The following is a 72,089-nucleotide window of genomic DNA, read 5'->3' on the forward strand; positions in this document are numbered from 1 at the left end:
CGTACAACACCAAGGGTCCTCTAAAGGTGAATTGAATTGATTTTTCAAACAGGAAGATGGTTAAAAAAACGCTGGCTCCCCCCCCTTTGTTTGAATCCACGGTCACTGCGTCTGCGCCGTGCAATTTACTGTCACACCCGATATGAGTGTTATTTTCTGTAGTTCTCTTCTCATCAGTTTAATCCCTGTTACGTCCCCAATCTGGGGTCCATTTATTGAATTGATTTTTCGAACGGGAAGATGGTTAAAAAAACGCTGGCTCCCTCCCCTTTGTTTGAATCCACGGTCACTGTGTCTGCGCCGTGCAATTTACTGTCACACCCGATATAAATGTTTTTTTCTGTAGTACTATTCTCATCAGTTTAATCCCTTTTTACGTCCCCAATATGGGGTCCATTTATTGAATTGATTTTTCGAACGAGGAGATGGTTAAAAAAACGCTGGCTCCCTCCCCTTTGTTTGAATCCACGGTCACTGCGTCTGCGCCGTGCAATTTACTGTCACACCCGATATGAGTGGTATTTTCTGTAGTACTATTCTCATCAGTTTAATCCCTGTTATGTCCCATATCAGGGATTGCCTTTTGTGAAAAAAAATTTAGGCCGAGTACCTTCGACTGCCTTCACAGTGACAGACCAAACTCTGATACACCAAACTGAATAGAATTTAGGGACTGGGAGATGGAAAAAGCTGCTTGGTCGGTCCTCATACTCCCAAGTTGGGGCAGTGCGTGTGCACGGAGCAATGTGCTGTGACACCCTATATGAGTGGTGTCTTAACTAGTACTATTCCTATCAGTTTAATCCCTGTTACGTCCCCTATCCAGGGACGTGTGTCGAATTGATTAACCATTGTGGAATTAACGAACCATTACGACATCCTGAAATAATTTAATTCTGAGCTCTGAACTTGCTTTGTATTGGAATTGATGGGGATTTTATAAATTGTCTGCACTATTTGTAATAAACTATAAAGAGACTTTATTATTATTTTTTTTATTTATTTATTAAAAACCCATACAATGTGTATACAATAATGTTTTTTCTATGAAAAATGATCCAGCCGATCGCTTTTGGTCTGATTATAATGAAGCAACGGCCTTATCATCTGGGGTGTGGCAACATTACCAACACACTCTTAGAGGTGATGATCGCTTCATTGTGATACGCAAGCCCCTTCACCACAACAAGATAACGATCACGAAGGAGAATTGACACTTGCATGTGCTTTTCTTTTTTTTTGCAGCCACAGTGCAGCACCAGAGGCCAGAAAAATTATGTATTGTTGCAGCTGCTGTTGTAGCAGCGGCCGGCAAAATTGATGTTTTCCAGGCAGAAAGGTGACTAAAACATTGCGGCTTGAACCCTAGTTGGTGGCAGAGAATTGACGAAAGTCATCCGGTATGCAGAAATTAAATACAGCAGCGTGGGGACCATTTTGAGGCCAAGGCATGCCATCAGGCCTATTGTTAGTCAAACGTATACCCCACTGTCAGTCCCTTCGGGATCCATGCCTTATTCATCTTAATGAAGATGAGGTAATCAACACTTTTCTGACCGAGACGACTTCTTCTGTCAGTGACAATGCATCCTGCTGCACTGAAGGTCCTTTCTGACAGGACACTTAAAGCGGGGCAGGCCAGAAGTTCTATCGCAAACTGGGATAGCCACAGGTCAAGCCTGAACACCCAGTAGTCAAAAGGTTCATCGCTCCTCAGAGTTTCGATATCTGCAGTTAAGGCGAGGTAGTCTGCTACCTGTCAGATGAGTCGTTCTCTAAGGCTGGATCCCGAAGGGCTGTGGCGATGTGTAGGACTGAAAAAGCTCTGCATGTTCTCCATCAACAACACATCTGTAAAGCGTCCTGTCCTTGCCGTCGTGGTAGGAGGAGGATTACTTTCACCTCTTCCCCAGTTAGATTCCCGTTGTGCTGTGTCATCCCCTTATAAGCTGTGTAAAGCATATTTTTTAGTTTGGTTTTGAACTGCTGCATCCTTTCTGACTTTCGGTAATTTGGTAACATTTCCGCCACTTTCTGCTTATACCGGGGTTCTAGTAGCGTGGCCACCCAGTACAGGTCGTTCTCCTTCATCCTTTTTATACGAGGGTCCCTCAACAGACATGACAGCATGAAAGACCCTATTTGCACAAGGTTGGATGCCAAGCTACTCATTTCCCTTTCCTCGTCCTCACTGAGGTCATTGACGGTCTGTTCTTCCCCCCAGCCACGTACAACACCACGGGTCCCAGATAGGTGACAACAACGAGCACCCTGTGATGCCTGCTGTGGTTTGTCTTCCCCCTCCTCAAAGCCACATTCCTCCTCTGACTCCTCTTCCTCATACTCCTCTTGCAGCGTTGCCGCAGGTCCGGCAAGTGATGATGACAAGGCTGTTTCTGGTGGTGATGGTGACCACAACTCTTCCTCTTCATGCTCATCTACATCCTGATCCAGCCCTCTTCACAGGGCACGCTCCAGGAAGAAAACAAATGGGATGAGGTCGCTGATGGTGCCTTCGGTGCGACTGACTAGGTTTGTCACCTCTCTCAAAAGGACTCATGAGCCTACAGCCATTGCGCATAAGCGTCCAGTAAAGTGGTAAAAAAACTACCAGCTCCGCAGAGGCTGTCCTTGCACCCCGGTCATACAAATACTCGTTGACAGCTTCTTCTTGTTGGAGCAGGCGGTCGAACATTAGGAGTCGGGCTGTCGCAAATCAAGCGCCTCACTGGCATGTTGTTTCGGCGCTGATTGTCTGAAAAGTGCGCCATGGCCGTGTAGGAACGCCTGAAATGGCCACACACCTTCCTGGCCTGCTTGAGGACGTCCTATAAGCTTGGGTACTTAGACACAAAGCGTTGTACGATGAGATTCAACACATGTGCCATGCACAGCACATGTGACAACTTGCCCAAATTCAATGCCGCCAACAAATTGCTTCCATTGTCACACACCACTTTGTCGATCTCCAGTTGGTGCGGGGTCAGCCACTGATCCACCTGTGCGTTCAGGGCGGACAGGAGTGCTGGTCCAGTGTGGCTCTCTGCTTTCAGGCAAGTCAACCCCAAAACATCGTGTCAGTTGATGTGCAGCCAGACGGCATTCTGGTGGTGGCAACAGCATGCGTTGATTGGCGTGCTGTCTGGCTGACCCCGGGTGCCGATACATGCTGTCTGACTGTGCCACTAGCTCCTTGCGATGACCTCCCCCTGCTTCCAACTCGTCTCCTCCTTCTCTCTGTCTCCCTTTCTGAACTTTCCCCCTCTTCTTCTTCTCTTCGAGCAGGCACCCACGTGGCATCCACGGACACATCGTCATCATCAACCACTTCACTTGTATCTGACACCTCAGCAAATGAAGCAGCGGCGGGTACAACATCATAATCATCATCACACTGTATGTCCATGTGTCTAATGCTGCCTGACTGAGACATATCCCTGTTATCTACATCCTCTGGCAATAATGGTTGCGCATCACTAATTTCATCCAACTGATGTGTAAATAACTCCTCTGACGGATCAAGTGAAGCGGCTGTGGTGGTAGTTGTGGTGGTGGCAGCGGCCTGGAGAGGGGTAACTTGAGAGCAGGTGACCAAAGCTGAGCTGGAGTAGGATGGTGCGTCAAGGTTCTTAGCGGAAGCTGTTGAAGATCGGGTGTCCTGTGTAAGCCAGTCAACTATGTTCTCATACTTTTTCGGGTTCAGGGTACATGGCCTCTGAACACTGGGCATTATTCCAGGGCCAGTGGAAGTCACAGCACCACGACCACGACGGCCCCTGCGGGGTGGCATGCCTCTGCCTGTCATTTTTTTTTATAAGTGGTAGGTAATATGCGTGCAAGGTACTGTGCCACCCTATATAAGTGGTGAGCAGTGGGCACAGTACAGTCTGTGTGGGACTGACACACACTGGCTTGCAACTGCGATTATATCACAGTGAAAAAATAATTTGAATATTTTTTATCTGCAAGGTATTGTGACACCCTGTAACGGTATGAGTGGTGGCCTAGCCAGTGGCCACAGTACAGTCTGTGGGCCAGACAGACACTGGCTTGCAACTACGATTATATCACAGAGAAATAATAAATTGAGTTTTTTTATCTGCAAGGTATTGTGATTTGTGAGTGACACCCTGTAACGGTATGAGTGGTGGCCTAGCCAATGGCCACAGTACAGTCTGTGTGCCAGAAACTCACTGGCTTGCAACTGCTATTATATCACAGAGAAATAATAAATTATTATTTTTTTATCTGCAAGGTATTGTCTGTGACACCCTGTATGAATGGTGTGCACACAGTACTGTCTGTAAGCCTGCAGACTCTCACTGTCTGGCAACTGTGATTATATTTAAAAAAAATTGACTTTTTTTCTCTTTAAGGTACTGTCTGTGACTCCCTGTATGAATGGTGTGCACACAGTACTGTCTGTGAGCCTGCAGCCTCTCACACATGGGCATTCAACTGCAACATATATATATATATATATATATATATATATAAAAAGAAAAACGGACTGATGTACCAGCCCTAAAAAGGACTTTTTGGGGTGCTGTCAGGACGCTGTCCTGACAGCAGATGAGTCTGTGGACACAGAACCCTGCCCTAGCTAACGCTTTCCCTTTTAAATCAGCAGCAGCAGCACTGTCCCTCCTCTTACTAAGAATGCAGCTTCCGAATGAATCTAAAATGGATGCTGTCCAGGAGGTGGGAGGGTCTGGGAGGGAGGGTCTGCTGCTGATTGCCTGGAATGTGTCTGCTGACTGTGAGGTACAGGGTCAAAGTTTGCTCAATGATGATGTATAAGGGGCGGACCGAACATCGCATATGTTTGCCTGCCGTGGCAAACGCGAACAAGCCATGTTTGCCGTGAACTGTTCGCCGGCAAATTTTTCGGGACATCACTACTCTGTGGTCTCCTCATGCTGCTGCCACATCACCACTCTGTGGTCTCCTTATACTGCTGCCACCTTTCCACTATGTCACTGGGCCACTCTGTGGTCTCCTCATGCTGCTGCCACCTCCCCACTCTGTCAATGGGCCACTTTATGGTCTCCTCAAGCTGCTGCCACTTCACCACTCTGTGGTCTCCTCATGCTGATGCTAACTCACCACTATGTCACTGGGCCACTCTGTGGTCTCCTCATGCTGTTGCCACCTCACCTCAACACTATGTCACTGGGCCACTCTGTGGTCTCCTCATGCTCATCGCCTCATATGTGACGAACTCCACCCTCCACATGTTGGAGCGACTATATGAACAGGGGAAAGTCATGAATTATTTCCTAATGATGAAGGTGAACAGGAGTACTCTCCTGTGTAGCTTTGACGTTAGTCAGTGGCAGCTCATGCGTGATACCTGCCGTTTGCTTGGGCCCTTTATGGAGGCCACTTTATTTGTAAGTCCAAAACCTACATAGACAAATGCCAGACCGCTGGTATTCATTGATTCTTTATTACAAAAAACATTAGATATTATAATAACATACATGATTAAAAGAGAAACAGTGCAGGAGATAAAAAAGCAACATCACTGGAGGAGACATACAGTGGACATGGTCCCTATCCCTTCAACATAATTATTAACAAAAATGCATATATGGAAATTCATCAAAGACAGGACAATAGGACATTTACCCATACTGTGTCTCCTCCAGGTTGGCGCCATCCTGGAGGAGACACAGTATGGGTAAATGTCCTATTGTCCTGTCTTTGCTGAATTTCATATATGGATTTTTGTTAATAATTATGTTGAAGGGATAGGGACCATGTCCACTGTATGTCTCCTCCAGTGATGTTGCTTTTTTATCTCCTGCACTGTTTCTCTTTTAATCATGTATGTTATTAAATTATAATGTTTTTTGTAATAAAGAATCAATGAATACCAGCGGTCTGGCATTTGTCTATGTAGGTTTTGTATTTAATGTTATAAATAGAAAGGCTGGGCACACCTAGGATATGAGGTCAAATGCTTTAATTAGTAGTGAAATAGAATAAAATTACAATAGGGTATAGACCACAATATATGTTAATTTATGGCATTCAACATTAATGCTCTAAAATATGTAAAAAGTAGCAGCAATATAAAAAACAAAATACATTAATGACAGTGGAAGTAATAACGGTTGATATTAATACAATCTATAGCTTCCGCAATAATAATGTGTCCACCTAGGAAAAATATATATATGTGTGGAGACTCTGTTGCTTTGGAGCATACACAATGTTTGTGGATCCACCTGTGGAGAATAAAATAGTTTGTGGCCAACACAGTCCTCAGTTAGCCCTCGATGTGTCCAGAGAGGGGGGATTTAAAGTGCCGTCAATAGAGTCCTTCTGTAGAGTATTTACTGGGTGCAAATAGCCCGTACACTGTGCAATTAATGATCAATGAATGTTTGCATTAAACACTTTGTGCAAACATGCTGTCTACAATATATACACACCGTGTGCCTAACCCGGCGGCGTCCCGCTAGCTATCAGGGTTTAGGTTAAAGTGGTGTGCCGTCTTTGACTAGATTACTGTACCGGTTTTACAAGTAGGAACAGTCTTACCGGTATGATGGATCTCCGGTCTTATCTGCGGATTATTTCTTCTGTCCGGGGGAAGCTTGCTCAAGTTCGTTCTTTCAGTTAAGGAGGTACCGTTTATACAGCGTTAGATGTTTGCTCCACGTGGATGAGCTTGTGCGAGCAATGACGCTGTACTCCCTTCACCTTACGAGCTAGAACTTCTTACTTGATTACCGCGATGTCCTTAGATAGATCCGACGATGTGGTGCACTCACATAGGTTCGGGGGTCTGACCAGACGCGTTTCGGGGTTGGGGTATCCCCTTCCTCAGTGGTAACCAGACCACCCGAACCGGCTCTCTTTTATACCTCAAAAGGTATTGGTTGCAAGACCCGAAGTGGACTCCGTTCCGGAAGTCAACTGATTTTCTTCATCGTATATAATTGTTTGAGTTTTCGTTTTATTTAATCTAGCTAAAATAGTTATTTGCACAGTTCATTGCACTAGTGTTTTCACCATGTCAATTATAATAAATTTGTAATTGTCCTCTTGCTGGAAAAAGCGCAGTTGTGTACAATTTTTAATGTTGTTGCGTTTCTGTTGCATTATAATATACAGCTTCAACTTCCACAGTTTATTGGGATATAGTTTATGCTATTAATTAGCAGTCATACATTTTCGTTCACTGGTCACAGAATTTAACTAATAAATAATTTTTTTTTTAAATAATAACAATGTTAAAAATAGTGACAAATAAAATATTTTAAGTAAAAGTCATGTTTTTAGAGGTAGTGTATATTGCAGATAATATATATTTAGAATATTAAAAATATATCATAAAAATATTAATGTTATCCAATATTCAAGATAAAATATAAGCAATAATAATTTTTGGTTCCATTTAATATAGCGCGGGATCATGAATAATGCAAATAGGCATATAGTGACTTATAGGCCACAGTTACAAAGACATCAATAATGTTAAAATATAAATGTTAAAATATAAATGAACAAAAGGATATGCAGCGAAAAGCGTCGGGAAATTCACACAATATCGAATTGCAATAATGGGTCTCATCTTAAGGTATTTGATTATGAAGTGTTTGTTATTTTTTCTTTTTACATTTTTGTTCTAAGTTTGTAAATAAAGATATTATATTGTCAATAAAAATATATATAAGTATATTATCAGCAAAAATTTTTCTATATATTTATTATTTTTATTCATAAAATTAAGATGTATAAATCTGTGGAGACAGTCAAGTGGTGTTTGTGAGTGGGGGCCCACCGTCGAGGACGGAGCCCGCCGCAAAAGGTTTTCTACGGCGGGATCCATACTCCACAGCGGGCCCCCACCCCTCGAGTACTCTAAAGGAAACCAAATATTTCATATTCCGCATTGAGACCTTCTGGAATCATGGTTTCCAATTCAAATATTCTTTGGGTCTCCATCCTTGACATTTTACTTATATGGTTACCCTTCCTCCAACTTTTGGGTATTTTGTCTATCGCAGCGAATTTCAGACCAGATGGATCACTATTGTGCACATTTTTAAAATGTTGTGATAACGAGTGGGTCTCCACTCCTTTTTTAATATTAGATACGTGTTCCGCTAGGCGCTTTTTTAGTGTCCTTTTAGTCCTACCAATGTATTGCCTTTTACAGGGGCATTCTACAATGTAAATAACACTCTCTGTACTGCATGTTAAAAATTCTTTTATAATGTGTTTGTGTCCATTGGTAGTAGATGTTATTTCCTTAGTGTGTCTCCCAAAGGAAGTTAATTTACAGATATTACATTGACCACATCTAAAGAACCCCTTTAAGTCCATCCATCTACATAGTGATGAATTCTTATCTGTTTTGTCTTCTTTGACTGTGGGGGCTATCTTATTCCCTAGATTTGGTGCCTTAGTGAAAATAATCAGGGGTTTTGGAGGAATTATAGTGCCAATCGTTTTTTCTTTTTTTATTATTTCCCAATGTTTGTATATAATATTCCTTATTTTCTTGTGATCTGCATTGTATGGTAATATTAATTTTATTAGGTTCTCTCCCTGTTCTTTAGAAATCTTCTGTTTTTCTTTAAAAATATCTGTTCTTTCCATATTTTTCACTTTATTTAGAGCTACATCTAAAATTTCTTCTGGGTATTTTTTTGTTAAAAATTCAGTTTTCATATTATCAGCCTCCAATTCAAATTTTTCCATAGTTGTACAGTTGCGTCTTAAGCGTTGAAATTGGCCTTGAGGAATATTTGAAAGCCAGCTCGGCAAGTGGCAACTATTGAAAAGAATGTAACTATTGCGTGTTGAGGGCTTGATATATGTGCAAGTTTTGAGTTTATTTTCTTCAACATAAATCTTTAAATCTAAAAATTCTATATTTTCTTTGCTAGTTATGCCCGAAAATTTAAGATTTTGATTATTCTGATTAATAGATTTTAAAAATATATCTAATTGTTCGCGTCCTGACCGCCAAATAAAAAATACATCGTCGATGTATCTCTGCCAGAGCACCAGGCTCGTCCCCAGTATGGGGGCCACATTTCGCTCCTCCCATTCCGCCATAAATAAGTTTGCATAACTGGGGGCGAACCTGGTGCCCATGGCAGTACCTCGAGTTTGTATATAAAAATTTCCATTAAAATAAAAATAATTGTGGGTTAAAATAAGGTCAATGCCTTCTATCAAAAATTCAATCTGTTGGTCTGTTAGTATACCTTCTGTTGTTAACTGTTTTCCCACGGCTTCCTTGCCTTGATCATGGTCAATGATTGTGTACAAGGACTGGACGTCCAGTGATCCCATTATCCAATGTTCTTCAAATGTCATATTTTCTATCTTTTTTATGATTTGAGTCGTGTCTTTTACATATGATGGGACCTTTTTTACTCTAGTCTGAAGTAGAGTATCAATGTACATAGAGAGGTTTGCCGTCAAAGATTCTATTCCTGAGATAATTGGACGTCCTGGTGGGTTGTCCTTGTCCTTATGTATTTTTGGAATACAATAAAAAGCTGGTATACGTGGATATTTATTTAAAATAAATTCAAATTCTTCCTTATTTAAAATGTCACTATCTAGTCCCCTTTTACAAAATTGTTCTAAATGAATATAAAATTGATCAGTTGGATCCTTTAAAAGTTTCTGGTATGTACTGTTATCTGCTAATTGGCGTAAACATTCCATATTATATTTGTCGACATCTTGAATAACTATGGATCCTCCCTTGTCCGCTGGACGAATTACAATATTCTCATTCTTTTGTAGCAATTTAAGTGCTGCAATTTCACTTTGTGTGAGGTTATTTCATTTATACTTGGTGTTATTTTTTATCTTTTTTATATCCCTCATTACACATTCTTTAAAAGTGGTCATTTCCACACTTAGTTCATTCCTTGGATATTTTTTCGACTTATTTTTAAGTGATGTATGGACAACCTTGTCATTTTGCTTAATAGAGTTGACATCTCGGATTAATGGATTTTTTAAAAAATATTTTTTCAAACATAATTTTCTAAGAAATTTTTCTACCCCAACAAAAATTTCAAATTTATTGAGGGGTTTTGTTGGGGCGAATTTGAGGCCTTTATTAAGCAGTTGTTTTTGGGTTTCTGATAATATCACCGAACTTAAATTTATGATTGCATCATTTGTGATTATAAGTGACGTGGTCTGTGATGATAATGTCTTTTTTCGTGTTCCTCTTCTTGTCTTTCCCTTTCTTCGTGTTCTCTCTCTCTGTGATAGTGGTTGTGATTGTGATACTCGTTTTGTGTCGTGTAAGTTCCTCTCGTGTTTAGTGTCCTGTGATATTGTTGTACATTCTGGGGTTTGTTCCTCAGATTGTACTGGTGATCTGTATGTGTTTTTTTCTGTGTGATTTGTTTTTTTGGAGGGGGTGATCTTTGTCTTATTCGGGAGCGGTGATGTGGCGGAGTACGATCTAAAAAATGGTCTCTTTCCTCTAATATTTCGAATCTGTTTTGAGTTGGTATGTTAAAATTATCATTTATTATTGGTGTTTTTTCGGTGATATTAATTTCTCTTCCAATGTTTCTAACTGCCTCTATTGCTGTTGTATGTTCATCTAATTCTTCTCTATTTCTTTCTTCCCTATCTCTGCCTCCTCTTCTTCTATAGTTCAATTTTTTCACCTTTTTCTCTATTATTTCTTGTTCTAATTTATCTAGATTGTCGCATAATTTAGATTGTAAATTATTGTATTCTTCATTTTTGATAAATTTATCCATTATTATTTTTAATTCGGAGACTCGTTCATTGGTTGCTTCCAAAATTTCTATGCGTCTTTTAATTACTAATTTCGTACAAGCAACTGATTGTTCTTGCAACAACTCTTCCCATTCTTTATTGAATTGGGTGCTGCATAAGTCTTGTGCAGGGGTCTTATTGATTGATAGGCCTTTAGGGATTTTATTAATTTCAATGCTTCTTTTTAGCGTTTTGATCTCCCACCTTTGTTTAAGTTGGCGAATCAAAAGTGTTTCTAATTCTTTGAACACACTATACATACATATATCGTCATTTGTAATATCTCTGGATGTATTTTCAAAATGGAAATTTTCAACTTTTTGTTTTTGATTTTCCACATGTGTCCAAATATCCATGGTGGATCAACAGACCGTGCTATCTCCTCGGGTGACAAATAGTAAACAATATAACAATAGTAATGAAGATGCACAGGAATGCTGATCCTCCAAAATAGGGTGCTCACAGTCCCACAGTGTCACCCCACTGTTAGATAAAGCAAAATATTATAAATAGAAAGGCTGGGCACACCTAGGATATGAGGTCAAATGCTTTAATTAGTAGTGAAATAGAATAAAATTACAATAGGGTATAGACCACAATATATGTTAATTTATGGCATTCAACATTAATGCTCTAAAATATGTAAAAAGTAGCAGCAATATAAAAAACAAAATACATTAATGACAGTGGAAGTAATAACGGTTGATATTAATACAATCTATAGCTTCCGCAATAATAATGTGTCCACCTAGGAAAAATATATATATGTGTGGAGACTCTGTTGCTTTGGAGCATACACAATGTTTGTGGATCCACCTGTGGAGAATAAAATAGTTTGTGGCCAACACAGTCCTCAGTTAGCCCTCGATGTGTCCAGAGAGGGGGGATTTAAAGTGCGATTTCTAAAGAACAGGGAGAGAACCTAATAAAATTAATATTACCATACAATGCAGATCACAAGAAAATAAGGAATATTATATACAAACATTGGGAAATAATAAAAAAAGAAAAAACGATTGGCACTATAATTCCTCCAAAACCCCTGATTATTTTCACTAAGGCACCAAATCTAGGGAATAAGATAGCCCCCACAGTCAAAGAAGACAAAACAGATAAGAATTCATCACTATGTAGATGGATGGACTTAAAGGGGTTCTTTAGATGTGGTCAATGTAATATCTGTAAATTAACTTCCTTTGGGAGACACACTAAGGAAATAACATCTACTACCAATGGACACAAACACATTATAAAAGAATTTTTAACATGCAGTACAGAGAGTGTTATTTACATTGTAGAATGCCCCTGTAAAAGGCAATACATTGGTAGGACTAAAAGGACACTAAAAAAGCGCCTAGCGGAACACGTATCTAATATTAAAAAAGGAGTGGAGACCCACTCGTTATCACAACATTTTAAAAATGTGCACAATAGTGATCCATCTGGTCTGAAATTCGCTGCGATAGACAAAATACCCAAAAGTTGGAGGAAGGGTAACCATATAAGTAAAATGTCAAGGATGGAGACCCAAAGAATATTTGAATTGGAAACCATGATTCCAGAAGGTCTCAATGCGGAATATGAAATATTTGGTTTCCTTTAGAGTACTCGAGGGGTGGGGGCCCGCTGTGGAGTATGGATCCCGCCGTAGAAAACCTTTTGCGGCGGGCTCCGTCCTCGACGGTGGGCCCCCACTCACAAACACCACTTGACTGTCTCCACAGATTTATACATCTTAATTTTATGAATAAAAATAATAAATATATAGAAAAATTTTTGCTGATAATATACTTATATATATTTTTATTGACAATATAATATCTTTATTTACAAACTTAGAACAAAAATTTAAAAAGAAAAAATAACAAACACTTCATAATCAAATACCTTAAGATGAGACCCATTATTGCAATTCGATATTGTGTGAATTTCCCGATGCTTTTCGCTGCATATCCTTTTGTTCATTTATATTTTAACATTTATATTTTAACATTATTGATGTCTTTGTAACTGTGGCCTATAAGTCACTATATGCCTATTTGCATTATTCATGATCCCGCGCTATATTAAATGGAACCAAAAATTATTATTGCTTATATTTTATCTTGAATATTGGATAACATTAATATTTTTATGATATATTTTTAATATTCTAAATATATATTATCTGCAATATACACTACCTCTAAAAACATGACTTTTACTTAAAATATTTTATTTGTCACTATTTTTAACATTGTTATTATTTAAAAAAAAAATTATTTATTAGTTAAATTCTGTGACCAGTGAACGAAAATGTATGACTGCTAATTAATAGCATAAACTATATCCCAATAAACTGTGGAAGTTGAAGCTGTATATTATAATGCAACAGAAACGCAACAACATTAAAAATTGTACACAACTGCGCTTTTTCCAGCAAGAGGACAATTACAAATTTATTATAATTGACATGGTGAAAACACTAGTGCAATGAACTGTGCAAATAACTATTTTAGCTAGATTAAATAAAACGAAAACTCAAACAATTATATACGATGAAGAAAATCAGTTGACTTCCGGAACGGAGTCCACTTCGGGTCTTGCAACCAATACCTTTTGAGGTATAAAAGAGAGCCGGTTCGGGTGGTCTGGTTACCACTGAGGAAGGGGATACCCCAACCCCGAAACGCGTCTGGTCAGACCCCCGAACCTATGTGAGTGCACCACATCGTCGGATCTATCTAAGGACATCGCGGTAATCAAGTAAGAAGTTCTAGCTCGTAAGGTGAAGGGAGTACAGCGTCATTGCTCGCACAAGCTCATCCACGTGGAGCAAACATCTAACGCTGTATAAGGCTACTTTCACACTAGCGTTCGTCGGTCCGCTCGTGAGCTCCGTTTGAAGGGGCTCACGAGCGGACCCGAACGCAGCCGTCCAGCCCTGATGCAGTCTGAATGGAGCGGATCCGCTCAGACTGCATCAGTCTGGCGGCGTTCAGCCTCCGCTCCGCTCGCCTCCGCACGGACAGGCGGACAGCTGAACGCTGCTTGCAGCGTTCGGGTGTCCGCCTGGCCGTGCGGAGGCGTGCGGATCCGTCCAGACTTACAATGTAAGTCAATGGGGACGGATCCGTTTGAAGATGCCACAATATGGCTCAATCTTCAGGCGGATCCGTCCCCCATTGACTTTACATTGAAAGTCTGGACGGATCCGTACGAGGCTATTTTCACACTTAGCTGTTATATGCTAAAAATAATGCAGACGGATCCGTTCTGAACGGAGCCTCCGTCTGCATTATTATGATCGGATCCGTTCAGAACGGATCCGATCGAACGCTAGTGTGAAAGTAGCCTTAACGGTACCTCCATAACTGAAAGAACGAACTTGAGCAAGCTTCCCCCGGACAGAAGAAATAATCCGCAGATAAGACCGGAGATCCATCATACCGGTAAGACTGTTCCTACTTGTAAAACCGGTACAGTAATCTAGTCAAAGACGGCACACCACTTTAACCTAAACCCTGATAGCTAGCGGGACGCCGCCGGGTTAGGCACACGGTGTGTATATATTGTAGACAGCATGTTTGCACAAAGTGTTTAATGCAAACATTCATTGATCATTAATTGCACAGTGTACGGGCTATTTGCACCCAGTAAATACTCTACAGAAGGACTCTATTGACGGCACTTTAAATCCCCCCTCTCTGGACACATCGAGGGCTAACTGAGGACTGTGTTGGCCACAAACTATTTTATTCTCCACAGGTGGATCCACAAACATTGTGTATGCTCCAAAGCAACAGAGTCTCCACACATATATATATTTTTCCTAGGTGGACACATTATTATTGCGGAAGCTATAGATTGTATTAATATCAACCGTTATTACTTCCACTGTCATTAATGTATTTTGTTTTTTATATTGCTGCTACTTTTTACATATTTTAGAGCATTAATGTTGAATGCCATAAATTAACATATATTGTGGTCTATACCCTATTGTAATTTTATTCTATTTCACTACTAATTAAAGCATTTGACCTCATATCCTAGGTGTGCCCAGCCTTTCTATTTATAATATTTTGCTTTATCTAACAGTGGGGTGACACTGTGGGACTGTGAGCACCCTATTTTGGAGGATCAGCATTCCTGTGCATCTTCATTACTATTGTTATATTGTTTACTATTTGTCACCCGAGGAGATAGCACGGTCTGTTGATCCACCATGGATATTTGGACACATGTGGAAAATCAAAAACAAAAAGTTGAAAATTTCCATTTTGAAAATACATCCAGAGATATTACAAATGACGATATATGTATGTATAGTGTGTTCAAAGAATTAGAAACACTTTTGATTCGCCAACTTAAACAAAGGTGGGAGATCAAAACGCTAAAAAGAAGCATTGAAATTAATAAAATCCCTAAAGGCCTATCAATCAATAAGACCCCTGCACAAGACTTATGCAGCACCCAATTCAATAAAGAATGGGAAGAGTTGTTGCAAGAACAATCAGTTGCTTGTACGAAATTAGTAATTAAAAGACGCATAGAAATTTTGGAAGCAACCAATGAACGAGTCTCCGAATTAAAAATAATAATGGATAAATTTATCAAAAATGAAGAATACAATAATTTACAATCTAAATTATGCGACAATCTAGATAAATTAGAACAAGAAATAATAGAGAAAAAGGTGAAAAAATTGAACTATAGAAGAAGAGGAGGCAGAGATAGGGAAGAAAGAAATAGAGAAGAATTAGATGAACATACAACAGCAATAGAGGCAGTTAGAAACATTGGAAGAGAAATTAATATCACCGAAAAAACACCAATAATAAATGATAATTTTAACATACCAACTCAAAACAGATTCGAAATATTAGAGGAAAGAGACCATTTTTTAGATCGTACTCCGCCACATCACCGCTCCCGAATAAGACAAAGATCACCCCCTCCAAAAAAACAAATCACACAGAAAAAAACACATACAGATCACCAGTACAATCTGAGGAACAAACCCCAGAATGTACAACAATATCACAGGACACTAAACACGAGAGGAACTTACACGACACAAAACGAGTATCACAATCACAACCACTATCACAGAGAGAGAGAACACGAAGAAAGGGAAAGACAAGAAGAGGAACACGAAAAAAGACATTATCATCACAGACCACGTCACTTATAATCACAAATGATGCAATCATAAATTTAAGTTCGGTGATATTATCAGAAACCCAAAAACAACTGCTTAATAAAGGCCTCAAATTCGCCCCAACAAAACCCCTCAATAAATTTGAAATTTTTGTTGGGGTAGAAAAATTTCTTAGAAAATTATGTTTGAAAAAATATTTTTTAAAAAATCCATTAATCCGAGATGTCAACTCTATTAAGCAAAATGACAAGGTTGTCCATACATCACTTAAAAATAAGTTGAAAAAATATCCAAGGAATGAACTAAGTGTGGAAATGACCACTTTTAAAGAATGTGTAATGAGGGATATAAAAAAGATAAAAAATAACACCAAGTATAAATGAAATAACCTCACACAAAGTGAAATTGCAGCACTTAAATTGCTACAAAAGAATGAGAATATTGTAATTCGTCCAGCGGACAAGGGAGGATCCATAGTTATTCAAGATGTCGACAAATATAATATGGAATGTTTACGCCAATTAGCAGATAACAGTACATACCAGAAACTTTTAAAGGATCCAACTGATCAATTTTATATTCATTTAGAACAATTTTGTAAAAGGGGACTAGATAGTGACATTTTAAATAAGGAAGAATTTGAATTTATTTTAAATAAATATCCACGTATACCAGCTTTTTATTGTATTCCAAAAATACATAAGGACAAGGACAACCCACCAGGACGTCCAATTATCTCAGGAATAGAATCTTTGACGGCAAACCTCTCTATGTACATTGATACTCTACTTCAGACTAGAGTAAAAAAGGTCCCATCATATGTAAAAGACACGACTCAAATCATAAAAAAGATAGAAAATATGACATTTGAAGAACATTGGATAATGGGATCACTGGACGTCCAGTCCTTGTACACAATCATTGACCATGATCAAGGCAAGGAAGCCGTGGGAAAACAGTTAACAACAGAAGGTATACTAACAGACCAACAGATTGAATTTTTGATAGAAGGCATTGACCTTATTTTAACCCACAATTATTTTTATTTTAATGGAAATTTTTATATACAAACTCGAGGTACTGCCATGGGCACCAGGTTCGCCCCCAGTTATGCAAACTTATTTATGGCGGAATGGGAGGAGCGAAATGTGGCCCCCATACTGGGGACGAGCCTGGTGCTCTGGCAGAGATACATCGACGATGTATTTTTTATTTGGCGGTCAGGACGCGAACAATTAGATATATTTTTAAAATCTATTAATCAGAATAATCAAAATCTTAAATTTTCGGGCATAACTAGCAAAGAAAATATAGAATTTTTAGATTTAAAGATTTATGTTGAAGAAAATAAACTCAAAACTTGCACATATATCAAGCCCTCAACACGCAATAGTTACATTCTTTTCAATAGTTGCCACTTGCCGAGCTGGCTTTCAAATATTCCTCAAGGCCAATTTCAACGCTTAAGACGCAACTGTACAACTATGGAAAAATTTGAATTGGAGGCTGATAATATGAAAACTGAATTTTTAACAAAAAAATACCCAGAAGAAATTTTAGATGTAGCTCTAAATAAAGTGAAAAATATGGAAAGAACAGATATTTTTAAAGAAAAACAGAAGATTTCTAAAGAACAGGGAGAGAACCTAATAAAATTAATATTACCATACAATGCAGATCACAAGAAAATAAGGAATATTATATACAAACATTGGGAAATAATAAAAAAAGAAAAAACGATTGGCACTATAATTCCTCCAAAACCCCTGATTATTTTCACTAAGGCACCAAATCTAGGGAATAAGATAGCCCCCACAGTCAAAGAAGACAAAACAGATAAGAATTCATCACTATGTAGATGGATGGACTTAAAGGGGTTCTTTAGATGTGGTCAATGTAATATCTGTAAATTAACTTCCTTTGGGAGACACACTAAGGAAATAACATCTACTACCAATGGACACAAACACATTATAAAAGAATTTTTAACATGCAGTACAGAGAGTGTTATTTACATTGTAGAATGCCCCTGTAAAAGGCAATACATTGGTAGGACTAAAAGGACACTAAAAAAGCGCCTAGCGGAACACGTATCTAATATTAAAAAAGGAGTGGAGACCCACTCGTTATCACAACATTTTAAAAATGTGCACAATAGTGATCCATCTGGTCTGAAATTCGCTGCGATAGACAAAATACCCAAAAGTTGGAGGAAGGGTAACCATATAAGTAAAATGTCAAGGATGGAGACCCAAAGAATATTTGAATTGGAAACCATGATTCCAGAAGGTCTCAATGCGGAATATGAAATATTTGGTTTCCTTTAGAGTACTCGAGGGGTGGGGGCCCGCTATGGAGTATGGATCCCGCCGTAGAAAACCTTTTGCGGCGGGCTCCGTCCTCGACGGTGGGCCCCCACTCACAAACACCACTTGACTGTCTCCACAGATTTATACATCTTAATTTTATGAATAAAAATAATAAATATATAGAAAAAATTTTGCTGATAATATACTTATATATATTTTTATTGACAATATAATATCTTTATTTACAAACTTAGAACAAAAATTTAAAAAGAAAAAATAACAAACACTTCATAATCAAATACCTTAAGATGAGACCCATTATTGCAATTCGATATTGTGTGAATTTCCCGACGCTTTTCGCTGCATATCCTTTTGTTCATTTATATTTTAACATTTATATTTTAACATTATTGATGTCTTTGTAACTGTGGCCTATAAGTCACTATATGCCTATTTGCATTATTCATGATCCCGCGCTATATTAAATGGAACCAAAAATTATTATTGCTTATATTTTATCTTGAATATTGGATAACATTAATATTTTTATGATATATTTTTAATATTCTAAATATATATTATCTGCAATATACACTACCTCTAAAAACATGACTTTTACTTAAAATATTTTATTTGTCACTATTTTTAACATTGTTATTATTTAAAAAAAAATGTATTTATTAGTTAAATTCTGTGACCAGTGAACGAAAATGTATGACTGCTAATTAATAGCATAAACTATATCCCAATAAACTGTGGAAGTTGAAGCTGTATATTATAATGCAACAGAAACGCAACAACATTAAAAATTGTACACAACTGCGCTTTTTCCAGCAAGAGGACAATTACAAATTTATTATAATTGACATGGTGAAAACACTAGTGCAATGAACTGTGCAAATAACTATTTTAGCTAGATTAAATAAAATGAAAACTCAAACAATTATATACGATGAAGAAAATCAGTTGACTTCCGGAACGGAGTCCACTTCGGGTCTTGCAACCAATACCTTTTGAGGTATAAAAGAGAGCCGGTTCGGGTGGTCTGGTTACCACTGAGGAAGGGGATACCCCAACCCCGAAACGTGTCTGGTCAGACCCCCGAACCTATGTGAGTGCACCACATCGTCGGATCTATCTAAGGACATCGCGGTAATCAAGTAAGAAGTTCTAGCTCGTAAGGTGAAGGGAGTACAGCGTCATTGCTCGCACAAGCTCATCCACGTGGAGCAAACATCTAACGCTGTATAAACGGTACCTCCTTAACTGAAAGAACGAACTTGAGCAAGCTTCCCCCGGACAGAAGAAATAATCCGCAGATAAGACCGGAGATCCATCATACCGGTAAGACTGTTCCTACTTGTAAAACCGGTACAGTAATCTAGTCAAAGACGGCACACCACTTTAACCTAAACCCTGATAGCTAGCGGGACGCCGCCGGGTTAGGCACACGGTGTGTATATATTGTAGACAGCATGTTTGCACAAAGTGTTTAATGCAAACATTCATTGATCATTAATTGCACAGTGTACGGGCTATTTGCACCCAGTAAATACTCTACAGAAGGACTCTATTGACGGCACTTTAAATCCCCCCTCTCTGGACACATCGAGGGCTAACTGAGGACTGTGTTGGCCACAAACTATTTTATTCTCCACAGGTGGATCCACAAACATTGTGTATGCTCCAAAGCAACAGAGTCTCCACACATATATATATTTTTCCTAGGTGGACACATTATTATTGCGGAAGCTATAGATTGTATTAATATCAACCGTTATTACTTCCACTGTCATTAATGTATTTTGTTTTTTTATATTGCTGCTACTTTTTACATATTTTAGAGCATTAATGTTGAATGCCATAAATTAACATATATTGTGGTCTATACCCTATTGTAATTTTATTCTATTTCACTACTAATTAAAGCATTTGACCTCATATCCTAGGTGTGCCCAGCCTTTCTATTTATAATATTTTGCTTTATCTAACAGTGGGGTGACACTGTGGGACTGTGAGCACCCTATTTTGGAGGATCAGCATTCCTGTGCATCTTCATTACTATTGTTATTTTGTATTTAATGTATTGCCAAAGGTTGGTTTACGTCTGAATAAGTAATTATTCTATGGTTGTAGGTATATATTTTTTGGTTGGTTAATTTGTAAGTCGCCTGGACTACTGGATGAATAATGTCATTCTATTCCTTCACATCCTAGAGCAGATGCTGATAAATCTGACTGGTCAAGGGACAGGAGATGTGGACCTACATCTCATGGCCATCTGGGCCCTGTGGGGGCTGAACTAGCCGAGGAGGAGGATGAGGACATTAATGCCCACTAATTCTGTACAGATATAGGTGGTTTATGTGCCAAGCAACAGGAGAGGAACAAGAAGAGTATGAGGAGCTGGAGGGCGATAAAGAAGACCAAGCAGATGACCCAGAAAGACCTTGGCATTATGTAGTGGCGTTGGAGGCAGGGAGAGCCTGTGATTTCCTTGTGCAAATGGACAGATGCAGAATGAGTTGCTTGCGTAGTGACAGCCTCATTATCACCATTTAGCAGAAAGAAGACTACTGGCTCTCCAAGATGTTAGACCCTTGCTACTGGGCCAAAATGGGGGCCTTTTTAACTCCTGTTGAGAGGAATGATAAACCCAACTTTTATCGAGACGTCCTATGTAGTCAATTAGTCGCTGAATATGTGTGCCATCGCCTATCCTCACGAAAGTCTAACTGGCGGGAACCTTATGTGCTCAAACTCCAACACTGCCATGACTGCTTGGGCATGGGGCAGGAGTAGCAATAACTAGAGTCTAGAGTCTCTGATGAGCATGGTTTTTTTACCTGCCTACTGAAGAATCCAGCAATCAGCAGGACATGGAGCAGAACCTGAACCAGCAGGTGGTGGCATACATGGACTGCACCCTGTCACCCCACAACCAATATCCCTTGGACTACTGGGCAGCCAAACTAAAATTGTGGCCACAACTAGCTGATTTTGCCCTGTGCAAGCTTTCCTGCCTGGCCAGGAGTGTGGCATCAAAGCCGGTGTTTAGTTCAGCTGGGGGCATAGTTGCCCAAAAAAGAACTTGCCTTTCAACACACAATGTTGAGAAATTAACATTTATAAAGGTGAATCAGGCGTAGATCCGCCAGGATTTTCAAACACCGGTGTCTGCTGTATCAGACAAGATCATTCTGGCAGTAATATTCTGACTGCAGTGTGCTGCCACATCAGAACATTGTGAAATATGGCCTATTACTTCTGGTCAGGTGCATTAGCCACTATTATGATACTGCAACCTGCCTGATGGCACACACCTGCTGCCTGTGCTGCCATCTTCCCCTACTGCCACCATCTTGTGCAGTTACTGCCACTGCTGTTGCCCACTCTGTGACTGGGCAACTATGTTGAATCCTCAGGCTGTTGCCACCTTCCCCACTCTGTGACTGGGCCACTATGTTGGCTACTCATGCTCTTGCCACACTCCCCACTCTGTGACTGGGCCACTATGTTGACTCCTCATGCTGTTTCCACTCTCCCCACTGTGTGACTGGGCCATTATGTTGACTCCTCATGCTGCGGCCACCCTCTGTTCTGGGGCTACTAGTGTCCCTGTTTGGCTTTGTTGATGTCACCTTTTATTATGCCCTTCTTCTGATTCATCAGAAGATCCAAAAAGTAAAAAATACAACAGATCCTGTCTTTGGAGCATCTATTATGCCCCGATCACAGAGTCAGTATATTGCATCAGGATTTGATCATGATTTGGAAGCAAAAAGCAGGAGTGGGTCCAAAGCACAGAAGACATTCAAATATTTCCATCACATGTCATCTCTGCTTTGGACCCACTCGTGTTTAAGCCTTGAAAATACTGATCTATTACTTACCAAATACTGATCTTGTGAGGTCGGATGCTAAAAAGACAGGATATGTCCTGTAGGTGTGAAATATAGACCACCTAGCCAAGTCAAAGAATTAGATGATCTACTAGTTGAGGAAATAGCTAAAATGACATTGAAGGGGGAAGTTATCATTATGGGAGACTTCAATCTTCCAGATGTAAACTGGAAAACCAAAATAGCTAGTTCTGCCAGGGGTACAGATATTTTAAATTCCCTACTGGGATTATCTCTACAGAAAGTAGTGGAGGAGCCAACCCGGAAGGAGGCCATTTTAGATTTAGTATTCACAAATGGGAATTTGGTATCTGATATTACTGTAGGGGAAAGCTTGGCATCTAGTGATCACCAGTCAGTGTGGTTTACTATAAGTACAGTGACTGAGTCACACCACACAAAAACAAAAGTTTTAGATTTTAGAAAAACTGACTTTTCTAAAATTAGATTAGTGGTACACGAGTCCCTATCAGACTGGAACAGTTTCATTGGAGTCCAGGAGAAATGGGACTACTTAAAAGTGGCACTATTGAAGGCAACAGAAAATTGCATTAGGCTTGTCAGTAAAAGCAAAAAAAGGAAGAGCCCACTGTGGTACTCAGCAGAAGTGGCCAAAATCATTAAAAACAAAAAGATAGCATTTAGGAATTATAAAAAAAAACTAAATGAGGATGACAGACAAATTTATAAGATTAGGCAGAGAGAGGCCAAACAAGTTATAAGAGCTTCTAAAGCACAGGCAGAAGAGAAATTAGCTCAGTCAGGGAAAAAAGGCGATAAGGCATTCTTCAGATACATAAATGAAAAAAGGAAACTAAAACAAGGAATTTCCAAATTAAAAACTAAAGAAGGAAGGTATATGGAAGAAGATAAAGAACTAGCTGACTGCCTCAATAAATACTTCTGTTCAGTTTTTACAAAGGAAAATGAAGGAGAAGGACCTCAGTTAGGAAAGAAGACTAATGAATCTTTTGATGCATGTGTCTTTACAGAGGAAGAGGTTCTAAGTCAACTGTCTAAAATTAATACAAATAAGTCACAGGGGCCTGATGGGATACACCCAAAGCTATTAAAAGAGCTCAGCGGTGAACTAGCAAAACCATTAACAGATTTATTTAACCAATCACTGGCAACAGGAGTCGTCCCAGAAGATTGGAAATTAGCAAATGTTGTGCCCATTCACAAGAAAGGTAGTAAGGAGGAATCGGGCAACTATAGGCCAGTAAGCCTGACATCAATAGTGGGGAAATTAATGGAAACCATACTTAAGGAGAGGATTGTGGACCATCTAAAATCCCATGGATTGAAAGATGAAAAACAGCATGGGTTTACTTCAGGGAGATCATGTCAAACTAATCTTATTGATTTTTTTGATTGGGTGACTAAAATAATAGATGGCGGAGGTGCAGTAGACAATGCTTATCTAGACTTTAGTAAGGCTTTTGATACTGTCCCACATAGAAGACTTATCAATAAAGTACAGTCATTGGGCTCGGACTCCCATATTGTTGAATGGGTTAGGCACTGGCTGAGGGACAGACAACAGAGGGTTGTAGTCAATGGAGTATATTCAGACCAAGGTCCTGTTACCAGTGGGGTACCTCAGGGATCTGTTCTGGGACCCATATTGTTTAATATCTTTATCAGCGAAATTGCAGAAGACCTCAATGGTAAGGTGTGTCTTTTTGCTGATGATACAAATATTTGTAACAGGGTTGATGTTCCTGGAGGAATACACCAAATGGAAAAGGACTAGAGGAATGGTCAAAAATCTGGCAACTAAAATTTAATGTTGATAAGTGCAAGATGTAAAAACCCAAGAGCAGAATATAAAATCAGTGATACAGTCCTAACCTCAGTATCTGAGGAAAGGGATTTAGGGATCATTATTTCAGAAGACTTAAAGGTAGGCAGACAATGTCACAGAGCAGCAGGAAATGCTAGCAGAATGCTTGGGTGTATAGCAAGAGGAATTACCAGTAGAAAGAGGGAGGTGCTCATGCCGCTCTACAGAGCACTAGTGAGACCTCATTTGGAGTATTGTGCTCAGTACTGGAGACCATATCTCCAGAAGGATATTGATACTTTGGAGAGAGTTCAGAGAAGAGCTACTAAACTGGTACATGGATTGCAGGATAAAACTTACCAGGAAAGATTAAAGGAACTTAACATGTATAGCTTGGAAGAAAGACGAGACAGAGGGGATATGATAGAAACTTTTAAATACATAAAGGGAATCAACAAGGTAAAAGAGGAAAGAATATTTAAAAGAATAAAAACTGCTACAAGAGGACATAGTTTTAAATTAGAGGGGCAAAGGTTTAAAAGTAATATCAGGAAGTATTACTTTACTGAGAGAGTAGTGGATGCATGGAATAGCCTTTCTGCAGAAGTGGTAGCTGCAAATACAGTGAAGGCGTTTAAGCATGCATGGGATAGGCAGAAGGCCATCCTTCATATAAGATAGGGCCAGGGGCTATCCATAGTATTTAGTATATTGGGCAGACTAGATGGGCCAAATGGTTCTTATCTGCCGACACATTCTATGTTTCTATGTTTTGTGGGTCAGTCATCTGACGGATCAGAAGAAGGGAAAAATAAATGGTGACGTCAACACAAATTTACTGCTGACATCTTCCCCACTCTGTGACTGTGCCGCTACTTATATCAGTGGCTGATAAAATAGGTTATCTATCAATCTATGTGGAAGCAGGAAACAGTGTAAGATGAGACAGCTCTTTCCCACTTTATTTGAATCGGTGGCTAACAGAACAGGTAAGCAATAAATGTGGACACCCCACAAACAGTGAAATGAGACAGGTCTTTCCCACTTTATTAGAAACTGTGTCTGGCAGAACAGGCTATCTATCAATCTATGTGTAAACCGCAGATGGTGTAAAATCTGATAGCTCTTTCTCTCTATAGTAGAATCGTTGGCCACTACACAGTAAAGTACATTATATCTGCCTCTAACATTGACCTGTAAGGTTGAGTTTACACTTCAGTTATTTGGTAAGTTTATTACAGAAGTTACTGTATGGTGAGCCAAAATCAGGAGTCAATTCTACTCTCAGATAAGGTATCATGGAAAGACCTTTTACATGTTCTGTGTTTTTGACCCGTAACTGACCAAATCAGTGAAGTGTGAACTGAGCCTAACAGTGACACACAATCATTTTGTAGCTAACATAAGTGATTCAAAAGCATGTGTTTGCACTGCAAAAGCATGGATTAAATGAACCTTTTTTTTTTGTTTCTTCACGACTTTATTGGCACTGCCTCCATGTCTTTCTTTTGTTCCACTAAAGAGTCATTGGGACACAGGTCTTGCAGGGGACACACAGTGCTTTTTTTATTTTACTAAAGACTGCTGTATGCTTTTATTTTGGTTTATCTATGGGTTAGCTAGGACTGTTGGTGGCTTGCACAACGATGTGCATGTCCATATACTGTATGTGACCTGCCAGTCATACTGACGCGTGCTAACTGTTGCTGCCCTGCACAGTGATGTACACAGATATACACTCTTCCAGCAGTCCGGGATATAGCTGATTTATCATGCTTCGTGACAAATTAGTTTGGAACAAAGCAAATTTTTGTGAAAAATTTGGTAAAGCGTCCTAATCGAATTTTCTAAAACTTTGCTCATCTCAAAATATTAGTATAGGTAAATGCAAGTACATTAATCACTACAACTAGCGTCTCTCCCTTTATTTTCTTGAAGGTTTAATTCCTTCGAAAAAGTAATAGGAGGGAATACGTAGCTGCAGACAGCTCTGTCAAGCACATCCTCTATATGCTCAATTGTCTATTATTTAATGCATATGTGATCATCCTCATTTGCAGTCAGATAAATGTTAGCATTCAGAGCATTCAACTTTAAAAGAGAAAGTATTATTTCGCTCTGTTATACAAAAGGATGATAAATGGGCATGCTCAGGCATATATATTTGAATGTCACTTCATTACATAAATTTGTATCTGGCCAGACTAATCATCGCTCTTTTTTACTTTAAATGTCAGTAAGCATTCCTGCAGGTAATATTTAATATTCTGAGACTTCTCAAACATTAGCAGCATGAAAGTAAGAAGCTTTAGAAGCAAAGGGATACAGACAGCATTAGAAATTGCAACACTATCGATTCCTGCTAGGAAATGCCAACAGAGGCCTCAAGTATAATTGTGACAAATGCTCTTATACAGGGGAAAGAAGAAGAGACACAGTGATTAAAACCAGCAGTTACTCTCTTGGGAAAATCTCCCTGCCACGTGCTGGAAAACCAGTTGAAAGTCACACACTCTTCGAAAACCACAAGTGAAGTAGAATCTCACATAGCTAGGATTCTACAAATACAGTCAGCACTAATATTGTTGAAGCAAGAAATTCATTACAATGTATAGTAGTACAGTCAGAGCCGAGAAGAGGTATTTTGGTGCCCTAGGCAGAGCAGGCAAATTGTTCCCTCCCCCGTTCCCTAATTGCAAGTGACCCGACTTTCTGATAAAGAGATTAAAACACGTTTAAAGGGATTCTGTCACCTCGTTTTACCCTTTAGAGCTGCAGACATGCACGGCTAGATCGCTGCTAGTATGTCCGCAATATACCTGTCCCATAAAGAGGTATCCTTTTAATGTGTTAAAAAAAAATGAATTTATAGATATGTAAATGAGCCTGGTAAGGTGCCCAAGGGGCTGCACTAACCATCTTGGTGCCCAGCCACGCGCCCCTGTGAAGGAGCCCAGCACCGCCTGCGTCCTCCGAATCTCCTCCTTTCTTCACAGTTAGATTGCCGTAATCTCGCGATGCACCAAGAAGGTTAGTACAGCCCCTTGGGCACCTTACCAGGCTCGTTTACATGTCTCTCATTTTTTTAAACACAATAAAAGGACACCGCTTTATGGGACATGTATATTGTGGACATGCTAGCGGTGATCTAGCCGTGCATGTCCGCAGCTCTATAAGCTAAAACGAGGTGACAGAATCCCTTTAAAAAGCTGTCAGGGGCAAAACCATGGATTTGAGTTATCTTCTTCCCTTTTTTTCTTCATTTGGTCCAGACCATCACAGTCAGATGTCTTTGTTCAGGGGTATAATACCCTCTCTGCTAAAAAAGAAGACACCAGTATTACTATATTGCACATGGTAGATTGGGGACCGGTACAGATTTTGGAACTCAGACGTTAAATTTATACAGACCACTGTGTCATTCTGCTGCTACTCCCAATACAGCACCCACTGTGCTCCTGCATGCCCACATACACTATACTGTCAAAAATAACAGTGCTATACAGATAGTCCCCCCATGGTAATAATGCCCCAAGTGCTCTAATAGTGATAATATTCCCCAAGAGTGCCACATTAGTAGAAATGCCTACATATCGTGCCCAATAATTGTAATGTACCCAGTACTAATAAGCCTTAAAGTGTAACTGTCATAATTTTTTTATTTGCTAGTGTAACGGATCTCCTGGCATCCCGACTGGGTACCTCCATTGATGGATGCTTCTAGTGCTTCCCGAGGACTCCAAGCACTCCTCTTGACACTGTAAACACCAGAGGGACAGCTCTTACAAGAGCTAAGGGTTATAGCCAGGGGAGTATACAGCGTTTAGCAATCCCCCACACATGAGACGAGGCTCTATGTTGAATGTATAACAAGAACTCTTTATTGACCAGACATGCATTGCCTTTTATACACATTTTCCAACAAGGGTACCACCCCGGTGAACCTGATTGGGAACTAAGGACATAACATAGCAGCCAATCCTTTACAATTTTTCAGTTTAAACACAAGAACTATACATTCAACAAACACAATGGCATTGCCTGTGATGCAATCAATAACAGAATAGGCACTGTCTGTGATGCAATTAGCAACGCAATGGCATTGCCTGTGACATATTTAACAAACACAATGGACTCTGCCTGTGATATATTTAACAAACACAATTGACTTAATTACTCACAGGCATAAAATACACTTATTTTCCCAACCACAGAAAACACCCCAAAACACCACATATCCCCACAAAAGTCACATCCCCTGATAGCCTCGATCTGGATGAACAACCTATCCAAAAATCACCCAGATTGGTTTAGGGGTTCGGGAATTTCCTGGAAGTCTTATTTTTGCCCCACCGTGCACATGGTCACATGCCCAAAATAGTTCCAGTAAAAAGTCCACGGGCAGAAACAGAGCCTTTGAAATCCAATATGCCCAAATAGTGCTCCAGGGGCCATAGTCACAGGGTAAGAGGCTGGCAAGCAGGCCTCTCCAACTCCCAGTGACGAAGGTGCTTTCGTCACAGCTAGTTTATTGGAGCTAGGTATGTTAGTTAGTCTGTCAATGATTGTCAAAAGATCTGTAATTACCTTATAATAACAGCTTTTATTAATGTCCCCTGCAGACTGAAATAAGAAACAAAAGAATATGATGGAAATCCCGATATGAGATCAGGAAAGCAATCCTCTCTGTTGAAACCCACAAGACAACCAAGGGAGGGGGGGGGGGGGGGGATTATAATTTTATTTTATTTTTTATATACTGCTGATACGAGAGGGGAAACAGAATAGGGATAAGGATAGATTCTTGACATGAATAATGATAACTAGTTAACACATGCCTGTGAATATTCTTGAATTTGTTAATGCCTATGTTCTTTGCTGTTTTTCTGTTTTGTTTCTCTGGTCTTTGGAATATTTATATGATGAAAAGGAAAATAAAGAAATATAAAAAATAAAAATAAAAAAAAAGTGTCCCCTCTCCCTTTCCACTGCTCCCTTAAAAGACAGTTGCTATGGCTTGTCTGTCTCCAGCTAAGAAGACAGGAAGAAGGAGGGGAGGTCCTTCACACTGCATGCCTGCATTAGACTTCAGAATGAGGAGGTATGTCTCTCAGTAATCCAATCTGATTGGCTGGCAGGGAGCTGCTAGATACAGCAAGTGTGTATGTCAAGTGAAGGAAAGCTGTTTTGGCTTCAGAGAACTGGCAGAGGAGCCATCTTGAGAAGGTCCTCATATTGTAAATGGTTAAACAGACGTAGCTAAGGGAAAAACTCAAGGAAAACAGTGGTATGTGAAGAAACTAAAGATTGCTTTATGCATAATGCTGCTGCAGTAACATATGCTAAAATAGATTTTTTGGATGAAAACATGAGATTTTAAAGGGGTTGTACCATCTTTAATATTGGGGCATATTGCTAGAATATGACCACAATCTCTGATAGGTGCTGGTCCCACCTCTGGGACCCGCACCTTTCCTTAGAACGGAGATGCAAAGTGACAGATGGTGCCCTCCGTTCTTTTATATGGGAGCGCTGAAAATAGTCAAGCGCACCACTCGGCTATTTTCTGCAGTCCCATAGAAATGAAAGGTGGGTGGCCGTGCATGTGCCGTGCATCCTCTGTCACCTTGCAGGCTCCGTTCTAAGAATAGGTGAGGGTCCCAGAGGTGGGACCTGCACCTATCAGACATTGGGGGCATATCCTACACGACTGATTGCATGTCTATCTAATGGGGAGAGCAGAGAAAGACACTTCAAAAGATTCTGGTGGTGGCTTATCTTCTGAGAGAACAAAATAATTGGGTGTAAGTATTCATTTTGCCCTTCTCTTCCCTGAGATCATTAACCACATTAGTGTTATCCTAGTCCTCTATTCTTGTAAACACTACATTTCTGTGGCTGCAGTTAAAACTTTCTATTTCTGCTCTGTAAAACATAAAAACTAGTACACAGATATGGAAATATTCTGTATACAATGCATTTGGAACGTCTTCAGACCCTTTCATTTTATTCACATTTTGTTGCAGTCTTGTGCTAAAACAAAATAAAAATTCAAGTTTTATTAACCTAATTACTTAAGTACTTAATTAAAGCACCTTTGGCAGTGAGTCTTCTTGGGTATGATGCCACAAGATTTCAGACCATAATTTAATATCTCAGGAATGGTACGTACTAGAGAGCTGAGACCCGGTCTAAAACCTTCCAGTGCACCTGATGTACCTAATTATAAATGCGATGGTGCGATTCCTTTAGCGGACATACATACACACATACAAACACTCACTGGAGCCCCTGTTGGAAATACTATCCTGTCCTAGGGCCTGACACACAAAGGACCTTATAGTGACTAAGGCCTGTCTCATGGTTACGGGTATACCTTACTGGAAAGATAGCTATTAGCCGGCACTCTGTTCATTGCTTACCAGTCTTTGCCATGGCTTTTATTTATTTTTTCATCTTTACCTTTAGTGTCCCATTCAGTTCCTTTTTTCCCTACTCTACCGCTGCTTTGTGGACAAAGCATGTAGGGTCTGTTCTACACCCAAAACCTTCATTATCCTCTGCTTCACTTCACCTGTGAAGTGAACACCTGTGTCACTTTCAATGGTCTCAGGTACCCCATACCTGCATACAACTTCGGCCACAATCTTCTTTGCTGTGGTCTTAGCTACCGGGTATGCTTCTGGCCATCCTGAAAACAAGTAATCACACACCAATACATACTCATACATGCCCACCTTGGGTAGTTGAAGGAAGTCTGCAAGTGTTGAAACAGATACAAAGGGCAAGATGTGTGTTTCTGGGGTACCTTAACCACCTTGTCTCACATTGGTCTGGGCAAAAATCATACATCCTTGAGTATATCTAACTGCTACAGTGCTAAACCTTGGGGCATTTCATACGCTAAGTACTAAATCACACACAGCAGTTTCTGACTGGTGCGTCACCCCATGGGTTGCCTGTGCTATCGTAGATTAGAGGGACGTGGGAAGGCAGAGTTTCCCTTGGAACGGTGTTAGGCCTTCCTCATTTGTAGTCCCCCCTTTTCCATCCCCCAGTCCCTTTCCTCCTTCCCCACCTGGTTCTGTAAAGTCTTAAGAACTTCCAGTGAGACAAGAGGAGTTATTTCAGGGACCTGAGCTGTGGCCACTTAAGGCAGGGGTCTGCCTAGGCAATTTGGCAGCCATTTCTGCCTTGGCTTTTCCTTTTGCCTCCTCTGAGTCTGTTTTACAGTAACCTTTGTTTTTATCACCGCCATTCAAGTTGGCGACATGAGGGCTTCTATAAGAGACCACACTGCTTCCCCATTTTGATGGGTTTACCTGAAGCAGTCAGGAAGTCTGTGGTTTTCCAAATGGGCCCATAGTCATGGGTTGTACCTGGAATCAGCGTAAATGTTGGCTGCTTTTCCATCTGCGTGTCTGCAAGCCATCTCCAGAGCCCTTAGCTCTGCTTCTTGGGCAGACATGTGTGGTGGTAAGGACTCTGCTTTTTAGTGTCATGTTTAATCACCACTGCCCAATCTGTGTAGTAACTGCCATCCTGGCCATACCTCGATCCATCCACAAAGAGCACATGATCTGGATTATCTAATAGCTGATTTACTAAATACCGCTGTCCCTTGTGACATTTATCTGCAAACAGTCATGAGCCTCTTTCTCTGGATCTGGAAGTCTGGAAGAAAAATTTAAGTGCCCTAACTCTTCCTTCCCCCCTTGCTCCACAGACAACAGGGTGGCTGGATCCAAAATATTATATCTTTGAACATTTCAGACGTCATATGAATACCCTTTGTCAACAAAAACACATTATATTAATCAAATAAAGTGGATGATCATACATCAACACAATAATATCCCTTATAGGCACAATATTTTGATGAGTAGATTGATGGAAAAGGTTACAATAGCTGGAATTCTGTGATAGAGAAACAATTCTATAAAGATGATATTGTCTAGAATGGTCCCATATATTAATAATTTGGACAAATAATTAACACGATGAATCCATGATAGTACTTAAAACACTTGATCTCTAAGCTTCAGGAAATACGTTTGTGATACGTCATGAATGTCTGTAACAGTGCCAATTGTGAGAAGCCAAGAAAGGTAATGCAATCTAGAATGAAAGCCCATGACCTTATCCTATGTGTTAGTAGTAGGTAAAAAAAGTCTACACAATAAACATATGGTCGAGATCAGTTATTAACTGTTAAGTTAGTAACTTTTTGGTGTACTAAAACACATATATACCTGTCACTGCCACTTCTGTGAGAAGGCCTGACAGATATCCTTCTCCACCTATTGCATGATGTTCTCTGTTTTGGTTTCACTTTCTCATTTCCTTCTCCCAGGTGTCACCTATTTAGACTAATCCTCTTTCCTTTATATTCCCTCCCATACTGCCTCACTTTGCGGTTTATACTACTTCCTGGATTGAAGTGTTCACTGCTGGAGACTTCTGCTGCTTGTTCAGATAACTCCTTTCATGTATTGTGTTTCCTTGCTGGCTTGATTCTTGGTGACCCTGACTCCCTCTATATGTAGTGCAGGGATCCGGTGGTCATGTCCCCTCACTATTATAGGGTTTTCAGGTGTCAAACAGTCTTAGGTACGGAGGCATACAATCGTCTACCCTTAGGGTTTTATAGGGGTCATCTATATGCTCCTTAGTTTGGGATCAAGCCAGTCGGACGTTTATTCATAACTTAAACACACATTTGTGTACTAGTCGTTGTCTCTCTCTTGCCTTTTTGAGAAATTTGGAATGAATTCCTAAGCTGAGCTGGATGGGGAGATGTCTTTTCTCAGCCCTATAAAACTATGTGAGAAACAATTTGCTTATCCTTACTCAGGATGAATATGAACATTCAAATCAGCAAACAGAGATATACCGAAGTTCAGTCCTAACCAGACTGTGGCCTTCTTCCGGCATATAAGGATTTAGCAGAGTTAAGCCACACACTTTGTAAATGATCACATCTAACTCTGCGGGCAACAAAAATTTTCATGGGTTGTACTTTCATGAGGATAGACGTAATATCACTTTGTGGTTCAGGACTATTTCAGAACCTTTATAAACCATGGCTTGTACAACTGCTACAGCTCTGATGCAGAAAGGGGCACCTCTGGCCATGGGGTCAAGTCTGGCTGAATAATATGCCACAGGACGTTTTCACTGGCCATGCAGTTGGGTAAGGACAGCTGAGGCATGGCCATTCACTTCTGTACAATACAATCTAAATGTGATAATCTGATAGGCACAGTGCGGGGAGCGCAAATTTGTCATCTTAAGGCATAAAAGGAATCTACCACCTCATCTGTAAGGTGGAAGGGACTAAAAGACAAACAATCATAAAGAGGCTGCATCAAACTTACATATCGAAGGTTTGCAATAAGGAACAAGGCTCAAAAATGTCCTCAGTGCATTCATGTTTCTGGGCAAACAGGTGAGATGCTTCATCCCAGGAAGGTAACAGTAATGCAGAAAAGCTGAAGTTTAATTTTTGACACCTTGCAGCCATGATCAGTTAAAAAAAGACATGAGTGACATGGCTGCAGTATACATACTGGGCAAGTTCTGGGCTCCTTGCGGTAGCACCACCCAGGTATCCTGTTTACCCTCATGTATGAAGGCAAACAACTAACAACTATCTAAATGTAGTGGTATTGAAAAGAAAACATTTGTAAAATCAATCACAGCAGAGTGGGTAGTGGTAGTGGGAACCTGAGCCAACAAGGTGTGTATTGTGCACAATGGGGCAGATACAAGCTGTGGCTTCATTGACAGCACGTAGGTCATGTACCATCTGGTATCAGGTTGGTTTTCCCTTCTCACTTTTCATTTTCACAGGGTATAAGAGAGTGTTAGAAGGAGATACAATCTCCTTGATAACCCTTTTTTCAAAAAGTCTCAGACTGTTTGAGAAATGGCATCTGACTGTGCCATACTCAAATGATACTGCATTTTACTGGGAAGTGTGGTGCCAGGTTTCAGCTCCACTTCCACAAGAGGGACTGGGAGCTTTCCAACATCCATGGGCTCAGTGCATTCTCGAAAGCAGGGATTCCTTCTCATCTTCCAGGAGTACTGACACAAACATGGACCAGGAAATTTTTTCAAGCAAGAAAAATTGGTACCCAGGAGGCAACAGGGGATGTTATCACTGACCAGCAACCGTGCAAGGAGTTCTTGGGTAAGGGAAAATCTAACATTGGGGCCGGACTTGAATCTGCTAAATGTTTAAAAGCACAGCCGATACTGGAGATACTGGTGTCACCACCAGACATCTGAGAAGCTCTGACAGATGTCTTTCAGAACCTCCTCCTTGAGCTTCTTTTTGTTTTGCTTTGATTTTCTCATCTCGTTAGCCTCTCTCAGCTGTCATGTAGTTGCACTGATTGCATTCCTTTAAATTCCTTCCCAGACTGCTTCACTTTGCGGTTTATATTTCTTCCTGGAGTGTGTGCATGCTGATCCTTCTTCTGAGTCGTCTACAGATAAGTTTTGTTCATTCATTTGTGTTTTTCTGTTTGCTGGATCCCAGGTGACCCTGACTCCCTCCGTATCAAGTGTAGGGAGCCGGTGGCCGTGTCCCCTCACTATTATACGGTGTTCAGGTGTTATACAGTCGAGGTACGAGGATATGCGATCATCTACCATTGGGATTTTTGCATAGGCTGAGCAATCAGGGAGAGAGCCAGGTCTGATGCAGGGCTCTCCCTTTTGTTCCTTAGTTTTGGATCCAGTGAGTCGGATATTCATTTTGTGTCTTCTAGTTTCCTGTACACCTTCCGCGACATTATAAACCGCCAAAACCGTCTCAAGCATGGATCCGGTTTCACTTTTGACTGAACGCATGCAGGGTCTTTCATTGGAGGTAGCAGATCTCCGTAAGACTCTTTCTCAGTTTCAGGTGACCGGTTCAGCTTGCGTTCATGGAGTTTGTTCTGAGCCTAAGATCTCTCTCCCGGATTCGTTCTCCGGGGGTAGTGAGAATTTTGTTCATTTTAGAGAGGCTTGCAAACTCCATTTTCGCCTACTTCCCCATTCCTCTGGTGATAATGAACGAAGGGTGGGGATCATCATCTCGCTGCTCAGGGATAACGCTCAGTCCTGGGCCTTTTCGCTGCCGGTGGGGGCAAGGCCCCTCCGTTCAGTGGATGAATTTTTTTTAGCCCTGGGTCAGATATATGATGATCCGGATCGTATTGCTCTGGCTGAGTCTAGACTACGTCTTTTATGTCAGGGTAAACAATCCGCAGAGATATACTGCTCAGAATTTCGGAAATGGGCAGCTGATACTGGTTGGAATGATGCTGCACTCCGAAGTCAATTTTGCCATGGTCTTTCAGAGGGATTGAAAGATGCATTTGCCTTTCATGAGAGACCTACTTCCTTGGACTCTGCCATGTCTCGGGCCGTTCGTATTGACAGGCGTCTTAGAGAGAGAGGAGAGATCACTCCTTCCTGTCATACTCAGTCCCAGGACAGCGCGGCGGTCTCATTCAGTGCACAGGGGTCTCAGTCGCTCTTAATCCCTTCTGAGCAGGAGCCCATGCAGCTCGGTTTGATTGCCTCTGACAGTGGAAGATTCAGTCCTCATAGGAAGGTTTGTTTCTGTTGTGGGGGTATAAATCATTTGGCAAATGTTTGTCCCTCTAGGAGATTCAGACAGTCTTTTGAGAGTAATAAAGAAACTAAAAGAAAAAAATCCTTTAAAAATGTTCCATCTGTTACCATTGGCAAGGTAGATGCGGAAATTGAAGGTTTTCCGTTTGCTTGTAATTCCCGTTTTGTCCTACCTGCCAGGGTGGCGCTAGAGAGCAAGAACATTTTTTGTGAGATTTTTGTAGATAGTGGAGCAGCTGTCAATCTCATTGATAATCAATTTGCTATAACTCATGGTTTCCAGGTATGCACTTTGGGAAAGGAAATACCTGTTTTTGCTATTGATTCCGCTTCACTTTCTCAGAAATCGTTAAAGGGCATAGTTCACAATATCCGTTTGATTGTGAGTAGAGTTGAGCGAACACCTGGATGTTCGGGTTCGAGAAGTTCGGCCGAACTTCCCGGAAATGTTCGGGATCCGAACCCGATCCGAACTTCGTCCCGAACCCGAACCCCATTGAAGTCAATGGGGACCCGAACTTTTCGGTACTAAAAAGGCTGTAAAACAGCCCAGGAAAGGGCTAGAGGGCTGAAAAAGGCAGCAACATGTAGGTAAATCCCCAGCAAACAAATGTGGATAGGGAAATGAATAAAAATAAAAATTAAATAAATAAAAATTAACCAAAATCAATTGGAGAGAGGTCCCATAGCAGAGAATCTGGCTTCACGTCACCCACCACTGGAACAGTCCATTCTCAGATATTTAGGCCCCGGCACCCAGGCAGAGGAGAGAGGTCCCGTAACAGAGAATCTGTCTTCATGTCAGCAGAGAATCAGTCTGCATGTCATAGCAGAGAATCAGGCTTCACGTGAGCCACCACTGCAACAGTCCATTGTCATAAATTTAGGCCAAGCACCCAGGCAGAGAAGAGAGGTCCCGTAACAGACAATCTGGCTTCATGTCAGCAGAGAATCAGTCTTCATATCATAGCAGAGAATCAGGCTTCACGTCACCCACCACTGTAAGAGTCCATTTTCATAAATTTAGGCCCAGCACCCAGGCAGAGGAGAGAGGTCCCGTAACAGACAATCTGGCTTCATGTCAGCAGAGAATCAGTCTTCATGTCATAGCAGAGAATCAGGCTTCACGTCAGCCACCACTGCAACAGTCCATTGTCATAAATTTAGGCCCAGCACCCAGGCAGAGGAGAGAGGTCCCGTAACAGACAATCTGGCTTCATGTCAGCAGAGAATCAGTCTTCATATCATAGCAGAGAATCAGGCTTCACGTCAGCCACCAATGCAACAGTCCATTGTCAGATATTTAGGCCCAGCACCCAGGCAGAGGAGAGAGGTCCCGTAACAGACAATCAGGCTTCACGTCAGCCACCAGTGCAACAGTCCATTGGCATATATTTAGGCCCAGCACCCAGGCAGAGGAGAGAGGTCCCGTAACAGAGAATCTGGCTTCATGTCAGCAGAGAATTAGTCTGCATGTCATAGCAGAGAAACAGGCTTCACGTCACCCACCACTGTAACAGTCCATTTTCATAAATTTAGGCCCAGCACCCAGGCAGAGGACAGAGGTCCCTTAACAGACAATCAGGCTTCACGTCAGCCACCAGTGCAACAGTCCATTGGCATATATTTAGGCCCAGCACCCAGGCAGAGGAGAGAGGTCCCGTAACAGAGAATCTGGCTTCATGTCAGCAGAGAATTAGTCTGCATGTCATAGCAGAGAATCAGGCTTCACGTCACCCAACATTGGAACAGTCCATTGGCATATATTTAGGCCCCGGCACCCAGACAGAGGAGAGGTTCATTCAAATTTGGGTAGCCTCGCAATATAATGGTAAAATGAAAATAAAAATAGGATTGAATGAGGAAGTGCCCTGGAGTACAATAATATATGGTTAAGGGGAGGTAGTTAATGTCTAATCTGGACAAGGGACGGACAGGTCCTGTGGGATCCATGCCTGGTTCATTTTTATGAACGTCAGCTTGTCCACATTGGCTGTAGACAGGCGGCTGCGTTTGTCTGTAATGACACCCCCTGCCGTGCTGAATACACGTTCAGACAAAACGCTGGCCGCTGGGCAGGCCAGCACCTCCAAGGCATAAAAGGCTAGCTCTGGCCACGTGGACAATTTAGAGACCCAGAAGTTGAATGGGGCCGAACCATCAGTCAGTACGTGGAGGGGTGTGCACACGTACTGTTCCACCATGTTAGTGAAATGTTGCCTCCTGCTAACACGTTGCGTATCAGGTGGCGGTGCAGTTAGCTGTGGCATTTTGACAAAACTTTTCCACATCTCTGCCATGCTAACCCTGCCCTCAGAGGAGCTGGCCGTGACACAGCTGCCTTGGCGACCTCTTGCTCCTCCTCTGCCTTGGCCTTGGGCTTCCACTTGTTCCCCTGTGACATTTGGGAATTCTCTCAGTAGCGCGTCTACCAACGTGCGCTTGTACTCGCGCATCTTCCTATCACGCTCCAGTGCAGGAAGTAAGGTGGGCACATTGTCTTTGTAGCGTGGATCCAGCAGGGTGGCAACCCAGTAGTCCGCACACGTTAAAATGTGGGCAACTCTGCTGTCGTTGCGCAGGCACTGCAGCATGTAGTCGCTCATGTGTGCCAGGCTGCCCAGGGGTAAGGACAAGCTGTCCTCTATGGAAGGCGTATTGTCATCGTCCTGCCTTTCCCCCCAGCCACGCACCAGTGATGGACCCGAGCTGCGTTGGGTGCCACCCCGCTGTGACCATGCTTCATCCTCATCCTCCTCCACCTCCTCCTCATCCTCGTCCTCCAGTAGTGGGCCCTGGCTGGCCACATTTGTACCTGGCCTCTGCTGTTGCCAAAAACCTCCCTCTGAGTCACTTCGAAGAGACTGGCCTGAAAGTGCTAAAAATGATCTCTCTTCCCCCTCCTACTCCTCCTCCTCCTCCTGGGCCACCTCCTCTTCCATCATCGCCCTAAGTGTTTTCTCAAGGAGACATAGAAGTGGTATTGTAACGCTGATAACGGCGTCATCGCCACTGGCCATGTTGGTGGAGTACTCGAAACAGCGCAACAGGGCACACAGGTCTCGCATGGAGGCCCAGTCATTGGTGGTGAAGTGGTGCTGTTCTGTAGTGCGACTGACCCGTGCGTGCTGCAGCTGAAACTCCACTATGGCCTGCTGCTGCTCGCACAGTCTGTCCAGCATGTGCAAGGTGGAGTTCCACCTGGTGGGCACGTCGCATATGAGGCGGTGAGCGGGAAGGCCGAAGTTACGCTGTAGCGCAGACAGGCGAGCAGCAGCAGGATGTGAACGCCGGAAGCGCGAACAGACGGCCCGCACTTTATGCAGCAGCTCTGACATGTCGGGGTAGTTGTGAATGAACTTCTGCACCACCAAATTCAGCACATGCGCCAAGCAAGGGATGTGCGTCAAACTGGCTAGTCCCAGAGCTGCAACGAGATTTCGCCCATTATCACACACCACCAGGCCGGGCTTGAGGCTCACCGGCAGCAACCACTCGTCGGTCTGTTGTTCTATACCCCGCCACAACTACTGTGCGGTGTGGGGCCTGTCCCCCAAACATATGAGTTTCAGAATGGCCTGCTGACGTTTACCCCGGGCTGTGCTGAAGTTGGTGGTGAAGGTGTGTGGCTGAATAGATGAGCAGGTGGAAGAAGAGGAGGAGGAAGTCGAGAAGGAGGAGGTGGCAACAGGAGGCAAAGAATGTTGCCCTGCGATCCTTGGCTGCGGACGGACGTGCGCCAAACAGCTCTCCGCCTGGGGCCCAGCTGCCACTACATTTACCCAGTGTGCAGTTAGGGAGATATAGCGTCCCTGGCCGTGCTTACTGGTCCACATATCTGTGGTTAGGTGGACCTTGCCACAGATGGCGTTGCGCAGTGCACACTTGATTTTATCGGATACTTGGTTGTGCAGGGAAGGCACGGCTCTCTTGGAGAAGTAGTGCCGGCTGGGAACAACATACTGTGGGACAGCAAGCGACATGAGCTGTTTGAAGCTGTCTGTGTCCACCAGCCTAAATGACAGCATTTCATAGGCCAGTAGTTTAGAAATGCTGGCATTCAGGGCCAGGGATCGAGGGTGGCTAGGTGGGAATTTACGCTTTCTCTCAAATGTTTGTGAGATGGAGAGCTGAACGCTGCCGTGTGACATGGTTGAGACGCTTGGTGACGGAGGTGGTGGTGGTGGTGTTGGTGGTACATCCCCTGTTTGCTGGGCGGCAGGTGCCAACGTTCCTCCAGAGGCGGAGGAAGAGGCCGAGGTGGCAGCAGCAGAAGAGGCCGAGGCGGCAGCAGCAGAAGAGGTAGCAGGGGGAGCCTGAGTGACTTCCTTGGTTTTAAGGTGTTTACCCCACTGCAGTTCATGCTTTGCATGCAGGTGCCTGGTCATGCAGGTTGTGCTCAGGTTCAGAACGTTAATGCCTCGCTTCAGGCTCTGATGGCACAGCGTGCAAACCACTCGGGTCTTGTCGTCAGCACATTGTTTGAAGAAGTGCCATGCCAGGGAACTCCTTGAAGCTGCCTTTGGGGTGCTCGGTCCCAGATGGCAGCGGTCAGTAGCAGGTGGAGTCTCTTGGCAGCGGGTGTTCTGCTTTTGCCCACTGCTCCCTATTTTGCTACGCTGTTGGCTCGGTCTCACCACTGCCTCTTCCTCCGAACTGTGAAAGTCAGTGGCACGACCTTCATTCCATGTGGGGTCTAGGACCTCATCGTCCCCTGCATCGTCTTCCACCCAGTCTTGATCCCTGACCTCCTGTTCAGTCTGCACACTGCAGAAAGACGCAGCAGTTGGCACCTGTGTTTCGTCATCATCAGAGACATGCTGAGGTGGTATTCCCATGTCCTCATCATCAGGAAACATAAGTGGTTGTGCGTCAGTGCATTCTATGTCTTTCACCGCTGGGGAAGGGCTAGGTGGATGCCCTTGGAAAACCCTGCCAGCGGAGTCTTCAAACAGCATAAGAGACTGCTGCATAACTTGAGGCTCAGACAGTTTCCCTGGTATGCATGGGGGTGATGTGACAGACTGATGGGGTTGGTTTTCAGGCGCCATCTGTGCGCTTTCTGCAGAAGACTGAGTGGGAGATAATGTGAACGTGCTGGATCCACTGTCGGCCACCCAATTGACTAATGCCTGTACCTGCTCAGGCCTTACCATCCTTAGAATGGCATTGGGCCCCACCATATATCGCTGTAAATTCTGGCGGCTACTGGGACCTGAGGTAGTTGGTACACTAGGATGTGTGGATGTGGCAGAACGGCCACGTCCTCTCCCAGCACCAGAGGGTCCACTAACACCACCACGACCATGTCCACGTCCGCGTCCCTTACTAGATGTTTTCCTCATTGTTATCGTTCACCACAACAACAAAAATATTATTTGGCCCAATGTATTGTATTCAAATTCAGCTGAATATAAATTTGAGGCCTAGTATTTAGGCGCTGGGTGACCGGTATAGATTTACTGACAGAATTAGACTTGGAAATGCACAGTAGCGTGTGTGTGAAGTTATTCTGAATGACCCTATGTGCACCTTGAATATTATATACCCTTTTAGGGATAGATTTCAAATAGCTCTGATACAGCAGAAACCACTAAATTAGGAAATTGCTAAATTGGGAATTGTTTTTCAACCCAGAACAAAAAATGTGCTTTGACGGACACTAAATAACTTGCCCAGCCAGAACAGTACAGCGGTAAAGACAGATTTAGCGGGATATAAATTTGAGGCCTAGTATTTAGCCGCTGGGTGACCGGTATGGATTTACTGACAGAATTAGACTGGGATATGGCCAAAAAATAACCACACTATTGCTGGTTAAATGCACTTGGTGTGACAGCTTGACCAACCACACTACTGAGGGTTAAATGCACTTGGTGACAGGCGCAGCTTGCCCCTGATGTAGTATATGGCCAAAAAATGAACAGACTATTGCTGGTTAAATGCACTTGGTGTGACAGCTTGACCAACCACACTACTGAGGGTTAAATGCACTTGGTGACGGGCGCAGCTTGCCCCTGATGTAGTATATGGCCAAAAAATGAACAGACTATTGCTGGTTAAATGCACTTGGTGTGACAGCTTGACCAACCACACTACTGAGGGTTAAATGCACTTGGTGACAGGCGCAGCTTGCCCCTGATGTAGTATATGGCCAAAAAATGAACAGACTATTGCTGGTTAAATGCACTTGGTGTGACAGCTTGACCAACCACACTACTGAGGGTTAAATGCACTTGGTGACAGGCGCAGCTTGCCCCTGATGTAGTATATGGCCAAAAAATAAACAGACTATTGCTGGTTAAATGCACTTGGTGTGACAGCTGCACCCTGATGTAGGCTTTAGCCAAAAAACAACCACACCATTGAGGGTTAAATGCACTTGGTCGCAGTTTGTGCTGGTGCACCACAAGACACAAAATGGCCGCCGATCACCCCAGAAAAAAGTGACTGACAAACGGTCTGGGCAGCCTAAAAACAGTGAGCAATTGAATTTCAGCAGCTCAATGATGCACAGCTGCAGATCGATCGATTAATCAAGTCCTTTGGAGGAGTTAATCTGCCTAATCTCGCCCTACTGTCGCAGCCGCAACCTCTTCCTACGCTAATCAGAGCAGAGTGACGGGCGGCGCTATGTGACTCCAGCTTAAATAGAGGCTGGGTCACATGGTGCTTAGGCCAATCACAGCCATGCCAATAGTAGGCATGGCTGTGACGGCCTCTTGGGGCAAGTAGTATGACGCTTGTTGATTGGCTGCCTTGCAGCCTTTCAAAAAGCGCCAAGAAAGCATCACAAAAGCGCCAAGAAAGCGACGAACACCGAACCCAGACTTTTTTTCTCCTGATTTCAAAACTCATAAGGAACACTTACGTCTGGTCTTGCTCATCCTGCGGGAGAATAAATTGTACGCTAAACTGGAAAAATGTGTGTTTGCGGTTCTAGAAATTCAATTTCTAGGGTTTCTTCTCTCCGCTTCTGGTTTTCACATGGACCCCGAGAAGGTCCACGCTGTGCTTGAGTGGGAGCTTCCTGAGAATCAGAAGGCGCTGATGCGTTTTTTGGGCTTTGCCAATTATTACAGGAAGTTTATTTAGAATTATTCCTCTGTTGTTAAACCACTCACTGATATGACTAGAAAGGGGGTAGATTTTTCCTCCTGGTCGGTAGAGGCGCGTAAGGCCTTTTCTAATATCAAGGATAGTTTTGCTTCCGCTCCCATCTTGGTACAACCTGATATTTCTCTACCCTTCATAGTTGAGGTTGATGCTTCTGAGGTGGGTGTGGGTGGGGTCTTGTCTCAGGGTCCCTCTCCTGCCAAATGGCGACCGTGTGCCTTTTTCTCGAAGAAACTCTCCTCCGCAGAGAGAAATTACAATGTGGGAGATAGGGAGTTGTTGGCCATCAAGTTGGCTTTTGAGGAATGGCGCCATTGGCTAGAGGGAGCCAGACACTCTGTTACCGTGTTTACTGACCATAAGAATCTGGCCTACTTGGAGTCAGCCAAGCTTCTGAACCCGAGACAGGCCCGATGGTCTTTGTTCTTTTCAAGGTTTAATTTTGTTGTCACGTTCCGCCCTGGGGTTAAGAATGTGAAGGCGTATGCCCTGTCACGTTGTTTTCCGGGAGGTGGGAATTTTGAAGACCCAGGTCCCATTTTGGCTGAAGGTGTGGTGGTCTCTGCTCTTTATCCTGAATTGGAGGCAGAGGTTCAGGTAGCCCAGTCAGAGGCTCCTGATCGTTGTCCTCCTGGGAGGTTGTTTGTGCCTCTCGCTTTAAGACACAAGATTTTTAACGAACACCACGATACTGTCCTTGCTGGGCACCCGGGGGCAAGAGCCACAGTGGATCTCATCGCTCGGAGATTCTGGTGGCTGGCGCTTCGTAAGTTGGTTGAGGGTTTTGTGGCAGCCTGCGAGACCTGCACTCGTGCCAAAGTCCCTCATTCACGGCCATCAGGTCCTCTCCTTCCCTTACCCATTCCTTCACGTCCTTGGACACATCTGTCCATGGACTTCATTACGGACCTGCCTCGTTCCTCGGGGAAGACTGTGATTCTGGTGGTGGTGGACCGTTTTAGCAAAATGGTGCATTTCATCCCTTTTCCTGGCTTGCCCAATGCTAAGTCGCTGGCGCAGGCATTTATTGATCACATTGTCAAATTGCATGGTATTCCTTCAGACATAGTCTTCTGCTTTCCACCCGCAGTCGAATGGCCAGACAGAGCGTGTCAATCAGAATCTGGAGACATAGCTGCGCTGTTTTGTGGCGGAGAATCAGGAGGATTGGTGTTCTTTTTTGTCCCTTGCTGAGTTTTCTTTAAATAACCGTCGTAAGAAGTCCTCTGATAAGTCACAATTTTTCGGTGCATATGGGTTTCATCCGCAGTTTGGGACATTCTCTGGAGAGGGGTCTTCTGGTTTACCTGATGAGGACAGAGTCTCCTCGTCGTTGTCATCTATTTGGCAAAAGATTCAGGATAATCTAAAGAGCATGAGTGAGAGATATAAGCGTGTGGCGGATAAGAGACGTGTGCCTGGTCCGCACCTGAATGTTGGTGATCTGGTGTGGTTGTCTACTAAGAATATCAAATTGAAGGTTCCCTCCTGGAAGTCGGGTCCTAAGTTTATTGGGCCTTACAAAATCTTGTCCGTCATCAATCCTGTTGCCTACCCTCTTGATCTTCCTCAGACTGGGAAGATCCATAATGTTTTTCATAAGTCCTTATTAAAACCTTATGTCCAACCCATTGTACCCTCGTCTTTGCCTCCTCCTCCGATTGTGGTTGATGGTAATCTTGAATTTCAGGTCTCTAGGATTGTGGATTCTCGTGTTGTCCGCAGTTCTCTCCAGTACCTCGTTCATTGGGAGGGTTATGGTCCTGAGGAGAGGATGTGGGTCCCAGTGACGGACATTAAGGCCACTCCTCTCATCAGGCTTTCCATAGGTCCCATCCTGAGAAGGTGGGCTCTGAGTGTCCGGAGTCCACTCGTAGAAGGAAGGGTACTGTCACCACCAGACATCTGAGAAGCTCTGACAGATGTCTTTCAGAACCTCCTCCTTGAGCTTCCTTTTGTTTTGCTTTCATTTTCCCATCTCGTTAGCCTCTCTCAGCTGTCATGTAGTTGCACTGATTGCATCCCTTTAAATCCCTTCCCAGACTGCTTCACTTTGCGGTTTATATTCCTTCCTGGAGTGTGTTCATGCTGATCCTTCTTCTGAGTCGTCTACAGATAAGTTTTGTTCATTCTTTTGTGTTTTTCTGTTTGCTGGATCCCAGGTGACCCTGACTCCCTCCGTATCAAGTGTAGGGAGCCGGTGGCCGTGTCTCCTCACTATTATACGGTGTTCAGGTGTTAAACAGTCGAGGTGCGAGGATATGCGATCATCTACCATTGGGATTTTCGAATAGGCTGAGCAGTCAGGGAGAGAGCCAGGTCTGATGCAGGGCTCTCCCTTTTGTTCCTTAGTTTTGGATCCAGTGAGTGGGATATTCATTTTGTGTCTTCTAGTTTCCTGTACACCTTCCGTGACAACTGGATTGTCTGTTTCCTAATCTTGGTCTAACTTTTCCCCTCACCTATGTCATCCTAACGATAAAATCATGGGTGTCTGTGGGGACGGACAGTGATCTAGGCAACACAGAATACGATCCTCTTGTGTGGTGTGGACAAAGAGTGCCACACACAACTCTCTCTCATCTGGGTTCTGGGTCCCACAGACTCTGCAGGTCCATCTCCCAGGACCATTATAGGGTGTGTAGGAGAGTCCCCGGAATAATAATGGACGGACGATACGTGCCACCAGAGGTCCTGGCCTCGGTGGAGTAAGAACCGGATCATTGCGGTTACAGCGGCGAATGCTGCTGGCGCAGCGTGTCCGGGCCGGTTCTTACTGGGAACAGGTAAAGAGCTGGGGGGGTGCCTGTTCTCCACGGCCAGTCCAGGTTTTTGGTGGAGCTGGGCCTTTAAAGAACCCAGCCTGCTGATGATGGGGGTGGGGTGTGTCTTGCTGTGCTGGAGATTTCCACAGACAGAGTCAGTGCTGGTGAAGGAGAGTCTGGGCGCAGCACACATTGAAGGATAGCCCTGGGACCTGTGGTGCTACGAGCCGAAGGGGCTCTGGCCTGAGGGAGACAAAGGCAGATAGCCTAGAAGCCTGCAGAACTGCTGTGGTCTGTCCAAAACAAGGTGACTCAAACCTGCTGTTTATTTTCTATGGAAGGACTTTTGTTCTATGCACTATGTGGATATGCACCTGTGTGGTCTGCACATTGCCTGTTATGCCGTTGGTGTAAAAAAGTCACAGTGTATCACAAAGACTGTCTATGATTGCCTCAATACTGCTGCCGCTACCGTAGCCTACCACGAGCTCATCCCCACAGGTGGCAGACCTACTTTTTCCTTTCTTTGTTTCAGAGGTGGTTTAATATTATCATAACATTCATAACCCGACTTTCTATGTCTCTCTACACCTGCTCCTCTATACAATTGCCTCTCGCAGGAAGACTTCTGCCTGTTCTGCTAGGTTGTTATCTTTCATCCACCCTTTATTTCCCTACATGCTTTTTCTCACTGCTACTTTCAGTTTACCATCGGAGATGGGGGGGCATGTTTACACCTTTCATTTGCTTGCTGATGTTTTTTACTGCCTGTCTTTATTCTTTACTACTTCTGCAGTATATTATCTCAAGGTTAGCATATTTCAGCAACATTATATAAAAGACAGAAAAAACTGAATCTGTCCCGGATTAAAGCTACAGTTTTCCACGGTTGAGAGCCTCTCCAGCACAATCTCCTCCTTTTGTTGTTCTAGCAAATGTGCAGGAGGGGAGCTATACTTGACTTTACTTGAAAAACAAAAACATATAAGTTAAAACATTTCATCTGAATAAACATTTAAACAATACTACCGGTCATGACTAATTATAGGTATATGTGTATCCTTCACTTACTGACTTGAGTGAGTACCCCTTGTAGTGCTACTTGGATCTATGTGTATTGTTTCACGATTGTAGCCATATCCGGAAAAATACCAGTAACTAAGATGGCTGCCGGGCAGGCTGGAAGTTACAGGAGTTAAGATGGCAGCCAGGCCCGAAATTGGATTAGTTAAGATGTCCGCTGGTGAGGAAGTTACCTCAGTTAAGATGGCTGCTTGGGGTGTGGTAGGGTCTCACAGCACCATCTTGCCCCAATTTCTTATACTTTATTATTTTCATGTTGACGCTTGCATTGGATTTTTATATTATCAAGAATAGAATGTTCTAAATTCAAGGTCGAATGTCCTGTGTTCACTCCTGTGAGAAACTTTGTAATCATTTTGCTCCTTTTTGGCCTAAAGCCAGAACACACACCCATCCCCGTGTGATGATTTCTTTCATTCTCGACTTAACTTTGGCCTCATCATCTTATAAGTAGAGCTGATTTCACTCACAGTAAACTTGGCTGCGTGACCTTCCTCTACTAGTCAGTTTTCTAGTTGGCAACACACAAGGTCAGATTCCCGGTCCACACAGACATAACATTCAATGTCGAACAGACATAGAAACAGACAGACATATAGAACCCTTTCTCATACTTTTACACACAAAAGTCTTTGAACTTATTAACAAATAACATACAAATAACATACATATGTGCTCCATACACACACACACACACACACTCAGTACTTCACGCACATTTTCTTTTCATTACATCCAATATATCTTACTATTGCAGTGTTCTCACTATCACACATTCCAATGTCATGACGTCACTCGCCCCATGCAGCTACGGCCCCCTGTCTCTCCCTCTATATTCACCAGGCAACAGAGACACGCATCGTGCGGGGCACACAGGCACAAAAGACACAATATGTCTTTCTGAATCTTTCACAGACTAGCTTCTTCAGAGCTTCCTCCCTAAATCAGCGTGTCACCATTCTAGTACAACTAAGATTAAGATTCCCATGGATTTACTCACTTACAATCCAAGACAGAAGCAGGCACTTTCTTCTTCACACTCCCAAGCAGAGCTAACCCCTACTCAGTATATACACGGCTCCCACGTCTGGGCCGCCGGCCGGGACTAATCCACCTGCTGCCTCTTAAGGGGAGATCACTTAAGATGCCCCAGTCCAGGTCCTGCAGGTCTGCTGCCTCCTAAGGGGAGATCACATAAGATGCCCCAGTCCAGGTCCAGCAGATATTTACCGTAGTCCCTCTGGGTTACTGTATCTGCCACCTCATAAGGGGAGATCTGTAAAGATGCCCTAGTCTAGGTCCAGCAGAAATCAACTGTAGCCCCCCTGCCAGAGGGAATCTCTTGCTCTGCTTAACTGTTAACTCTTAAAAAGGTGCCCTCTGATTCTCAGCACCAATTGGCCGCTCCTGATGTGATACCCCTGGTATCAAGGGCGATGTCATCTCCACAAACTGAAGACTAACTTATGATTATTAACAACAATAACTTTGGCCCTAATAATGGATTTCTCATCACCACACAAGACAACATAACACTGCAGGGGGAATGTAGACCCCAGAATGTGAGAGACCGCATAGGGACCACATTACCCTCCCCTTCTCAAATCAAAACCAGTATACATAATTTTTCCACATACAGTGACTCCATCTCTAGCACGGAACCTTTTTTAGCATTACCTCTCAACCTATCTGAAAATCCACCGTTAAATCAGCTCTCCCCTATAACCACCCCAAGACGCTCCACCCTTACCAATATTCAACTACTCACACCAATAATCTTCCAGAACACAATAGTACGATCCAAGATTCCATTACCACTCTGTCCACAGGAGAAGATTACACACTTTTACAGTCCAATCCACAATCAACTAAAAAGAAAAATAGGGCAAATTCAGAAGAAGGGGATGTAGAGGTGGAAAAGAGCGATCCCGCAAACAAAAAAGCACGCCCACACCCTTTCAAAATTAAAAAAAATCATATCACATGAAAATACAACAGATAATCTCAAACTAAAAGGCATTTTCACCTCTCAGACTATATTTAAAAAAAAAAGAAGAAACTGAAGTACTTGGTAGGGGACATTCCTTTTGCCCTAGTGACAGTCCAAACCTTTTCAAACTTTTTGTTGATTTAAATCAATTCATCCGCAAATTGACACTCCAGCGCCACTTCAGCACCAAGATGAAACATCAATTCAGTTTACATAAAGAAAATTATCACGAAACAAGAAAAAAAAATACCTATCCATTAAATATCCTTCCTTACCTTATTTTTATTATTTACCTAAAATATACCAATCCCCCTGGCCCCACAACAGACCCATACATGCCCTTAGAACAAAACAGGTTCATCCGAAACTCAATATCCTTCATCTAACATCAAAACTACTTTAGTTTCAATGGCGGCTTCTATAGTCACAAATAGGCACCGCAATGGGCACAAAATTCGCCCCATCCTATGCAAATCTTTTTATGGGTGCTGTGGTAATGTGAACAGTGCTGGAAGGTGTGTTGTCCCTCTTCAGGTACCTCAGATGGGTGAGACAGATAAAATCCAGAGCATGGCAGTAGTCTCAGAAAAGCATCGTTTGCTGAGACATTTTTGTATACATTTTACTTGGACTGGTGGCTAGGCTTGGTAGAGGGAGTTGCCAGTTCACACCCTTCCAGTACGGGTTTTCCTTTCTACCTGAGGTGATTGTAGGTGAGGCCTGCTGTAATCAGGCTGTCATAAAGCGTCTCAGAGTAAGTCAGTCTGGAGAGAGATATGCTGAGCAGAGGCTCTGTGTGTGGTCTCAGCTCGCCTAGCTGAGAGACCTCGGGGCACTGTGACAGCCCGAAGTTTGGGGAAGGCCGTGACGCCAGGATTCAAGAGTTACAAGGCCGGAGTCAGGAGGACTGTTGGGCCACACTTCCCCATACAGGTACGGGACTGATTACAGCCGGAGAGGCTGTGGAACTACATGCTGAGAAAAAGCCGCATATGGGTTCCATGTGTGAACAGAGTTCTGTAGCTGAGTCAGGACCACGTTAACAGGTGTAGTCAGAGCCCAGCCGGGCAGGTATTTGTTTTGTTTTGATGTATGTGGGAACCTCACCACCCCAGTGATTATTAACTGGACTGTCCCGTGTATGAAAAATGTCCCAATAAATGCAATGTTTGGCCCCGAAAGCTGCGGTGGACGACCATTCTTGTGTGAATGACCCCCCCAAGTACAGCGATCCCTTACAGTGCATTTGAAGAACAACTTGGTTTTATGCAACATCCCAACATTAGGTTTTATAAATGGTATATAAAAACTGTCAAGATAGGGAGGCTCAACACTTGAATGGACGGATAGCGGTGGGTTCACTGCTCACTGGGTCACCCACCCAGTTGGGGGTAAATACTTAGTAAGAAAATAGCAGGCAACACCACCTTCTGGAAAAATGTGAAACACTCTAAATTTGAATATTCAACACTTTATTAGTGCAAGATATGACACAGTGTAAAACAATATATAAAAGCACCTGGTGTATAAAAATTCTATATATGCAAATAAAATACATACAAATAAAATACATAGACTTAAAATGTCACTAAAAAGCCCAAGTTGAAGGTGTTCAAAGGTGGCACTCTCGATTAGTGCAGATTCTGATATATACAGTTTCCTGAGTTGTGTTGCAATAATTGCATAGCAATATCCAGCTGTGATAAACAATAGAAAATAGAAAAACACTCCACTTCTCTCATAAGTTGCCCATTAGCGTCTGCATAAATGGCTACCAAACTGAGTCAGATTGTCTCTATGAGACTCTTACCACTCCGTAGTGTTGACTGCGTTGGTATATCAGCAAATTCGCTGGATGTTATACTTGCATGGAGCGGTGAACGGTGTGGTCACCAAGACGCTGGACGCTAGATGAGTGTGGTTTGGAGCGCACAGCTTCCTTGCTTGAAGGGCGTGTTTCAAGTCAGGTGATCCTGACAGGCAAGTCAGGTGGTCAGGTCAGCTGATGCAAACGCCCGATCACGTGGTACACAGGTCCTTATACCATAGTAACAATTTGGTATTACGAATGTCCAGGTCCTATGTTGCAGTATATTGCCGTAGGTATCTGTATTAGCAAATAGTTCTTTATCCGCAGAAATCCTTCTGTACTTTAGGTCCGGACCAGTACTGGATGTGGAAATTGTGTAGTCCGCTAGACGCGTTTCGAGGCTGCTTGCCTCTTCCTCAGTAGCTACCGGACTGCACACCTCCAAACATTTTATATAGTTTGTGATTAAAATGATTAATAAAACCTGAGATCTAATTAAAAATTTAGACAAGACATGGAGTGGATTCCAGAATGGAAGCTAGCTTATAGGTCAAAGGCAAATGTCAAATATCGTCATATACATAACCGCATCACAGAAAAATTATAGTGCATATATGCGTTTTGTGTGTTTTTCTATCAAGTATTTTGATTCATCGCATGATGGATTCAATAACGATGATAAATCAAATATCAGTGTATCTCATCTATGATGAAAACCCACCACAGAAAAAACACCACAGAAAACCCAAATACATATGCGTTTCTTCTGCGTTTTATATATATTCATATAGTTATTCATATAATTTTCAACAGGGAATATTCACATAGTAGTTTAGCAGAAAATATTCGTATATTTTTCGTATGGTTTTTCATTTGTTTTTTCGCATATTTATTCGCATATTTGTTCACATATTGCTGAGTGTGGGTATAGTGGTGCCTGGGAGTAAGGGGAGATCAGGGTGCTGAGATAAAACAGCCAAACTCTGATGTCCCATTGCTCCCAGGCAGCCTATAGAAAACCAAATACTTCTAGTTCTGCATTAAGACCTTTCAGAACTAAAGAGCCAAATTCAAAGATCCTTCTTGATTCTACACGTGACATATGCATGATGTGGTTCCCTCCCCTCCAGTTGGGTTGTATTCTTTCTAGGGCCACATATCGTAGTGTGCTAGGATCCTGATTATGGTGGGTTTTGAAATGTCTGGAAACCGTGTGTTTTTCATATCCCTTGCGTATGTTGGCAATGTGTTCGAAACTCTCTTTTTTAGTGTCCTTTTTGTTCTCCCTATGTATTGTTTGTCACACGTGCATTGAAGCAAGTAAATGACGTCCGTAGTACTACATGTTAAAAATTCTTTAATTGTCCATCTATAATTATTGCTTGTCGATACCACTAGTTCTGTTTTTTTATGGTTCTTAGTTGTTTTACAATTGGAGCAACTCCTACATCGGAAAAACCCTTGTAAGGCTAGTTTCACACTAGCGTTCGGCTGTCCGCTCGTGAGCTCCGTTTGAAGGGGCTCGCGAGCCGACCCGAACGCTTCCGTCCAGCCCTGATGCAGTCTGAATGGATGCAGATCCGCTCAGACTGCATCAGTCTGGCAGCGTTCAGCCTCCGCTCAGCAGGCGGACACCTGAACGCTGCTTGCAGCGTTCGGGTGTCCGCCTGGCCGTGCGGAGGCGTGCGGATCCGTCCAGACTTACAATGTAAGTCAATGGGTACGGATCCGTTTGAAGATGCCACAATATGGCTCAATCTTCAAACGTATCCGTCCCCCGTTGACTTTCAATGTAAAAGTCTGGACGGATCCGCTCAGGCTAATTTCACACTAGCTTTTTTTTTGCCAATATAATGCAGACGGATCCCTTCTGAACGGAGCCACCGTCTGCATTAATATGATCGGATCCGTTCAGAACGGATCCGATCGAACGCTAGTGTGAAAGTAGCCTTAGCCTGCCCATTTAGCCATAGTATCAAATTTAGTGAAATTTCTGTTTTTGATGGTTGGGGCAATTTTTAGTGCCAAAGAGGGAACTTTTGTGTAAGTGATATCAGGCATAACTGGCAAAAGATGCCCAATGACTTTGTCCTCACGAAGAAGGTGCCAATGTGTTTTAATAATTTTCTCAATTTTCTTATATTGAGAGTTAAATGGAAGAATGAGTCTTATCTTGTCTTCTTCTACATCTGTCTTTTGCTCTATACTATGTCCTTCTACAGAAATGCATAGGTCCAAAAATTCGACTTGCTTTTGACTAATATTTGCAGTAAAGACTAGATTTTGGTCATTCCGATTAAGCTCCATAATAAATTTACTCAGGTCGTCTTCTCCCCCATTGCAAATGAAGAGAACGTCATCGATATATCTCCGCCAGAATTTTTGGACCTATGCATTTCTGTAGAAGGACAAAAATTAGTCTGCAGTACATACTGTAAACCAGTGACACGTAACAGTTACATCTTACATACGAGTTGTCACCTTCCCCGTTGGCTGGCAAACATACCAATAAACCAATTTAGGCGCCTCAAACGGAACTGTACCTTTGAAAAAAACTTTGAAGAAGAGGCGGAACAAATGAGAAAAAAATTTGACGTTAAACAGTACCCACCATCCATTCTGCAAAATTCCTTGAATAAGGTAAAAACGATGGACAGAACCGCTTTTTTCAAAGACAAACCTAATATAGAGCAAAAGACAGATGTAGAAGAAGATAAGACTCATTCTTCCCTTTAACTCTCAATATAAGAAAATTGAGAAAATGATTAAAACACATTGGCACCTTCTTCCTGAGGACAAAGTCATTTGGCATCTTTTACCAGTTATGCCTGATATCACTTACACAAAAGTTCGCTCTTTGGCACTAAAAATTGCCCCAACCATCAAAAACAGAAATTTCACTAAATTTGATACTATGGCTAAATGGGCAGGCTTACAAGGGTTTTTCCGATGTGGGAGTTGCTCCAATTGTAAAACAACTAAGAACCATAAAAAAACAGAACTAGTGGTATCGACAAGCAATAATTATAGATGGACAATTAAAGAATTTTTAACATGTAGTACTACGGACGTCATTTACTTGCTTCAATGTACGTGTGACAAACAATACATAGGGAGAACAAAAAGGACACTAAAAAAGAGAGTTTCGGAACACATTGCCAACATACGCAAGGGATATGAAAAACACACGGTTTCCAGACATTTCAAAACCCACCATAATCAGGATCCTAGCACACTACGATATGTGGCCCTAGAAAGAATACAACCCAACTGGAGGGGAGGGAACCACATCATGCATATGTCACGTGTAGAATCAAGAAGGATCTTTGAATTTGGCTCTTTAGTTCCGAAAGGTCTTAATGCAGAACTAGAAGTATTTGGTTTTCTATAGGCTGCCTGGGAGCGATGGGACATCAGAGTTTGGCTGTTTTATCTCAGCACCCTGATCTCCCCTTACTCCCAGGCACCACTATACCCACACTCAGCCATATGTGAACAAATATGCGAATAAATATGCAAAAAAACAAATGAAAAACCATACGAAAAATATACGAATATTTTCTGCTAAACTACGATGCGAATATTCCCTGTTGAAAATTATATGAATAACTATATGAATATATATAAAACGCTGAAGAAACGCATATGTATTTGGGTTTTCTGTGGTGTTTTTTCTGTGGTGGGTTTTCATCATAGATGAGATACACTGATATTTGATTTATCATCGTTATTGAATCCATCATGGGATGAATCAAAATACTTGAGAGAAAAATACACAAGACGCATATATGCACTATAATTTTTCTGTGATGCGGTTATGTATATGACGATATTTGACATTTGCCTTTGACCTATAAGCTAGCTTCCATTCTGGAATCCACTCCATGTCTTGTCTAAATTTTTAATTAGATCTCAGGTTTTATTAATAATTTTAATCACGAACTATATAAAATGTTTGAAGGTGTGCAGTCCGGTAGCTACTGAGGAAGAGGCAAGCAGCCTCGAAACTCGTCTAGCGGACTACACAATTTCCACATCCAGTACTGGTCCGGACCTACAGAAGGATTTCTGCGGATAAAGAACTATTTGCTAATACAGATACCTACGGCAATATACTGCAGCATAGGACCCGGACATTCGTAATACCAAAATGTTACTATGGTATAAGGACCTGTGTACCACGTGATCGGGCGTTTGCATCAGCTGACCTGACCACCTGACTTGCCTGTCAGGATCACCTGACTTGAAACACACCCTTCAAGCAAGGAAGCTGTGCGCTCCAAACCACACTCATCTAGCGTCCAGCGTCTTGGTGACCACACCGTTCACCGCTCCATGCAAGTATAACATCCAGCGAATTTGCTGATATACCAACGCAGTCAACACTACGGAGTGGTAAGAGTCTCATAGAGACAATCTGACTCAGTTTGGTAGCCATTTATGCAGACGCTAATGGGCAACTTATGAGAGAAGTGGAGTGTTTTTCTATTTTCTATTGTTTATCACAGCTGGATATTGCTATGCAATTATTGCAACACAACTCAGGAAACTGTATATATCAGAATCTGCACTAATCAAGAGTGCCACCTTTGAACACCTTCAACTTGGGATTTTTAGTGACATTTTAAGTCTATGTATTTTATTTGTATGTATTTTATTTGCATATATTGAATTTTTATACACCCAGGTGCTTTTATATATTGTTTTATAAATGGTATATAGATGACATTATTTTTATCTGGCAAGTCACACAAGAACTTATATTAATTTATTTTAAAAATCAACCAGAATGATTGGAACCTTAGTTTTACAGCACAGGTAGACACGACAACTGCCATATTTTTGGACCTACAATTAGTGTCTCACAATAGTCGAATTGAAACTAGCACACACTTCAATAGATTGGAGGCCAACAGCTACCTTGACTATAGGAGCTACCACTACTTTAAGTGGGAACGTAACATACCCTATGGACAAATGAGGAGAATATGAAAAAATTGTTCCCAAAATACGATAATGAAAGACCAAATGGAAAACCTTAAATCTAGATTTCTGGAGAAGGGATACCTGGAGGGCCTTATTTCCAATTCCATTCTAAAAATAAAAGAAGACACTCAAAAAGACTGCCTACTTACTAAACATAGAACTGAGAAAAAGAAACCACAGGCCCGTAAAAATAATGAAAATGTTTATAACTTTATCACCCAATACACTTCCTCCCACAACAAGATCAGATCTATATTTAAGCAACACTGGCCAATACTTCGGAAAGGCCCAATGATCGGCAACTCCTTACCAACTTCACCCCATATGACATATCGGAGGGAAAGAACCCTCAAACAAATTCTGTCGCCCTCCTGCCCTAAACTAGGGGGATTCACTGAAACCTTTAAATATGCCAAAGTCCGAGAACCCTAAGGGATCCTTTAAATGAGGAGACAAACTTTGTAAATGTTGCTTAACAATAGCCAACAACACACAATATGTAACCATCAATGGCTCAGGTGAAAAAATCTCTCTCCTTAGCCACATGAACTGCAGCACTACAAATGTGGTATACATGCTTGAGTGCCCCTGTGGGCTGCAATGCATAGGCCGAACCACCCAGAGCATTAGAGATAGGCTATACACAGTGTCTCGAGACATTTCGCGGAGACACACTCAGGTGATGCATCTCTATTACGACTAACACCAATAGAATGGGTCCTCAGATCTTACCTGCAACTATGCAGGAAAGAAATGTTTTGGATATTCCTTCGGCCTAAACGAGTCATTAGAACATAACAAGTATTGATGACGATAAAGACCCACTTAACCTTACTCGTTTTATGATTTATGAACATAAATTGATACATCTCATTAATGAACTCAAATACTCAAATTTGTATTCGTTCTTATGAACTTTTTCTATTAATAAATATTTTTACCTTATTAATACCTGTAGATATATGCTTTGAGAGATATACAGTATGACTTACACGAGTGTATACATATGACTAGGGAGAAACAACCACTATATATAAGTGTGTTTTTTATGAGTTCATATATATATATATATATATATATATATATATACATACCTTTTACATGGCAACCCTTTTATCATAATATACCCCTTTTATCATAATATACTGTTATTGTCATATATGTATCTGTCACTATACATTTACCATGTACCCCTTTTTTATGTACATACCTCCGCCATACTATATATGGTTTTTAGACCCTCTATATTATCCAATATAATAACAACTTTTTTTATACAATCATTGTTATATATGTATCTGTCACTATGCATTTACCATGTACCCTTTTCATATATATACCTCTGCCATACTATATATGGTTTTTAGACCCCCTATATTATCCCATAGAATGTTGTTTGCAACAATGAAATATTTCTAGATATTTACAACTATCTTAAACGCACATTCCCAAATACTATTTAGTTATCTATCACATTTTATATTTCGCATACCCTCTAATTATAAAGTAATATTTTTGAAATTATTAACTATTAGTTATACCAACAAATAGGATCTGACAGCCATAACATAATTATTTAGCACTATGCATTGAACATGTACTTCTATGGATATACCTTGATCTCACCATGTATGATTTCTCTAAACCTTTTTAATATCTCTTCTACACCTTTTCCATCCCCTATCTAGAGTAGTTATATTTATAATGTCCCATACAATGCTATGTGCAACAATGAATGTTCCTCGATATTCATAAGCATCTCAAACTTACATCCTCAAACTATATTTATTTATCCATCATCACCCACTTTATATTCTATATGCCGATTAATTATGTATTATTTACTGTTAATTACTAAGATCTGATGGCAATAATGCCAAAACACTGAATCCCCACATCATGTACCCGCCTGTCTCTGACACGCCCCCTCTGTCATGTTTCATTATGAAACACAGGCGGCCTGCACTGGTGCACCTCACGTTGGAATGCATTTCCGGTTGCGTTCCACGGTGGAGCGCACCATCCCCTGGAAGGTACTCCACTCCCAGGTGTAACAGAACAGAGCAGCCACATGACACTTCCGGTCCGGCCGGCTTTCTCACTTCTTGGATATACCCCCATATAAGCCCCTTAGCCACTAGTAGTACTACCACAGAGACTCTAAATGAACTCCCCTTGAGGAGTAAAAAAGACAATTCATTTTAAAGCCCATATAGCTTCCATCCTATATGCGTTCCACTCTGGAACGCAAGAAAACCCCACCCCCACTTCCAGTTACGATTTATATTGGTCTCAAAAACAAACCATAGAATAGATTTCTTTCCTTTTTTCATCTTTTTAAAACCTGACTCTATATGTTCTTCACCACATCTGAATTTGATTGTATTATGTAAGACAGTTTTTTTCTTTGCGCAAAACAGGAAATGAGGTCAGGTTAGTGTCCTAACCACCTAACCTCAAACCATGTACATTAAGTCACCCTATATAAAGGCTGCCACACTACACTGTATTTATGCTCTTGATAAAGGGACCTATATACCGAAACATGTCAAGATATTGAAAATAAAGACTTTTACCATATCCAGGAGTCCTTGGTGTCATCCTTGTGGGGACTAGAGAAGCTACTTTTATCATCTACAAGTGACCTCGGCGGGGGAGGTGCAAGTATTGGTGTATTGAGTTTATCCTTTATTTACTTTCCCAGTAAAGTAAGTCCTTTGCCATAGCCATTTCTATCAGTCTAATACTGCCATCAATGGCAATATGAATGACGCTTATGTATGTTTTTGATTATTGATTTTAATTGGGCTAACTTCAAAGACCGTTCTTCTTTACTACAGCCGCGAGTGAAGAAAATGAGTCCACGGGAACCAATTAGGATAATTGGCACTTTTGACACAGAGTCTCAGCAGGTTTGAGATATCTTAAATTGATATTGGTCTTTAATTAAAACAGACCCTGATTTAGCAGAAGTATTACCTGACAGCCCAGCTATTACTTATAGACGGGGGCGAAAAATAGGAGACACCTTAGTCTATAGCCATCTGGACACTCCAGAAACCAACACGTGGCTATTTGTCACGGATTAGAGTGGGGGTAACTCTAATCCGTGTGATGTTAACATAATTGGAAGCTGCTTGACCAGGACAACAGAGTTAGGGAGCAGGTCACCTTCTAGCGCATCCCTAATTTGACCCTGACTTCTAGCTGTATGAGCCGACCTTGATGGTAGGAGGGCTCATACTCAGGAACCTCGGATCCCTACTAACCCTCCGCAGATCCCTGAGCTAGGAGCTGGGTAGACAACCTGTTCCTCCTGGACACGGAGAAACAGGAGTTTAAACTAGCCAAGCTGCAAGGGGATAGAAACATAAACAGCCTATGGATATTGCAGGAGGGTGAAAAGCACTTCCACACCTACCTGCCACAGACACACTGACTGGACCCCGTGCTCACAAGCTGGTGTCCACACCCAAACATAAAATGACACAGCACACGCACATAAACACACAGGAACCCAGATCCATAGCCGCAGTAATAATAGACACCACATAAACATAAAATAACATCATAAATAGACTTATGACCACAAGGGTGGCCCTCACTGGCAGATGGTAAAAGACCAGAAGGATGACTCCAGCTTACAAACAAGGCTGGAGTACCCATCAGACTTCTGATCTAAATGGAGGCTAAATAGCCCATGTAGCCACACCCACACACACAGACATACTCAGTGTACACACACAAAGAAGGGAATTAACCCTTCCTACACCAGGCAAGGGAAGACACCCACTTAAAGGGAAAGTGTACAAATACACTCACCAAAACGACAAAGTGCACACCTACAAAGACAGGTTGCCAGGTGCAACCGCATGCACTTTACAGCAAGCTGCCTAGCACCAGCTCAGGCTGCTATGCTGCCACATACATTATGTTGCCAGCGGCAACCACAGGTGAGGCAACATACTTCAGCCCTCACCTGTGATTGACAACAAGACAAGACCGCAGGCAACTGCCTGCAGTTCCTGGAGTCACGGCAATGACCATGGTCGTGACACTATTAAACAGAAAAGTAGGAACATTTAGGTGCGGCAAATGCAAGGTGTGTATGTTCATATCTATAGGGAAGACATTTAAGAACAGTTACGAAGATAAAATGTTTTTATCCCGCAGTTTTGCGAATTGCAATACCTCAAGAGTAGTATATTTGGCTCAATGCAACTGCGGGCTAAAATACGTAGGTAAAACCAATAGAGCTTTCAAGAAAAGAATTCTCGAACATATTGGCGACATTCGGAAAAGAAGGGACAAATCCATTTCTAGACATATCTGGGCAAGTAATGCTGGGAATTCAAAAGTCATTTATTTCTCCGTGATAGAAGTACTCAGACCATCTATCAGAGGTGGTGACGCTGACAAACTTTTAAAACAGAAAGAGTCCAGATGGATATTTGCACTTAATACCGTTGCACCCTCTGGACTAAATGAGTGCATTGAATTTGCGTGCTTTTTACTGGCCTCTCTTATTTTACTAGTTGGGGATTTATTTATCTTTTCATTTTGAGCATCTTAACGTAATGTTGTTACGGTCTTAACCTTACCTACATGTCCCCAATATAGTTTACCAATCACCCTTATACAGATGTCGTATATATCATCAGTTTATGGCCATTTCATTTACATTTACAACATCGATTAGTATTTTGTAGCCATCCATTAACATCGAACATACTTAAGGAATAAAGTTATTAGTGATTATTTCCTCTGCCGCAGCGATATACCACTTAGCCCCGTACCGATATTATAACTCCGGTGATTTCGCAGGCAGGCGTGATAACGTGACCGGCCGCGGAGTCAGGTGATCAACACGTGACACCATATGTAACCCGGAATTGTGTTTGTGGCCATTTTATCCATAAAGTTGATCGATGTTGGTGAATATCAAATATACCTAAAGAACAAGATAGTCAAGTTACTATACCCCTTTTTCTTCCTTTACCGCAATGGTATATTGCTTAACCCCGTTAGAATACTAATTCTTGCTTCGCCGGCTGGCGAGATCACATGACCAGCCATAGGGTCACGTGATGGTCCCATGACGTCAGACGAAACCCAGAAGCGAGGTATAAATAGCGGTAGTGTTGCTTCGTACTGCTTTTCATCTGCGGATACCTCAGCCAGCTCCTCTACTCCATGTGGGACTCATAAATCATCTGACATGGGCCGATACTCATTAACGATGGGCACGCAAGTACAAAATATCTAACTAGGGTGCATTTTGCACCAGGTTATTCATGGCCATAACACACTGGCATGGTCGAAATCAAGGGTAAATTATCTTTATCCACAATACACCGTCATTATTTATACTGAACTAACAGGTCCAATATTATCTTGTTTGAATTCATCCAAAACTAGAATTAATTATTGGAGTATACTCATAGGTGAAATATCATCATAGGCGAAGGAGAGTTTTGGCATAATATATTTTTTGTGCATACTTTTGGTCATCATAGTATAGAGCACAAACTGAGTTCTGATTAAGTTATCAGCTATCTAGCTGTACGTTATCATCTTAATAACGGGTACTGTGCTCCTGGTATCCTCTGGTATTTTTTTGTTTGAGTTACAATCTTTGAGGTGACAGGTATCTTTGGTGTTTGAGTGTCCCCTGAGGAGCCTGAAATCAACTAGGAAAAATGCGTAGGGACTGTTTAGGACATTCTTTAGTATTTACTTTTTCATTTTTTTTCCATTGTCTTCATATCACTATTCTTTCTTTGTTGTACATTATTGGGTGGTTCTTGCCACCCCATTTGGGGCACTAAGTCTGTTTGTTATTTTTGGCAACTTATAGCAGTCCAGGTCTATACTTAAGGCCAATATTCCATATTGCTGGAAAATATCCCCGTGTCTGGGCTATCCTAGGGTTATTAGGAGGCAGGAGACACGGGATCACCCCTATCGGGGCGGCTATTCCATTTGTAGGCAGGGCAGCAAAGATAGGGACATCAATAGGGACACTGCCCTACACCCTATACTATTGGTATGTCTACTATACCTACCTACAACCATATGAGACCGGAATAGAATTTTGCTTTTTTTATTTTATTTATTTTTTCCTTTTTGTATATTATGGGTGAATTGGTTTTATTATTAATGAATTAAAGGTTATTTTTTTGAATAGTGGTCTTTCAGTGAGCCTGATAATTTAAATAATATCACTTTGGATATGATCCAAATATGCCTATTTTAACTTCCTAAAACGTATCATGCTTCTCACTTTGTAAACACTTCTGCTTCTTGGCGCCCCCTTGCTGCCTCTGGGCCAACCCCCCAACAGCACGACTTACCGTATATTTTCCTACCTATTTCACTTAACCGTTAACTGTGAAGGTGGCTGACACAAACCACACAGACAAACACGCACAGTACAGAAAACTCAAACTTTCTGGATTCTAGGAACTCAGGATTTTGCATCAACTGCAGTTGCTACTACGTAACAGAACAGATTATCACAGCACACTGGAGCAGCAAGAGGCAGGTGAGATAACCCAAATTTTCTTACCTCCTCCTCAAGCGAGGTCCACCATGCTCTGGGAACCCCAAAACTTCGGCTAGCGACATTACTTCTCCTGAGCTCCACGTTGGATGCCAACTGATAAAGTTGCCCTAAATCTGGGCTGATTACATTTGCGCTACTGCTCCAAATTAATAGTAACCCAAGGGTTTTACGTGCTTGGAGGAAAATACCTGTGACACACACACTGCGGTCAAAGCAAATTCTCATTTATTACAGGAAGTACAGCAGTTTATAAAGTCATTAGAGGGGCATTCCCCCTGAGGCATGTGGCATTGTTACATTGGCTAACATATGAAAATATGAGAAGAGATAACACTTGGTATTCCCATTGTGCATCAGTTGTTTTTCTAACAGTGGTATGTGAACTATGTAAATATCTAGCTGTAAGCGCCATCTTGTAATGGAGTTTTCACTAACAGCATAAAAAGCATATATGACGTAGCAAGGAGGCGTGTTCTCTTCGTTAGGATGAAACCTTTGTGCTCTGGAGAAGATAAGGTGTCTGGGAGCTAAAGTATGTGGGAGCTTTCTTAGCTGAATCAAAGAATGTAGTCCACATCTCTATTAATATATAAGCTGTAAGGGGAGGTACCTAAAACAAATGGTTGTCCCCAAGTACTAGACTGGATCCAAAAAATTCTAGTCATCCTTATCATGTTTAAAAAATAATTCACTCCATCAATACCCAAATTGAGAGAGCCAGAATACCATCAAATAGTGGATTGGAAATCTGTTTTGACATGTTTTATATAGCATATTAAAAAAAAAAACATTTTTTTCTAAACATATTTTTCAAAAAAGGGGAGAACATTTATTGCTAATAAGGTCCACATATTTTTAACATAAACGCATAATTTTAATAAAGACGCATAAAAAAAACAGGTGCAATTACCATGCATTTTCTATGTGTTTTTAAATAAATCACATATTTTCAGTTCAGATATATTGAGGTAACCGTCTAAACCTCCAAATTTTTTTATTCATTTATCCTTTATATAATTTAATAATCTCTAGTATCCCTGCTAGGTGCCCACGTGTCAAACCAAACCTAAAACAAAAATCGACATAACAAATCTCAAACAAGACGCAGCTCCTACAGATGTAGCCGTGCTAGCGATCATTGTTTTCGCATAGCTGTACTAACCAAACGCGACTTCTGCTCTTTTACTCGAAACTAAACAACAATTGTGATAGCAATACACAACAAGACCAGTAGATGGCAGTGTTAACCTAAAGTACGTACAGCAACGAATAAGTAGTAAATCGGACCTGTGACTTCCCCATCTGAAGCTACAAATTCTGAAGTCCCCAGCAGCCGAAAAAATCAGTGTCATCTTTATTTCAATTCTGGTTAAAAGTACACAGGTAAGACTTCACCAACCTCCACCGCAGGTTAACATGTTTCAAACTCAATGTTTTTAATCATAACTTTCTGACGTGTGCAACACCTAGGGGGAAATAATCTTTGTCTACCAATAGAAAGGAAAGGAAAAAGAAGGGGGGGGGGGGAACAGGTGTATGTGGACAAAGGAACAATTAACCCCGGGTTGCACACCTCAAAATCTACTTGCCACCACCAACATGATATTTAAAATTAACATCTCAAATTCAGTGCATATATTTGATACCATTTTCTGATAACTAGCTTGCTTATATACACAAAGCTACTCTGCAAACAAGTGAAATTAAAAACACAATATAAAAATACAAAGCATACAAGAATACAATCAAAAAAGAGCACCTCCAGGAAAGCCGCAATGTGTGAACAGTCTTCTAGTTCCAAATTTAGTCTGAGATCAATTAATACCCTAATCTTGGTAGGTGCTCAGACTGTAAATGACTGGGTTTTCAATTCATGTGTGCGTAGATCTTGAGACACAGATGGCCCATGCTGACAATGCAGCTCATCACAAAAATATATATATATATATATATATATATATATATTTTTTTTATTCTCTAGCTAAAGTTGAAACTAATATAGGAAATTGTACATTCATGTGAGAGACTATTGATACATGTACATCAATTCCCTTTTCTGATTGAGTCCTGATGGGAAACGGGTATTTAATCGAAATATCCAGAAAGCCTCACGTAATAATATTTTTTCTTTAGATTACCACCCCTAAAAGGAAGTGACACTTTCTCAATCACATATACCCGAAAGCTATCCACATTTCTGTTGTGTTTGATAATAAAATGATTTGCTGCACTGGATATTGCTGTAGCTTGAGGATTGGCTATATAGTTTAGGTGTTTGCGTATCCTGGTTTTAAGCTGCCTACTGGTGCTGCCTACATACATTAAGTCACAATTTGTGCATCTTATGACATATATAAGCCCCATATAGTGGCAGTTCAGATACATTTTTATTTTTAAACTTTCTGTATGTAGAGCATTGTCAAATGTTGTTGTGAATTGTGCAACATTGCAAGCTTTACATGGTTGTCCCCCGCATTTTGTAAACCCCTGATATTCCAACCAGGTATTTTTGTTTTCCTTTGTTTTTATAAACAATTAGGGAGACACCATGTTGGTTAATGTATGCAATCGACGTGAGACAATCCTGCAACCCTCCTTGAGAGTGTCATATAAAATGCTATCCTCAAAAAAGATTGGAAGGCACCTGTGAACTGCTTCTTTTATAAGAGGGAATTGTCGACTATAGGTAAGAACAAGTGTTGGTTTATTAGTTTTGTCAGTACTGCTGATCAGCTCCTGTTTAGGGGATTTGAAAAGGAGATCATTTCTATCTTTATATATGGCTATGTTTTTAGCTTGCCTGAGCATCCAATCAGCATAAACTCTGTTTTTTATCTATTCCATATGTCATTAGTCTCCCTTTCAAACCCTCCATCTGTGCTGCAGTTTCTTCGTGCTCTAATAAACTCCCGTACCGGAATGGCTTTTATGGTGTGACCTGGGTGATGGCTGCTAGCCTGAAGAATGGTATTAACAGATATTTCTTTATAATAAGTCTCTGTGTAGATGATTTTGTCTGGAATACCCCTAAAATTCAGATCCAAAAAGCAAATAATCTGCCTATCAATAATATGGGTGAAACGCAGATTATATACATTTGTGTTGGCAAATGCAACAAAGTCCGGTATGGCAGATACATCGCCACTCCATATGAGTAGCAGATTATCGATGTATCTGCCATACCAGACGATGTCGCTACCAAACATATTAAAATCTGAAAAAATAAAGCGTTCCTCCCAAAAACCCATGGTTAAATTTGCCAGTGATGGGGGAAACTTGGCCCCCATCGAAACTCCTTGAATCTGCAAAAAAATTTCATTATTGAAAACAAAATAGTTGTGTGCAAGTAAGAAGCCTGTTACGCATAGAATGTAATCAATCACATTAGTGCGGTGGCTACTGTATCTGTATAAGTGGTACTCAAGTGCTTGGAGAGCTATATTATGGGGTATAGACGGATAAAAGGATATTACATCCATTGTAAGCCACGTGAAATGTTTTTCCCCACCTTGTTTGAAACTGCTTTTAGGATATCAGTTGTCTCTTTAAGATGACCTGGCAATCTTCTTACAAGTGGTTGTAATATGCCATCTAGCCACTCACAAACTCTTTCAAGGAGTGACCCTATACCTGAGACTATTGGCCTTAGCGGTGAAGGAACCATCTTTTTATGTAATTTTGAAAGTACATGTATTAGGGGAGTTCACAGGTGTCTTCCAACATGGTAGCATACACTAGCCAACATGGTATCCCCCTCATTGTTTATAAAAACAAAACAAACCAAAAATACCTGGTTGAAATATCAGGGGTTTACAAAATGCGGGGGACACCCATGTAAAATTTGCAATGTTGCACAATGCACGACGACATTTAACAATGCTCTACATAGTAACATAGTACCTAAGTCCGGAAAAAGACATTTGTACATCCAGTTCAGCCTGTCATCCTGCAAGTTGATCCAGAGGAAGGCAAAAAAAAACTGTGAGGTAGAAGCCAATTTCCCCACTTTAGGGGAATAAAACATTCCTTCCCGACTCCAATCAGGCAATCAGAATAACTCCCTGGATCAACGACCCCTCTCTAGTAGCTATAGCCTGTAATATTATTACGCTCCAGAAATACATCCAGGCCCCTCTTGAATTCCTTTATTGTACTCACCATCACCACCTCCTCAGGTAGAGAGTTCCATAGTCTCAGCGCTCCTACTGTAAAGAATCCTCTTCTATATTTGTTTACAAACCTTCTTTCCTCCAGACGCAGAGGATGTCACCTTGTCACAGTCACAGTCCTGGGGTTAATAGATGATGGGAGAGATCTCTGTACTGACCCCTGATATATTTATGCATAGTAATTAGATCTCCCCTCAGTCATCTTTTTTCTAAAGTGAATAACCCTAATTTTGATAATCTTTCAGGGTACTGTAGTTGCACCATTACAGTCATTACTTTAGTTGCCCTCCTCTGGACCCTCTCAATCTCTGCTATGTCTGCCTTGTTCACAGGATCCCAGAACTGTACACAGTACTCCATGTGTGGTCTGACTAGCAATTTGTAAAGTGGTAGGACTATGTTCTCATCACGGGCATCCATGCCCCTTTTGATGCAACCCATTATCTTATTGGCCTTGGCAGCAGCTGCCTGGTTTTTGCAGCTTTGTTGGCTGTTTATTAAAATTCTTAGATCCTTTTCCATGTCAGTGTTACCAAGTGTTTTATCATTTAGTATGTACAGGTGACTTGCATTATTCCTTCCCATGTGCATAATTTTACATTTGTCAGTGTTAAACCTCATCTGCCACTTATCTGCCCAAGCCTTCAATCTATCCAGATCCCTCTGTAGCAGTATACTGTCCTCTTCCATGTTAATTACTTTACACAGTTTAGTACATTCTCATTTTATATACTAACCTTTTATGTGGTACAGTGTCAAATTCTTTGGAGAAGTCCAGATATATGACATCCATTGATTCACCGCTGTCAAGTCTAGAACTTACCTCCTCATAGAAACTGATAAAATTAGTTTGGCATGACCGATCCCTCATGAATCCATGCTGATATGATGTTATTTGCTTATTTCCGTTGAGATGCTCTAAGATAGCATCTCTCAGAAAACCTTCAAACAGTTTACCCACAACAGATGTTAAGCTTACTGGCCTATAGTTTCCAGTCTCTGTTTTTGGACCATTTTTGAATATTTCCACCACATTTGCTATGCGCCAATCCTGTAGGGAATTCCCTGTCAGTATAGAGTCTGCAAATATCAGAAATAAGGGTCTGGCTATGACATTACTTAATTCCCTTAGGATACGGGGGTGTATGCCATCCGGTCCTGGCGATTTGTCTAGTTTAATCTTTTTAAGTCTCTGTTGTACTTCTTTCTGAGTCAGACAGGACACTTTTAATGGGGAATTTTATTTTCCTCAGTGAATACATTGAAGAAAAAAAATATTTAACAGCTTTGCTTTCTCCTCGTCGCTCTCTGCAACTCCCCTCTCATTGTTCTTTAAAGGGCAGACACCTTCAGATTTATACTTTTTAACATTTATATAATTGAAGAACATTTTAGGGTTAGTTTTACTCTCTTTGGCAATTAATCTCTCGGTCTCTAATTTGGCCACTTTTATTAGTTTTTTACATGTTCTATTTTTTTTCCTTATAGTTTTTCAGTGCTTCCGTGCACCCTCCTGTTTTAGTGATTTATATGCTTTCTTTTTGTCATTTATTGCTTTCTTTACAGTTACATTTATCCACATTGGTTTCTTTTTGTTCCTTAACTTTTTATTCCCATACGGTATGTACCTCTAACATTGAGATTTTAGGATGCATTTTGTGGCTGTATTTTTTGTTTTGAGGACGTTGTCCCAGTTAGTTAGGCCTATGGCCTTTCTTAGTTGCCTAAATTTAGCTTTTTTGACGTTTGGTATTTTTGTTCCTCCCTGTAGAAACACTCTTTTGAATGATAATTGGAAGGTTATTACTTTATGGTCACTATTTCCCAGGTGTCCACCAACCTGCACATCTGTTGTTCTGTCAGGCCTATTGGTTAATACTAAGTCCAGTATGGCCGTCCCTCTAATTAGGTCCTGAACCAGTTGGGAGAGGTAATTGTCTTTGGTTATTGCCAAGAACCTGTTTATTTTATGAGATATACAAGTTTCAGTTTCCCAGTCTATATCTGGGTAGTTGAAGTCCCCCATAATAACCACCTCATTATGATTTGCCGCCTTGTCTATCTCTAGTAGTAGATTTTCTGTGGACTCTGGTATATTAGGTGGTTTATAGTAAACTCCTATTAGCAATTTATTATTGTTTTTAGCTCCATGTATCTCTACCCACAGTGACTCCACATGTTCATGTCCCTCACTTATATCTTCTCGGACTGTGGGCTTTGGACAGGACTTTACATAAAGGCAGACCCCTCCCCCTCTCCGGTTTTGATGATCCTTTCTAAACAGACTGTAACCTTGTACATTAACTGCCCAGTCATAGCTATCATCCAGCCATGTCTCAGTTATTCCCACTATGTCATAGTTCTCCTCACACATCACTCATTCCAGTTCCCCAGTTTTATTAGTCAGGCTTCTGGCATTAGTATACATACATTTGAGAGGTTTATGTATATTTTTTACCCTACACCTTTCCTTCTGAACTGTTCTAGTCCCTCCTTCCATTCCTCCCCCAGTCCCACTACCTTGCCCCCGGTCTCTATCTGCACTACCTTGTAAAGTAATTTTCCTCTCCCCCCCCCCCCCAGTCCCTAGTTTAAACACTCCTCCAACCTTCTATAGGGTGGGCCATTTATATGGATACACCTTAATAAAATGGGAATGGTTGGTGATATTGACTTCCTGTTTGTGGCACATTAGTATATGTGAGGGGGGAAACTTTTCAAGATGGGTGGTGACCATGGCGGCCGTTTTGAAGTCGGACATTTTGAATCCAACTTTTGTTTTTTCAATAGGAAGAGGGTCATATGACACATCAAACTTATTGGAAATTTCACAAGAAAAACAATGGTGTGCTTGGTTTTAACGTAACTTTATTCTTTCATGAGTTATTTACAAGTTTCTGACCACTTATAAAATGTGTTCAATGTGCTGCCCATTGTGTTGGATTGTCAATGCAACCCTCTTCTCCCACTCTTCACACACTGATAGCAACACCGCAGGAGAAATGCTAGCACAGGCTTCCAGTATCCGTAGTTTCAGGTGCTGCACATCTTGTATCTTCACAGCATATGCCATATAAATGGCCCACCCTGTACATACAGAAAGTTTTAAAATAAAAATGTATCTGAACTGCAACTCTATGGGGCTTATATATATCATAAGATGCACAATTTGTGACTTAATGTATGTAGGCAGCACCAGTAGGCAGCTTAAAACCAGGATACGCGAACACCTAAACTATATAGCTAATCCCCAGCTGCAAGAATATCCAGTCCAGCAAATCATTTTATTATCAAACACAACAGAAATGTGGATAGCTTTTTGGTATATAGCCGATTGAGAAAGTGTCACTTCCTTTTAGGGGTGGTAATCTAAAGAAAAAAATATTATTACGTGAGGCTTTCTGGATATTTAGATTAAGTACACGTTTCCCGTCAGGACTCAATCAGAAAAGGGAATTGATGTACCTGTATCAATAGTCTCTCACATGTATGCAAAATGTCCAATATTCGTTTCCAATTTAGATAGAGAATTAAAAAAAATATATATATTTTTTTTTATTTGGATGAGGTGCATTGTCAGCACGGGCCATCTGTGTCTCAAGATCTACGTGCACATGAATTGAAAACCCAGTCATTTATAGTCTGAGCACCTACCAAGAATAGGGTATTAATTGATCTCAGACTAAATTTGGAACTAGGAGACTGTTCACACATTGCTGCTTTCCTGGAAGTGTTCTTTTTTGATTGTATTCAATATACGGCTTTGTATTTTTATATTGTGTTTTTAATTTCACATGTTTGCAGAGTAGCTTTGTGTATATGAGCAAGCTAGTTATCAGAAAATGGTATCAAATGTATGATTTGAGATGTTAAATATTATGTTGGTGGTGGCAAGGAGATTTTGAGGTGTGCATCCCGGGGTTAATTGTTCCTATGTTGACATACACCTGTTCCCCCCCCCCCTCCCCTTCCTTTTTCCTTTCCTTTCCATTGTTGGACAAAGACTATTTCCCCCTAGGTGTTGAACACATCAGAAGGTTATGATTAAGAACATTGCGTTTGAAACATGTTAACCTGCGGTGGAGGGTGGTGAAGTCTTATCTGTGTACTTTTAACCGGAATTGAAATTAAGACAACGCTGATTTTTTTGGATGCTGAAGACTCCAGAATTTGTTCAAATATCCAAAGGACGAGTCCAGTCCACTCTGTGCACAGAATATGTATGGTGAGCTGGAACTTTTTGACTTATGAGCTTATTTTATGTGATAATGTATATGCCTCTTGGCCGCCGCAGCTACCCAGCATGCCAGATGGACAACGGGCAAGCGGGCACCATGGCGTTACCTTGGGGGTGGTTTCTGGATAGGAGGAATGAGTGGGCACCGTGGTGTTACCTGGGGGTAGATGAACAACCAGCAGGCACTGTGGCATTACCTGCAGAGGGGGTGAGAGGAGATGAGCGGGCACCGTGGCGTAGGAACAAGTAATGAGCACGCCTACTGTGGCAGCCGCTATGCAGTTAACCTCTCTTCTCCCGAAGGTTTGTCCCGGATAAGGACTTTTCGGGCTTGGATCGGATGCAGTGCAGGGACAGCCCGATGCAGTTCGGGGAGGATCCCTTTGGTAGAAGCAAGGGAAGAAGTGAGGACTGACTCTGCAAGGACTGTGGGTCCATGTACATACAAGCTGTGGACCAGAAGAAGGGGCTGCCCCTGGAGCGACTCCGCTGATTTTAGGGTTTTTCAGTGGCTGTAAGCTAACCTAAGCTAAAAAGCTGTCAATTAAGAAGGATTGTAGGATGCGGCCCACAACCTCACTGGGTATCGGTGCTCTGCACCTTTTCAGTGGCAGGAAAGGCCAGTGTAGCTCCTACTCTGGGCAGCTCTCTCTGCCCATAGGCAGTATGGACACATAAATTTATTTGCAAACAGCAGTCACACTCTCAACTGTAACTAAGTATTTAAGTATTTTTATTTGCGTTTATTTTGTTTTCCCTTTAATACAATAAAATGTCATTGGAAACAAGAAAAAAAAATTGTGAGTGTGCTTCATACGTAGTGTTGAGCGCGAATATTCAAATCTCTATTTTTTTTCTAGAATATCGCAACTTTGAGATTTTGCGAATATTTCGAATATAGTTCTATATATTCGCGAAATCGAATATTCTTTCTTTTTTTTTTCCCATCTGAAAATATATTCCTCTTTGCTTCTTGCTTGTGGGTCAATGAGCCATTGGCCCACAAGCAACTGAATAGAAGCTGGAAAGATGGATCAAATATTACGAATATTCGAAATAAAGAATATATTGCTGTATATTCATTTTTAGAATATTCGTCCTATTATATTCTAAACCAATAATCTTGGTTATAATATTCGAGTTCACGAATATTACAACAGAAAAATCGTAATGTTTAATACGTGTGCCCGACCGCATGACATCACTAGTACGTCACCAGAGGTGACACCTTATGTAGATCGCGACTATAAATTGTTTTCACTGGACTCTCCACTCGCAGACAGTCCAGACACTCAAGAACAATGTGCTCCGCATAGATCCTAAGACATTGCTTTGTAAAAGCTGAGGATGAAATAATCGTAGCAGTAAGTATTATTACAGTACTTTCGCATGCATGTCAGAACGATTATTATAAGTTGATCTAGCGAAATATTCGTAAATTCAAATATTTTCATGAATGAATTTCAATATGAATACGATATTTTTTTTTCTTATGATTTTTTTTTTTTAAGGTAAAAATAGATAATACAGATTTGTGCACTGCACTAAGTATTCTTGTTATTTCACAGCACTATGTTTGTAGCCTGTATGTATGGACAACAGATACATTTATATCACATTCACAGCACATAGCACGTCCATTTTCCTGTCACTCAATACACACTATATACAGAACGTATTTACTGTTTCATTTAGCGTTACCCAGGGTGCACCACGGTGATGCAAACCAGCTGTACACCCAATACCGTACCGTCCCTTCACTAGACAAGTACATCGCAGCTTAGCCGGCCAATATCTAATTGCTCCCTCAGACCC

The sequence above is a fragment of the Bufo gargarizans genome, chromosome 10, assembly GCF_014858855.1.
Source record: "Bufo gargarizans isolate SCDJY-AF-19 chromosome 10, ASM1485885v1, whole genome shotgun sequence".
NCBI lineage: Eukaryota > Metazoa > Chordata > Amphibia > Anura > Bufonidae > Bufo > Bufo gargarizans.